This window comes from Ovis aries, chromosome 13 (genome assembly GCF_016772045.2).
Source record: "Ovis aries strain OAR_USU_Benz2616 breed Rambouillet chromosome 13, ARS-UI_Ramb_v3.0, whole genome shotgun sequence".
Lineage (NCBI taxonomy): Eukaryota > Metazoa > Chordata > Mammalia > Artiodactyla > Bovidae > Ovis > Ovis aries.
This window is the reverse complement of record NC_056066.1, coordinates 81,098,949-81,170,022: the sequence shown is the minus strand read 5'-3', so window position 1 is coordinate 81,170,022 and position 71,074 is coordinate 81,098,949. Positions and strand designations below refer to the sequence as shown.

General features: G+C 48.2%; 1 protein-coding gene, 1 long non-coding RNA gene and 2 other non-coding genes across 4 annotated transcripts; 1 reads left to right on the top strand and 3 right to left on the bottom strand.

The window, feature by feature from the left end:
- Window positions 1-16,662: 16,662 nt before the first annotated feature.
- Window positions 16,663-28,925, top strand: ZNF217 (zinc finger protein 217; the record flags this gene model as incomplete). Its single annotated transcript, XM_042230044.1, has 5 exons — window positions 16,663-18,337; window positions 21,242-21,358; window positions 22,218-23,579; window positions 24,753-24,884; window positions 26,726-28,925. Coding segments are annotated over 4 exons (3,264 nt in total), but the record flags the coding sequence as incomplete, so codon positions are not given.
- A 15,507-nt stretch (window positions 28,926-44,432) lies between these two features.
- Window positions 44,433-44,504, bottom strand: LOC114117658 (small nucleolar RNA U2-30). Its single transcript, XR_003591323.1, has one exon. It is a non-coding gene; the product is annotated as a small nucleolar RNA U2-30 (small nucleolar RNA).
- A 138-nt stretch (window positions 44,505-44,642) lies between these two features.
- On the bottom strand, window positions 44,643-44,722 carry LOC114117659 (small nucleolar RNA U2-19). The gene has a single exon (XR_003591324.1). It is a non-coding gene; the product is annotated as a small nucleolar RNA U2-19 (small nucleolar RNA).
- Window positions 44,723-67,480: 22,758 nt separating this feature from the next.
- On the bottom strand, window positions 67,481-69,556 carry LOC132657590 (uncharacterized). Its single transcript, XR_009595995.1, has 2 exons — window positions 69,286-69,556; window positions 67,481-68,850 (listed from the first exon to the last, which is right to left on the bottom strand). It is a non-coding gene; the product is annotated as an uncharacterized LOC132657590 (long non-coding RNA).
- Between the last annotated feature and the right edge of the window lie 1,518 nt (window positions 69,557-71,074).

The window sequence follows — 71,074 nt, the reverse complement described above, 5'->3', positions numbered from 1 at the left end:
CAACATCTTGCCACAGCTCCCTGCCCAGAGAGAGTTTAAATCTCTCTGGAGGAACAGAAGCTGATTTTCTGAAAGGCTCGGGAGACAGAACTAGGCAAAGGGAACCACAGGGCTGGAGACTCTGGGTCAGAGAGAAGGCTGAAGCTTAGAGCTCTGAGCGACGGGCTTGCCAAGACTTGAGGCTGGAGAGTCAGGCAGGGCCCAGATCGGCAGGGCTGGCAGGCAGGCCCTGGAGTTTGTTCTTTTTTCCTGAGGCAATAGGAAGCCATTAAGCAGGGTGGTGACACCATCTGATTTACACTGTAAAAAGATCTCTTGGGCTATGGGTGGAGAACATATTAAGGCAAACCTGGAAAGGAAGAAGTTTGCAGACACCGTGGTATATTGGCAGGAGTGAGCACCCACGGGGCTGCGGGGTAGCCTTGTGTTGGAGATGAAGGTCCGTGGGCAGGCTTGAGATATATTAAGATAGAAGCTACAGGCCCTGTTGATGGATAAAGGGGGTGTGTGTGTGTAGGGGGGGATGGAGATGAAATACCGCAGTTTGATTTCTAGATTTTGGCATAAGTGGGCAGATAGAAGATGGTTCCCTGTTTTGAGATGATGATGAAAACTGGATTTCAGGACATGCCAGTTACCTTCCTCTCCTGTCGGCACCCCCTCCTCACCCCACGGGTCCCCATCTAGAATATTCGATGAGGACAAATGCTTTAAAGAGGTGCTCCAAATGTTATGTGACCCATGTAATCTATTTTTCTTCTCGTTTTATTGTGATATATTCAACACACGGCATTGTGTAAGGTTAAGGTGTATAGTGTAATGGTTGACTTAAAAAAACAATCATGAAGTGATCATAGTAAGTTTAGTGAACACCCATCATCTCTACCGACACACACAGGCAGATTTTCTCTTGTGATGAGCACTCAGGATTTACTGTTTGGCTTTCATAGATACCATTAACTACATCAATTATGTTAATTATATCAGTCGTGTTAATTAGATCAATCATGGTGCATACTATATCCCTAGCACTTGTTTATATATATGTTAATACATATATTCGAGGTATAGTTGATGTACAGGATTATGTTTCAGGTATACAAAGTGACTCGAAACTTTTAAAGGCCCATTTGTGGTGGTTAGAGGATACTGGCTCTATCCCCTGCCTCGTGCACGGCATCCCTGTAGCTTGTTTACTTTCCTGCGGAGTAGTCTGTAGCCCTCCTCTTCCTCCCCCGTCTTGCCCCTCCCCCCTCCCCCTCCCGGTCCCGCACTGATAACCTCCAGTTCGTTGTCTATATCTGAGTGTTTCTTTTTTTGCTATATCCTCTAGTTTGTTTTATTTGTGACCCGTGTAATTTGTCAAGAAAGTTTAATTGACACTTTGGGTGGAGACCTCCTTGGACCAATCGTGCAGGATAGTGGAGGGGGGTGTGAATAAGTTGCGCTTGTAGGGTGGGGGAGGGTCTTCAGTCAAGTTACCAGTCATGATTGGTTAGTCAAGTCGGGATTGCATCTAAATCTCTATTTATATTGAGCCTTATTCTTGGCTCCTCCCTTTTCTGGGTTTGCTTATAAAAACCAGCAATCACATCTCTTCCAGTATTGTTCCGAGTCAGGTGGACGGGCCAACTCAGGGAGAAAGAGGCCCCCCTGGTTCCAGACCCTGTCTACCCTTCTCAAAGGTAATTTCTGCTATTTGTTTTCTATCATGTACTGTTGTGAGGTTTTAGAGGGCATTTAAAATTGTGAGATGACTGAAGGGGATCAAGAAACTTCATAGAAAAGAGAAGTTCCGTGTTCCCTGGAGTGGTTGGTGATCCCTACTTCCTTTAGCGCATTCAGTCTTGTTAAAAGAGCTGCCCCGGCTTCCTTCTCAAATGTCCCTTGTAGTTTGCAGAGCTGGCAAGGGTTTGCCTAACTTTTTCATTTTCTTTTCCTGCTAACTCCTCACTGCAGTTTTTCAGGTTTTCCTGCTCTGAACACTGAATTCTTTTAAGTCTGTCTTGGCACCGTTTCAGCCCCTGGATTTACATACAGTTTCCAAATCGCTTCTCTATAATAGTTCCACAGTAAAACAAATACTTGCGAAAGTAAGAAGATAGTACTGGCATTCTCTTCTCATTAAGGCTAACTCAAATGGTGAGTCCAATGGATGTTAAACATAGCAAATCAGAAGGGGTTTTGTTTTGTTTTGTTAGAAAGCTGAGAATGCGGTGGCAGGCAGGAGGAGCTGGAGAGAAAATCAGAAGTTAGCTAAAGGCAGAGGGCTCCTATCACGAGGATTAGATCAGAGATAATGGTGCGATTTTATAAGCATACATTGGGAAACAGATCTTAAGGAAGGCTGGTCTGTTTGGATAATTGTGAAAAATGAGGTGTAGCTGATGTGTGTGGCATTAAGAAGGGGTGAAGTGGCGTCTTCCCTCTCTCCCCGAATAACGTGTGAGCAGGAGCATCAGCTCACATTGGAAGGGACATTTCTGGCTCCATTGTTTGTGTCGCCTGCGTCTCTGCAGCACCTGACTCGTTTAGAGAGAGTCTAGCTGGGGGGTGGTGATGGCAAAACAGGATTACGCGTGGGCGGAGCTAAGTATATGGAGCCCAACGTTCGATTTTCGATTTTCATTTCATAAGATAATAATGAGTTCTTAGCTTTACTACAAAACCGAGTGTTCCCAGTGTCCTCCTGTTGCTTCTGGAGTTTTCATTCTTTATTGTTTTAACCATACATGCTTTCCAAGGAAATACGAAGTGTGGGTCTCCACCTTTTATAAGGGACGAATGTGACTCACGAGAAGCCCTTACGGCGCATTCAGCTCATTCTGTGTCCATTTAAAAACGCAGTCCGTGTTTGCAACCCAGCTCTCAAGACACTGGCAGAATTTTGCAACGACTTCCCAGTTTTGTTGGCACGTCTCCAGGAACAAGGTTCTTTGTAATTCTTTGCTCAAACATAAGGATCGCCTATAAAACTCTTAGCGGACAGTTTAGTTAATACAATTATCTTTCAGCTTTAAAAGCCACAACATAATAAGGTTTTTTGTTGTTGTTGTTTTGGCCAGGCCGGAGTGTGGGGAGGGGGGAGTAACTAACAACCATATGATGTAACTAACAAACCAGTAACTAACAAACCATATGATGCTATTAGGCTCACAAAGTAGCAGCTCTGTGAGGGCATAGGGAAAAGCCCCCCCCCTTTTTTTTTTTTGCTCAGAAAATAATTTAGTGGCAACAAGGTCTGAGAGCCGGGAGCCTCACTGTTCTTAGTGAAACGATTATTTTTCAAACATTTTGATTGCTTCCCTGTCCCTGCTGAAATGTTTGGGCTTTTCTTTTTGCTCCGCTTTGACACTCGGAGTTTTAACTATCGGTGCTATTGTGTTTACGGCATTCAAGGTTTCAGAGTTCAAAGGTTATCCATTAACATGGAGAGTGAGGCTGCACTTAGGTGAAGACTCAATTTGGTTTCACTTGTTCATGGTTCTTTGTTTTGTAGTTCTGCCCGGAGTCATTTGTTTTGATAAGTTAAATGAAGTTTCTTGTTTAGGAAGAGTGTGTGTCTTTGGACTGTGTTTTGGGATGCGACCATCAAGACTTTAAAAAAATTTTAAAGAATGATATTCATCTTTCCTGAGAAAAGGAACTCTAGTACGAGAAGTGATGAAGTGATCAATATCAGTGTACTCGAGTGAAAAAAAAGTTCTGGCTTAAGACTCTACTTCTGGCACTGCTAATTAATTAGGTATGAGTAAGTAATTGGTTCACTTCCTTTTAAAAAAAGACTAACCAGACCATATGTGGGGTTAATAGTTATATATAAAATGACAGCAAAACATCACACTTGGGCAAATTCTTCCCCTTTGCTAAGTAATTGTCTCAAATTCCATTTCCTATTTTATTAAGGATTGCTCACCAGCGGAGCATTTAGGTAGGGCTTTTTGGGGTACGGATTTATTAAATATATACTTAAAGGGCCTTTCTTGACACGTGTTAAGTTTTTCCATTTTGGATACATTGAAGGGCAATTAAAAAAAACCCACTTAGCTATTCGTTTGTGGCGACTTGTATAGCTTTTACTTTTGCATTCGTTTGCATCTTGAGGCAGAGAACTTGGTGGATGTGAATATTGCTTCTGTGGTTCCTCCTTGGGATTTACGTAAACTGGGGGGGGGGATGGGGGGGGATGGGGGGGTGGGAATATCCCTGGCCTTCGGAATCATAACCTTTGTGCGTGTGTGTGAACAAATAAAAAGAATAGCTGGGAAACGCTTTCAGTTAAGGGGAGGGAGAAGCCTTATTTTGTTTTTTGGTCCCCAGCTTCAAGTCTCATTTCACCCATGTGGATTTCTATCAAAGCCAAGATGATTCTTGGAACCTAGGCCAAGTTTAGAAATTTCAAGTTGGAGCAGCGCAAGCTCAGCCCTTTCAGAAAAAGTGACAGTTAAGAGATAGTTTTGTGCAGAAGCACATTTGAGAGACATTTAATCATCTCATCTCATGGGCCTTTCTCATGCCTGAGGAAAACCTGAACAAAACGTGCACAGCTGCCTCGTGAACCCCCGCGATGGGCGTCAAGGCCCGTCCTGGCCGGGGGCAGCGCCGCTGACCGGGCGTCCGGGCACACCTTGCGGGGGCGGGGCGGCGGCACTGCGCCTGCGCGCGGCCCTAGCGGCCCCCGCCCCGCGTACCTGTCACTGAACCGCCGGCGCGCGGGCCGCGTGAGGCCGGATGGCGGGAGCGGGGGGGGGGGCGGGGCGGCGAAGGGCGCGCGCGCGCGCGCTGGCGGCGCGGGGCCCGCGGGAGCGCGCCCGCGCCCACGTCCGGGGGCGGGACGGGGGCGCGCCGCGCGCATCACGTGGCCCGGGGGCGGGCCGGTGGGCGGGGCCGGCGGCCGGCGGGGCGGGGCGGGGCGTCGCGGAGCCGCGGGGCCGAGGGCGGGCGCAACAGCTGCTCCGCGAGCACTTTCTGACCCAACAGTCCCCGTGCGCCGGACGCGCCGCGGCCCTGCGGCCCTGGGGACCCCCGCGCCTGCACTGTCCCCGCGCGGACGAGTAGGGGGCGCCCGCGCCTCGGCCCCCCGTGAGCACCCCCGCCCCGCTCACCTTAGCCCCGCGCCCGAGGTGAGCCCGGCCCCCAAATTCTCCGGGCGGGGGTGGGCTGGGGTGGGGGCCGCCGCCTTCGGTGGGGGGGCTCCCCGGTGCGGGGTCCCCAGGCGGTCTCGCCCGCGGGCTCCGGCCCGGCGGGGGACCCCGTGCGGGCGCGGGGCCCGGAGGTGCCGGCACAAAAGGCCGAGGGGGGCTCGCCGTGGCCCCCGCCCTGGCCTCCCCGCCCCCGCTCCCGCGGACCCCGGCCGCCGCAGGTAAAGGGGCGCCGCGCCCCCGAGCCCGCCCCCCACCCCGCCCCTCTCGGGCGCCCCCTCCCCGCCCGGCTGCGCGCGATCCCACCGGCGCGGTGCCGGGGAGCTCCGGGTGTGCACCCCCGGTGTGGCCGTCGCGCTCACTCCGGGGGAGCCTCAGCACGGCCGGGGGCGCGGGGGAGCCCGGGGCCCCGCGGGGGGCTCCCATGAAAAGTTAGGTGGCTCCGCCCGGCGGGTGCCCACGCTGGCCTGCCCGGCCATGGGGGGCGGGCGAGCGGGGGGAGGCGGGCCGGCGCGGGGTCCCCGGCGATGGCCCGGGAGGGGCCGGCGCAAGTTGGGAACAGGCAAAACAGTGCGTCCTAACAGGCGTCCCCCGCAGACAATGGCCGGGACCGAGCGCACGGGCCGGCGGAGGGCGCGTCTACCGGGCCGAGGGAGGGGCTTGGCCGCGCCGCCGATCCGGGCGCGCACCCCGGCCAGCCCCCCAGGCGCCCCCAGACCGGTCCCCGGGAGTCCCGGGCTTTTGCCCATCCCAGAGCAGGCGGTGCACCGGGCCGCGTTTCCTGGATGTGTGTGATACGGTTTTTTTTTTTTTCCCCCCTTTAATTTTAAAAGATTTTTTTTTTTAAGCAACTTAAAAAAAGTAACTCTTAAACGTTTTAAGACTGTATCACTCAATTCTAGTGGGATGCGAAAAGCCAGCTGCAAGCAGAACTAGGAACTCTAAAGGGCAGGAGGGATTGAAATGTTCGCCTAAAAGTGTTTCTTTCTTTTTTTTAAAAGGGAAGTTTCTGCCAGGAGGCGCTGAGTGGCGAAACCGCTCAGTTTCAGATGTAGAGCCCTCTTCACTCTTGATTTGGCCCCAAAAGGCCAGCCCCAGGGGGTGGGCAGGGGGCGAGAGGGGAGGGCGCTGCTGGGGGCTCCGGAAGGCTGGATTTGGGGAGGCCCGGGCGGTCTTGCTCGGAAGGGGCCAGACCTGGCCTGCGGGGTGCACAGGCCGGGACCGGCTCCCCGGGGTCGGGATAGATGTCCAGGTCCGGGGTTGGAGCCCACGTTTTAGGATTCAGGGTAGGGCCACCGAGGACGGGAAGCCGCATTCTTGGGCGGGTGGGTGGGGGTGGGGTGGGCCGGGGTTGGGGAGGGGAAGTTTTCGAGCAAGGCTTAGTACCAAGAGCAGGAAAAGGCCATCACTGGCTACTTCTGGGCCCCCAAGTAGTCTGTTCACATTTGGAGCAGTGTAAACTTTTCTTTTTGTTGTGTTTTCCAAGAAAAGAATAGTCACTTCAGAGTGTGAGGCTTTGGTGCGCTGGTTCCCCTTTGAAATTCCTTGAGCCTCAATTTATCTTTCTGGATCAGCCTGTAGGCCTTGGAGTGTTGAGCTTGAACATTCCTAATCGTCTGTTGAAGACATGGCGGGTCCAGTGACCCTTTGGCAGGTCTGGGGGCCTGTGACTGAGCCCTGTGCAGGCTAGCTGGTTGCCTAGTTTTCTAGATCGTTTGGGAACATTAAGCTGTATGTTTTAAGAACCCTAGGTCTGATTTAGTTCAGGTTGATTCAATTATGTCTTCATCGCTTTTGAGTTGGTTGAATGAGTTGACATGAGATTAAGCTCAACAAAAGAAAAGGCAGGGTAACAGCAGCTGCCTGCCGGGCCTGGCCAGTAGGTAGGGGTCTTGAAGGAAGCCTTTCACCTTTTCTTTTGTATTTGTCAAGAAGTACATTTAAAATGTTCCGTACTGTACTTTTGCCCCTCCTGGGATGGATGGACTGCCTTGATTGATTGATATCAAATAAGATTTAAAATACTGAATTTGGTAATACTTTGAGAATGAGTAATAGACCTAGATTTTCCATAAAGTCTTTAGAGCCCTAGTGACAAGTGCAGAGTGGTAACCTAATTGCTTTTTGTCTGAAAAATATAACAGTCAAACCACTAGTTTGTGCTTGCTTAGTTAACGTGTGCAAAGGACTTTTTAAGGTGTGTCCTTAATGGACTTGACTTTTTCTGAGGAACTCCTATTTATTTTAGATACTGTTTTGTTTCATATTCTAAAGACTGTAGTGGTGTGTGTGTGTGTGTTTAATCCCGGTGTTTTAGTGGAAGTCGACCCCCACCCCAGATTGCTGCCATTTTGAATCAGTTATATAAGTATTGAAATCAAGAGGCAGTGACTTACTTAAAAATTCAGTGGTTGTTAGTTACAAGCCAAATTGACCATTTATTTGGCTTGTTTGGTAGAATAGGGTTTCTAATCTCATTGTCTGGAATTTCGATTATTTGGTGAGAAGGGGGAGGCTGCTCCTTTAGAACTGCGCGCTGATTCGCATGCTTCAGGAGGAAGTGGCGGAAGCGCATGGCTTTTCTAGGTAAAGGACACACTTTTTTCTTTCGTGTCCAACCTCAGTGCTTTTCTCTTCACAACACCATCAAACACTGCTGTTTGACCTTTGCTGGTTTTTTTTTTTTTTTTTAATTTGTGAGACCTGAGTTTAGTACTTGTCTTGGGTTCATATTATTCCCTTTCACTTCTTAATCAAAAAAAGGAACTAAACACCATTCAGATAAAGCTGTTAGAAAATATTGCCCCGGTCACCCTGAAGAATTGATTGAGATAACAGCTTGATCCCCCGCCTCCCAGGTAAGGGAGGAAGATGGGAGGGTTAGGGTTAGCCTTTGCCAGTAAAGGTTTAAGCAGAAGCTGGTCTGAGTTCTCTTCCTAGTCCTCCATTTTTGGCCTGTTTTAATAAAAGCCCCTTCCAGTGGTCCTTTTCAGAGGAAATCTGAAAATAGAACTCAGTCAAGTCACTTACAAACTGATGAAATAATTAAGGAATATAATGGCCTGGCAAGGCCAGGGTCCCTCTGTCTCCTCATTCCAGATAAATGCTAATCACTTCTCTGTCTTTTAACAACATTTATGATGAAATGGCCTGTTTTTGCCACAGCAGGGTTGCCTGCCCAACCCTGGAGCACTCTTAATTCTGATACGCTTGATTAGAGCCTCGGGGGTCCCAAAAGATGTGCTGTTTTCCCACTTTGTAGAATTATATTCTCTTCTCACAGTTGTTCCAAACATGATATTGGTTGGTAAGAACTTTTGAGTAGTTTTAATGACTCTTGACTGCTTAAAATCTACTACTTAAAAAAAAAAAAAAGGCCTTTTGTTAGGACTGTAAAGGATTGGACCTTTTTTTTTGTTTGTTTTACATGAAGCTTTGTTTCCATTTGGTTAAAAAAAAAAATTCAGATTGTTCCAGCTCACAGATGCCACTATGGGCTGTGTTTTAAATTGTTCATCTCTAATTTCTTATTTTAGCTTAATTGTGTAGTAGTGTATTTAATCGATGAATTGGAAAGGTGGTGTCAAACAAGTGAACAATGGGTGTATATTTTCAAGCTTAAGAATTACACAGTAAGAAGGAAGCACATGAGACAGTGTTCTCAACTGACGAGTATTTGTTCCACTAGAATAAAATAAACGTAAGGAGATTTTAAGTTAAACGACTTGGTGTGGAATACACTGAGTAGTTTTCAAATTACTGAGATGTGTTACAAAATGAAAAAAAACCAGCCTGGAGGATATTTACAGAACAGCCACTGAAGTGGATTGAAGGAACCCCAATCATATTAACTGTTCTAAATAGTGAAGGGTTTGGTTGCATCGTGTAGATGAAAGTGGTGAGTGCGGAAGGGTCCTGCTTCACTGCCTCCTCTCCAGATCTTTGGGGGAGGGGTGCTGACTGGTTTCAATGCACGTGGAAGAAAGGATGAGTTACACAAAGACAGCAGGAAATTTCTTAAATTTGGGGGAGGGAAGCTCGATCCTGATAGCTGAATAGCCTGATTTTGAGGGGGCAGTGTTAACCCTTCCGACATGTTGGTGAAATGGTGACTTTGGGGAGGAAGGTGATGTGGATTCTTTACTCCAGCTTTTTGCTATAGTTAGGCAGATTTGCAGCGGTATGCAGGGCGGAGGATTTGGAATGGAGGCTGTGAGGGCAGATAGAAATCTGACTTTGAGGAAGTGGGAGGGCTGTGGGGGGGGTGGGTAGAGAACCGTCCTTTCCTAAAATCTGCAGCTCATGGTGAGTAAGCTCAATTCTTACTGAAATCTTCCCAACACATGGAGGGGCACCCCTGCCGGCCAGGTGCCACCACGCACTCCTTCACAGCAGAACGCTCATCAGAACCCCTTAGAAAGTTTGAGCGTTTGTTGGCGGGCTGTTCCAAACAGCCTCATTACTTCCTGCCCAGGGTCACAGCATAACTGAGTTACTGGAAATCTGGGGCCAGTTTGGTAATTTTATGATAAAGTTGAGAAATAAAATTACCAAACCCGAAAAGACAGCTGAATAAGTTGTGTACGAGAGAAGGAGTTTAATCCTGTGGCCTTTGCCGGCAGGGTCCCCTGCTTCTGCAGGAGAGCAGGCCTGCAGTCAGCTGCCAGGGTCTCGATGGGCTCCAGGAGAGCTGGCCGCGCTGTCTCTTGTTTCCAGTGTGTCAGGGAGCCTCAGTTTAGCATCGGTTCTATGGGCTGAAAGGGAGAGTCCAGGTATGTTTTGTTTCCCAGTCAGCATTTAGGAGAAACGCTTGTTTCTTGCTGTATTTCCTGCCTGTGACAAATCAGGATAGCCTCAGAACTGTCAGTTACACCAGAAGAAGCGTTTTTGTGTGTGTTTTAGGTCTGCGGATAAGTTCAGTTCAGTGTGTAAGTCTACTGAGCAGTGATTGTATTAACTGAAGGGAGACATTTTTTTCTTTTTGAAAGCAAATAGGTGATTTGAAAGAGCCAGACGAACAGCTTTAGTATTTACTCAACAGATAGGGAGGGGAAAATTTAAATATGGCTAAAGAAAGATCTTGGGCCTTAAAAGGCATTGCCCTTGTTTATATATAATCTGAAGTTGGGTTAAATTGGGTATAATTAAGAACACTCACCATTTGGCTCTGTGGAAAAAGAGGTGTGGGTGTGTGGGGTGATGGGTAATATAATGGTTACGGTGATTTGTATATGTGTGTGTATATGCACATGGAGAAATACAAATATATATACATATACACACTCAGTTATCTCTGTGTGTGTGTGTATGCACGTAGAGAAATACAAATATATATACATATACACACTCAGTTATCTCTGTGTGTGTGTATATGCACGTAGAGAAATACAAATATATATGCATATACACACTCAGTTATCTCTGTGTGTGTATATGCACGTAGAGAAATACTAATATATATGCATATACACACTCAGTTATCTCTGTGTGTGTGTATATGCACATGGAGAAATACAAATATATATGCATATACACACTCAGTTATCTCTGTGTGTGTGTATATGCACGTAGAGAAATACAAATATATATGCATATACACAGTTATCTCTGTGTGTGTGTGTATATGCACATAGAGAAATACAAATATATATACATATACACACTCAGTTATCTCTGTGTATGTGTATATGCACGTAGAGAAATACTAATATATATACATATACACACTCAGTTATCTCTGTGTGTGTGTATATGCACGTAGAGAAATACTAATATATATACATATACACACTCAGTTATCTCTGTGTGTGTATATGCACATAGAGAAATACAAATGCATATACATATACACACTCAGTTATCTCTGTGTGTGTGTATATGCACATAGAGAAATACAAATGCATATACATATACACACTCAGTTATCTCTGTGTGTGCGTGCAGCATTTTCTGTGTATAGTTAAAAAATACACTTTTTTTCTTTTGGTTCGTTCAAATTGTCTTTAGTTAGTCCTGTTCAGAATCTTTTCTAAATACTTAGGGTAGTACTGGTTAAGTGGTAATAATAGAAACTCGCTGATAGCAATGCTTCTTGCTTAATTAAAAATTAAAAAAAAATAATTTCCCTTATAGTTCTCTTTCACGTCAAGGTGGAATTTTTAAAGGCCAGTTTTCTAAATACTTAGGGTAGTACTGGTAAAGCGGTAATAATAGAAACTCACTGATAGCAATGCTTCTTGCTTAATTAAAAATTAAAAAAATTAATTTCCCTTATAGTTCTCTTTCATGTCAAGATGGAATTTTTAAAGGCCAGTTTACAGGCCACAGTTATCTGTTAATGTTGCTGTTACTGAAACTAAAGCTAATAGGTGGCGCTTTAAGTTCACAGTAAGATCCTTTGTTGACCTTAATTGATTTAGGGGGAATCAGGCTGGGTTCATCATCATAACCTGCAGATGTGCTAGCAGGATTGTATTTCTGTGCTGACTTCGTCTCCCATGTAGAACTGAGCACCTACACTGAATATCAGCAAAGTGAGACTGTCTTCTCACAGCTTCTCAGGCTCTGCCTTTGAATAATCATTCACTTTCCAATAGGTGGTGTTGAATATAAGCTGAATATTTTAATCTTTCTCTTTAGCTTTTAAACATCCTTCCATAGCTATATTAGGAAAGTCAGGTTGACCATCTGCTCAGTGGGTGTGACCTTGGTGATTTCCTTGAAATAGTGTTGAAGGATTCAGTCAGTGGGTCTTGGTCACCACTGTCGGTTGCTATGCGGAGTTCTCTTCACTTGTCAGACTAAGGAAAAAAATTGTGTGTGTGAAATAGAGAAGGAAAACCTGTAGAAAAACTGTCAGTTTCCTAACCAGATCTTGGAGATAATTTTGAAGTTTAAAGGATACAAATGAATGGGCCAGAGGCTAGCAGTCTGTTTAGACTGAATGTGTCAACATCCATTTGGATACCTTGGTAGCTTGGATGACTTGCTGGAATACTGCAAATTACTTGGCTGTAAATAGAATTTTCATGTGTTTTTAACAGGCTTTGAGGACGTTGAATACCTTATTGCTGCCCACCATGGTAGCAGATGCTCCGCGTTAGGCGACCTGCCCAGCTGGGGTGTGCTGTCTTTGAGGTCACTGGTTTGAGAACAGCTGTACATAAAGAACAGTATTTCCAAGTCACTTGGTCAGCAAGGTGGCATTGATAGGCACAAATCACGGTGCTTCTCATTAAGCATTATAGAATGGGTAGTAGTTGCTAATTTCAAGGTCTGTAGGTATTGGCAGAATTCATAGTAACTTTACTCACACATTGAATATCTGCTTTTTAAAAAAAAAAATGGCTTAAAGAACACCAGACTTGCATTTTATTTTAGGTGGTTACAGCAGTATGGTTCTTTCTTTTCAAAGCTTATGTTGTGGTAAATTAAGAAAAAAGAGTATCTACTGACGTGATCACAATATAACTTAGTTTTCTCTCCAGATAGGTTATACTGAATAACCTGTTGCTTTAGGTGCCTGAGGAGTAAATGGCTGACGGTTGAGTGCTGTCGTTAACCTGAGGAAAAGTTAAGATACTGGAAAATTTTCTTGCTGAGCACCTTTGGCTCAGCTTAGTGTGTTCGGAAGGCTCCCTCTTCTGCACACTAGCGTTTAGAGGGAGCGTCTCCCCCCGAACCCAGCTCCAGCCCCATCGGTTGCTGCACGCTGGGGGCCTGTGCTGGGGGCCTGTGGGCTCACACTCCCTCCGTGGGGGGCTGCTGCCAGCATGCCTGCTTTTCATAAGTTGTTATTCAGGTCTTTGTAGGATGGGCGCTCTGTAAAGAGTTTTGATTTTTGGTGAGCAGCCTAGTCTTGGTAGGTACTGATTCATAGTTTAAGGAAGTGTTTTGTCTCCATTGAGTGTCTGTGTCAAGAGTTGAGGGCAGGGACTTCCCTGGGGGTCCAGGGGTTAAGACCCCGAACTCCCGAGGCAGGGGGCCCAGGTTCCATCCCTGGTCAGGGAGCTGAGGTCCCACACGCGGCCGCCGCACAACGTAGCGGAAAGTAAATACGTAAATAAAATGGGAAAGAGTTGAAGGCATTTGCTGTGAGAGATGACCCTAGTAGGCCTTGCATTTGGGGTTTGGTAGGTCAATAAGAAAGTGAAAGTGAAGTCGCGTCCAACTCTTCACGGCCCCACAGACTCTAGCCCTCTGACCAGGCTCCTCTGTCCGTGGGATTCTCCAGGCAAGAATACTGGAGTGGGTTACCATTTCCTTCTCCAGGGGATCTTCCCGACCCAGGGATCGAACCCTGGTCTCCTGCACTGGAGGCAGACGCTTTACCCTCTGAGCCACCAGGGAAGTGGCTATAAGTCCAGGTGATGCGGGTTTGCTTCTGCTCGTCACCTTCATGGTGTGATTATGTGCGATTCATTTTTATCATCCTCTTAACAAGGTAGGATGGTCATTAGATGGCAGCCACAGACAGCCACGTAGAAGTCTTGATGAGCATTCTAGTTAATTTTAGTGTCAAGCCAGTGAGGTTGGTGAGTGGCCAGGGAGCGGCGCAGCCGGGGTGCACACCCGTCCCTGTGGCCCTTTCTGGGCGCTGGGGGCAGCAGTGAGCCAGCTCGCAGGAGGGCTGGCCCTGGGGCTGAAGGCTGGCCCATCTCGGGTGTCTTTTCAGAGGACAGGAAGGATTGCTGTGAGCCTGGGCCGCAGGCAGTGGGGCACAGCTGATGACTGTCAGAAGGCAGTGGCGCCCCATTCCAGCACTCTTGCCTGGAGAATCCCATGGACTGGGGAGCCTGGCGGGCTGCAGTCCATGGGGTCGCTAGGGGGCGAACACAACTGAGCGAGTTCCCTTTCACTTTTCACTTTCATGCATTGGAGAAGGAAATGGCAACCCACTCCAGTGTTCTTGCCTGGAGAATCCCACGGACGGGGGAGCCTGGTGGGCTGTCTTTGGGGTCGCACAGAGTCGGACATGACTGAAGCGGCTTAGCAGTAGCAATGACTGTAAGGTTCTGTCCCTTGGCTGGAGGTTTTGCCACCAAAAGACCCCCTGGCCTGGGACGTCCATCCCCCAGCTCCCCACCCCATCCTGTCCACCCTCTCAGGCAAAACTGAAGCTCTTCTTTTTCTGAAGATTTTTTTCCAGTGTCCTCCTGTACCACTCCTTCGGGTCTTGTGTTGGAAGCTGATGGTGACTTACTTAACCCAGATATTTGAACATTTGAAAGATAAAAGCTGAAATGAAACTGTCAGAAGACAGGAACTGCCAGTATATGCCCCGCCCCCACGTGGGAAGTGTGCCCACATGACATTTTTCATCCAGAGTTGTTGGGAGTTTAGGATTGGTGTCTTTGGTAAAAGATTATTTACAGAAAAGTGGAGTTCCCCAGAGCTGACAAATGTCAGATTATTGTCAGATTTCTTAAAAAGTTGAGGTCTGACATGCAGGGCTTTGATTTTTGCCAAATCAGGACATTAAAAAAAAAAAAAACAAACCCAACCCCCAAACCCTTTCCTATTGCCACTCTTTGATTTTATAAGAAGGGCATTTTGGCACCAAAAAGTAGAAAGGGTCTTAAAGGGCAGGCTCTATTCAGATTGAGATGGATCCCTGCAGCTGTGCCCTCCTCGAGTCATCGCTCTCACTCAGCTGTCGGCCAGGGAAGAGTGCCGCCAGGGTTTGAGAGCTGCTTTTCCAGTGTGTGCTATTACTTTCTTCAGTTACAGTATTACCTGGGACACTCACGTTCAGTAAATATTTGCTGAAGGAGTAAATGACTACACGGAAACCTAAAGGATCACTCAACAAATCCAAATAATTGTCTCACATCTTGATGAGCATGATCACAGAGTTACGTCTACCCATGAAGTGTTTCTAACCCCAGGACCATGGAACATGGATATTTTGAACTCTGCAAATGGTCCTGTGATTCAGCCACCCGCAGTGAGTGGACGGAGGAAGACGGGTATGCGGTGGTGACAGCTTCAAGGCTGCAACTCAGCCAGGACTGGAACTTGGGCCTCTGGAGTGTTCTGTGCTGCCCAGCAGCTGGCAGCCCTGTCTGTGTATTTCTCCTCCGTTGTGAGTGCGACAAAAGGCTAAGAAACTAAAGACAGAGCACTTCAGTCCATTCTCTCTTTACCCTAAACTTTGATCTGCAGGCTTATGCAGAAAACCTTAGTGTTGAAGACCTAGTTTACTCCTGACTAAAAGATAACGGGGAGTGGGAGGATTTTGTTTTTCTGGGTGTGAAGAAGGGGAAGAAATGTTTCCTCCTGTTCTGAGCCCACTGGCTCCTGCTCTTTGAGGAAGTGGAGAGAAGGAAAGGAAAGGGGTGTGTGTGTGTGTTACGTGTTGACTATGTGAAACCTGTGTGTGTGTGTGTGTGTGTGTGACCTGTTGACGATGTGAAAACTGTGTGTGTGTTACCTGTTGACTGTGAAAACTGCTCACCTTGAAGGTGGAGGGTGTTGGCTTCACAGGTTAATCCTTCTGCAAGTGTGAAGATTTGCTCCCAGCTCAGAGCCTGCAGTTCAGTCAGGTCATCCATTTTGCACCTGGCCAACACATACGTGAAAGGTGGATTGGAAATGAGAAGGCCTGTTTTCTGATGGAAGCCTAAGCAATGTTCTGCCAGCCGTGTTGAGGATCTTATTTAAAATGTGTGCATTCATGAAGCAGCTTTTTGTCTGTATTTCCTTATTTGTAGTCTGGGCAAGGAAGTCTTACCCCAGTGCCCACTGAAGGCAGAAGGTTGTTAAAAGCAAATGGTTTGGGCAGTGGAATGAGGGGCATGGTGTCCAGTGGTTCGAAATATATCAAGGTTCTGCGTGGCCAGGATGAGAAAGTGTTCTAAGATGTGTTTCCTGAATGGGGATTTTAGGAAAGGTTCCTGTTTTTCAGTGCTTTCTCGGTGACCTAGGTTACGTGTAATCCACCAGTGTGCTTTTAGGCGCTTGCGTTTCTTGTGTATTCGTCTGTAAGAAAATGTGAAACTTTGGCTTTTAAGATTTTGCCTCAGGTGCTTTCATTGTTGTTCTTTTTTTAGTTTTTTTTACAAGTCTGTAAACTTGTAGAGATTGTAAGGGTCTACATCATGCACTTTAGTGGCAGTTTAAACATATTAAGCTGAATTTGATCATTTCTGTTCTGAAACTTGACATTTTTTATTTAAATCATTGAAGCACCAGTTTAACTGTGCACTTCTTGTGGTTTGTTAAGGACTATTGGATAAAACACTAATGGTCTAAGTAATGAGCATGTGCAGCAGGATGCTCTCTGTACAGAGCACTATTCGCTAAAAGGGAAGCCACTGAATCGGGTCTCTTCTCTGCCTCGTGCGGAAGGCCACTGTGAGCCATGGGCCCGCTTCCCTCCTTCCTGACTGGAGCCCACCTTTTTCACCTTTTTTTTTCCCCTCCAGGTTTTGGAAGGCCCTTGTCTCCAGGTTGCTGGAAGTGACTTCTTGCTCAGCAGAATCAGCCGCTCGGTGAAGACAGAACTCATGCTTAGCACTGACTCGGCTCTGCGTCCGCCACCGGGGAGTCTCTCTGCCTGGTCCTAGAGAGAGCCGGGGATCGGCGTTGTGACCGAGCTTCCTGGACTTGCGGAGACACGACAGTAGAGGAATACACACTTTCTTTTGAATTTTTACAACAAATATTTGGTCTAGTTTTGAAGCCTCGGGCTACTGGGTGCGTGAGTGACAAGTCTTTGACAAGTGGCCTTATTCCAACTCCAGAGATTCCTCAAGCAGATTCTAATTTTATATACAATCCTCAGGAGACAGGAAACATGCCAACCCAATCCCTCTTGGTGTATATGGATGGACCGGAAGTGATCGGCAATTCCCTTGGCACCCAAATGGAGCTTGATGACGCCATGACGATCAAAGGGGCCGCCACGGTCCCCTTCCGAGCCGCGCAGGAGAAGAGCATCATCCAGATGGAGGGGTACATGCCCCTGGACTGCATGTTCTGCAGCCAGACCTTCACGCGCTCCGAGGACCTCAGCAAACATGTCCTGCTGCAGCACCGGCCCATCCTCTGTGAGCCTGCCGTCCTGCGCGTCGAAGCGGAGTATCTCAGTCCTCTGGATAAAGTTCAGGTGCGCAGCGAGCCTCCCAAGGACAAGAGCTGCAAGGAGAGCGAAGAGCTGAGCTGCGAAGTGTGCGGGCAGACGTTCCGCGTGGCTTTCGACGTCGAGGCCCACATGAAGAAGCACAAAGACTCGTTCACGTACGGGTGTCACATGTGCGGCCGGCGGTTCAAGGAGCCCTGGTTTCTGAAGAACCATATGCGGACGCACACGGGCAAGTCGGGGGCGAAGAGCAGGCTGCAGCCCGGCCTGGAGAGCCCGGCGACCATCAACGAGGTGGTGCAGGGGCCGGCGGCCGAGGGCGTCTCCTCGCCGTACAAGACCTGCATGGTCTGCGGCTTTCTGTTTCCAGATAAAGAGAGCCTCATCGACCACCGGAAGATGCACACCAAAGAAGCTGCTTCCGGGCCCCGCGGCCCGCAGACCGAAGCCCCGCAGGAAGGCATGCCGTCGCCGGGGGCGGAGCTGCTGCAGTTCCTGAACCTGAGACCCGCGTCCCCTGCCGAGGTCGCCAAGAAGCCGGCCAAGTGGATACCTCAGCTGGACCCGTTCACCACCTACCAGGCCTGGCAGCTGGCCACCAAGGGCAAGGTGGCCGTGTGCCGAGAGGTGAAGGAGCAGCAGCAGCCGGGCCAGGAGGGCAGCACCGACAACGACGAGTCGTGCTCCGACAAGGAGGAGCCGGGGGAGGTCTGGAGCGGCAGCAAGAGCCAGCCGGAAGGCTCTGGAAAGCCCAGGACGAGTAAAAGCGGTTGCCCCGGCCTCTCCCAAGACAAGGAGAAGTCCAGACACCCCCATGGCGAAGTGCCTTCTGCGGACGCGGACCCCAAGTTGGCCAGTAGTAAGGAGAAGCCGACGCACTGTGCCGAGTGTGGCAAAGCCTTCCGGACCTACCACCAGCTGGTGTTGCACTCGCGCGTGCACAAGAAGGAGCGCAGGGCCGACGCCAGCTCGCCCCCCGCCGCCGCGGACGCCAGGCAGCCCAGGACGTGCTCCCCGGAGCTGCCGCCCACCCTGGAGGACAGCGGGGCCCTGGACCGGGAGGCTGGGTCCGAAGATGGCTCCGAGGACGGGCTCCCAGACGGGCTGCACCTGGGTGAGCTGCCCCCCGCCCCCCGCCCCCCGCCCCCCGCCCGGTCCTGCAGGGAGGGCACGGCCCACTGAGGGTGTGTCTGGGTCCTGGCTCCTGGTCTCACCCTGTTGTAAAAGTCCCTAAACTCTCAGGGCCTTCGTCTCCTTTCTGTAATAGTAGGGTGGCCTTAAAAGGCCTGTCGCGGTTTCTTCCTGCTCTGAGTGACGCGATGTCATGTTTTGCTACCAGAGGCCCCACGTTAGCTCACCTGGCGCGTGTGCTGCGTCACAGCGGGGCAGAGGCCTGGGGTGCTGCTGTTAACTCGGTCACTCCAGCAGGGAGTGAACACATCAAAGCTCAGTGAAAGATCTCATCTGTTCAGTCACAATTCTAGCGTTCTTATGGCACTTAGAGGAAACAGAGGCCGTCGCCGAGGGCCTGTTGGTGGGTCTCTCCGGTCCAGGGCAGAGTGTCCCACTTGTGCTTCAGGTCTCGCCCCTCTTCACACAGCTCTTCTCTCCTTTTAGTAATCTTTTATTGATTAGAGGATTCTGCTGCTGGAGCTCAGCTGATAAACCCATGCCAGGTCAGCCGGGGAATGATGAGAACAGGAGTCAGTCCTAGGAAAATAGTGTCCTTTACAGAGGTGGTCTCGGTTTAAACATACGCTGGCGTTTCGTGTGGTGAGTTGGCTGTGTGTTGATGTCTCTTAAGAGACCCAGCGGGAACGTGACCGGATAATACATCTTCTCTCAAGCCGATGCCCAGTTTCTGTCCTGATCACATGATGGGGCTGAGGGTGGTAGTTTTCATAGCAAATATTCAGCGTGTTTTGAGTTTCCTTGGAGACAGGAAACGTAGCACTTGGCACATGCTTATAATCTTCAGGTTTAGAAATCTAGAAAATGCGTTAGACGTCTTGATGACATCATAAAAATGACTTTAAACATAGCCTTCTAGTCTTCCAAGCGGTTCCTTAGGAACAGCGGCAGTGCTTTGCTGCTTGTGGTGAAAGAGACGCCCCGGTGCCCGAGAGCTGTGAGCGGGTGGTCGCGCTTGCCCGTGGGTGGCGTGGGCAGGACTGAGTGGATGGTTGCGTTTGCCCGTAGGCGGTGTGGGCAGGACCAAGTGGACGGTTGCGTTTGCCCGTAGGTGGCGTGGGCGGGACCGAGTGGAAAACCTGGGCCCTGTCGGTGGGCGGCTAGGATGGCCCATAATAGCTGGGAGCACCAAGACTTGCGTTGGGTCTGGTTACCTCTTGCTTAACCTTTCTTTGCCCGATTTCCTGTTTACACACAATTGGTTCATCAACCCTTATCTTCCACCTCCCAAGGATGATTTCAGCTGCCTATTTATAAAAGTCCTTTATAAAGGACAGCACAACAGAGTCACTGGTGAAGCTAGAGAGAAGCAGGAACCAGGCAGACAGGACATTTCACACCCTTTGTGTTGGAGCAAAGGCATTTCGTAACTCTGGATGTGACGCAGCGCACCATAAATCCCGATGCACAGCTGGAAGCAGCAAACTGCTGTGACATGCAAGCTCAGCTCAAGTCTTGGCGAGCTGGGTGTGAGTGTCAGAGGAAGAGCCGGGCGCTCTGTGAGGGGTTGGGCCCCCTGAACCCACACTGTGACGGGCCTTCTGCTCTAGACTGACCTCGCTGTGGTCCACTGCGAGCCTGCCTTTCTGTACGTTTACTTTCACGGTCAAAAAGCAAAGTAAATGATTTACTGTTTTCAACTTTCATAAACTGGATTAATAGTGATTCACGTAAGTTGATTTTTTAAGTCCTCGTGACACCTTTTTAGACCAAAGGTTGTTTCTGCTATCTTCCAGTATTTGGAGGTGGCTATACTGTCTTCTGGAGAAGGCAATGGCAGGCAACCCACTCCAGTACTCTTTGCCTGGAAAATCCCGTGGACGGAGGAGCCTGGTGGGCTGTGGTCCATGGGGTCGCACAGAGTCGGACACGACTAAAGTGACTTAGCAGCAGCAGCAGCATCATACTGTCTTCATGGAAGTTCAGGGGTGACAGAAGTTATGTGGTGCTGTGTCTCGTGTTTTTAAGTCATGCCCCCAGGCTCATGGGATTCTAGTTCCCCCATCAGGGATTGAACCTGGTCCCTGGGCCATGATAGTGTGGAGTTCTGACCGCTGGACCATTGGGGAATTCTCTCTTTACTCCCGTCTTTATGGTACCTGGGAGCTCACCGAGGCTTCTTACAAGCTGCTTTTTAAAATCAGTGAAGTCTATAAATCTAGACTTCAGAATGTGGATAGAGCCAGGTAGGGGCCCTTCAGTTGGAAATTCCAGGGTTTCCAGGCAAAAGGGATGAGTTATGGTGAATTTAAAGATGCCCCATCTTCTGCTTCAGCCACACTGATGGGTGTAATGTGACCAGCGTTGACAGGAGGTTCATGCGGAGCTCAGGGTCCTGCTGGACAAGCTGGGGTGTGACTGTAGCGCCTGGGCCTGCCTCAGGGGACCTGTGTCTGCTCCACTGTCCTGATTGTGGACAGAGGGGTACAGATTGTGATTCGTCAAGGTTGCCCATGTGAGCACTTGCGAATAATATGATCTGCTTTCCAAAATCTGCTTTGCTGAATTTTGAGAAACTTTCCTAGGTGTTTGCCCAGGGCCAAACTTTTAAAGATTAAGTTGTGCCTGCTGCCCTCTAGTGGTAACTGGCCATGAAGCAGGGACTCGTCAACAGTGAACTCTGCTGTGCTCACAAAACAAAACTTGCACACAGGCTTTAATGCTGCACACAGCCTCAAAGCAGCACTTGGCTGTTTTTAGCCAGTGCCTAATGTAAGAGTTATTTCAGATTTTCCAAAAATGTTCTACCAAGAACCTTTAAGTCAGCTTGCCCTGTTCACATCCTTGAGCTATCGTCTTACATGAATATTTTTGTTTCTGTTTTAAGATAAAAATGATGATGGAGGGAAAATGAAGCATCTTACATCCTCAAGAGAATGTAGTTATTGTGGAAAGTTTTTCCGTTCAAATTATTACCTCAACATTCATCTCAGAACGCATACAGGTAAGGCACCCCTTAGGCTTGTTCACTGCGCGTGTCGGCTCAGGATTGCGATGCAGCCCTGTGTCTGGTTTCTGCTGTTGTCCAGACGCTCTTCTGGATGCTCGGGCAGCCTAGGAACAGACCTGTAGCCTGCTGATCTGCAGCTGCCGCCTTGCCTCCTTTAGTCTCATTTGTAACTTCAGCTGTTTTCTTGTGAAGCTGGTCTCTTGTTTAATGTCTGATTCCTTTATTCTCACTCCCATCTTATTAAGATCTCTAATATTTTTAAATGTCACAGCTTTATTATGTTTTAGAATGAAGTTAATAACACTTAATCGTCTTTGGTTTATGTTTATTACTGTTACTTTCTGGCACTCTGCCTGGCTTGGGGGATCTTAGTTCCCCCAGCAGGTGATTAAAACCATGATCTTGGCACTGAGAGCGTGAAGCCCTGACCACTGAACCACCGGAGAATTCTCAGTCGTCTTTTCTTTAGGTTGTGGAAGCAGCTGTAGCGTAATGGCTTGGGAGGCCATGGGGACTCGGCTTTGCTTCTCTTCTTCTCACTGGCTGTGCAGTCGCAGGCAGACTAACTTTTCCGCGCGCTCATTCTCTCAGCTGTAAAGATGGGATAATACTCGCATAGGGCTGTTACGAAGATTAAATGAGATCATTTTAAGGTGTGCTTTAAAATTTTTAAATGGAAGACACATGTTCACATTTTCAACTATTTGGGGTAGAAAGAGTCATAACCCCAACGACTCAAGAGAGCTTCTGGATGAGAAGATTCACAGACAAGGGACGAGGGAAGAATCTGCTCTCTCTCGTGTGTTGATGCTTTTCATAATCGTGTGTAGTAAAGTGACACTTCTCGTTTTAGGTGAAAAACCATACAAATGTGAATTCTGTGACTACGCTGCAGCGCAGAAGACCTCCTTGCGGTATCACCTGGAGAGACATCACAAGGACAAGCAGACGGACGCTGCCGCAGACGGCAAGAGCGACGGGAGACCCCAGGAGGCGGAGGATGCGCTCCTAACCGCCGACAGCGCGCAAACCAAAAATCTGAAAAGATGTTTCGACGGTGCCAAAGATGTTAAAGGCAGCCCACCCGCAAAGCAACTGAAGGGGACGGCCCCCGCCTCTCAGAGCGTCCTGGGCGGCGCCCTGCTGGCGGCAGTGCACAGGGAACCTCAGGATTTCAGCGGGGATGCAGTGGACGACGGTGCCGAGAAGCCGAGCAAGGCCGCCGGCCCCGCTTACTTGGACGCCTTGAAGAAGAGGCCGCCCGCGGATCCTCAGGCCAGCCCCCTGGTGTGCAGGACCGAGGCGGCCACGGCGGCCCGCCACGCGCAGCTCGGGCCCCGGGAGAAGCGGGCGGCCGACGCAGGCTGCCAGGAGAAGCCCCTAAACCTGTCGCTCGGCGCCCCGCACGGGGGCGCGCGGGCGCCTCTGGGCAGGAGCGTGACCGCCAGCAGCACCTGCCCGTTCTGCACCTTCAAGACCTTCTACCCGGAGGTGCTGACGATGCACCAGAGGCTGGAGCACAAGTACCACCCCGACGCGCACAAGAGCTGCCGGGGCAGGGCTGCGCTGCGCAGCCGGCGGACGGGCTGCCCGCCGGCCCTGCTGGGCAAGGACGTGCCCCCGCTGCCCGGTGCCTTCAGGCCCAAGCCGCGGCCCGCCGCCCCGGCCCAACCCAAGCCCGCGCCGGCCGAGCGGCCCGCGCCCGGCGCCCAGGGGCCCAGCAGAGCCCCGCCGCCCCCGCCGCCCGCGGGCGCCGACAGCACTTTAGCCCCCAGCAACCTCAAGGCGCTGCGCCCGCTGCCACCGCCCGGCCTCGGGGTTCCGGGGCCCGGTCCTGCCCGCACGCCGCCCGAAGCACCGCCCTGCAAGGCAGGCCTGGAGAAGGCTCGGCGGCCGGAGCCGCAGCCCGCCGCCGACACCACCAGGAGCGACGGCCCCTGGGCGCCCGCGCGGGACTACGCGAGCGGCCGCGGTGGCGCTGAGCCGGGGGAGCCGCTGCCCAAGCGGCCGCGGGTCGCGCCGGAGCCGCCCTGCGCGCCGTGCCGCCGGCCGCCCGAGCTGCCGCAGTACCGCGTGGTGCGCGGGCTGGCGTCCCTGCTGCCGCCCGAGTGCGCCTGCGCGCCGCCCGCGCCCCCCGCGCGCCCGCGCCCCGCGCCCGGGCCCGCCTTCGCCGCGCTGCTACCCTGCGCGCCCGCTGCTGCCGCCGCGCTGGAAGGTGGGCGTCCTCGGGGGACCCTGGGGGGACAGGGGGAGGGCCCTGGCGCGGCGGCCCCTTTTCCAGCGCCTCCCGGGCTGGGCCGAGGGCAGCGGGGCCCGGGGGCTGTACCCCCTCGCAGTGCCGAGTCAGGTGTCCTTGACGCCTCGCCCGCGTGCATTGCAGGGCGCGCCGCCTGCCCGCCCCTGTGGTCAGCGCGGGTCGGGCGGCCGCGCAGCGGGCTCGGGGCCCCTCGGAAGCGCTCTGCGGGCGCGCCGGGCCCTTCCCAGGCTGCTGGGTCCCTTTGGTGTCCAGACCTAGGGAACCGCGCTGCCGCTGCTGGCCAGGGCTCAGCCTTAAGGGAATGTTAAAGCGCAGTCTTCCGCGTGTTGCTCCCCCGATGCCCGCAGGTACCTTGAAGGTCCTTGTCCCCGCAGAGGCGGTTTTAAAGCCCTTGCTGCACCGGACGTGTCTAGCACACACCCGAGTCTGTGAGAGTAGGTGAGACAGGTGTGGGGACCTGTCCTACTCGGTGAAACCGCAGTGCCTTCCCTGATTATAAGCTCTGCAGGTTTCTGCGCCCAAAGGGACGCATCCATTTTAAACATCCCCGTTTGTATTAATTTGAAATGAAAGGTTGTGGGTGGTGACAGTCTGTATCAAAGATGGCTTGATGTCAGTTGATTGGGGGATAGCTAATTAGAAAACACTCGCTTTCACACAGTCCAGTGACTTTTATAAAAATTTTGATGAAAATAATCTCTGCAGCCTTTTGATTAGAAGTGTCCCTTTCCCCCGACTCTGCATTTAAAATGGACATGAGTCATAACTGTGTCTTTCACTTGCAGAGAAAAGACTGTGTGTTGCAAGTAAATCGGTCTTTTTTTCCCCTCCTCCACACAGTTTTGGTTCATGATACACAAAGGCTTAAAATATGTTGCCATTTTGGCTTTTAATTTTTAGTAGCACTTAGATTATTTTACCATTTAGTGACTAAAATTCTAAGCTAAGAAATGTCTTCCTGGCAATTAAGAACATTTTACCTTGTAACTAACTTTATAATACATATGGATCATATGTGTTCTGGTCACTTTATCAGGAATTTTGAAAATTGACTTCTGACAACCCACACACATTGTTGAGCTTAATTCTAAATGTCTGTTTACGCTTTTTTTTTTTTTTTCCTCCAATCAGGAAAAAGGCCTGTATCCTATCAACACTTATGTAGCAGCATGCTACAAAAGAGGAACTATGAGAATTTTATTGGGAACGCACATTATCGACCAAATGACAAAAAAACTTGATTTCCTGTTTTGGGGATGAAAGGTGAGCACATACACTGTATTGATTTTACCTAATTGAAAACAAACCATCTAACTTACCCAGTATAATACCACAAAGTAAAATTGCTTTTACCTTGAATTTTGAAGTGTTTTTAAAACAGAGCCCTCAGGGTATCTGGATATCAGTGGTGATCATGGTAAAGTAGCAAAAGCAACTGAAAGTTACTGAGGGTTTATTTCATGCTAGGGGTTGCATGAATTGTTTATCATCATGAGCTAGTTTAATCCTTCTTAGAGCCTTAGGCCAACTGCCTGCCATCAGTTTTTGTTAATAAAGTTCTACTGGGACACAGCCACTTCCTTTCCTTTCCTTTAGATCGTCTGTGGCTGCCTGGGGCTACAAAAGCAGAAATGGATCATTGAGACAGGGACTTCATGGTCTGCAAAGCCGAGAGCTGTCTAGCCAGTTATAGGAAAAGTTTGCTGATCCCTGAGTTAGGAGACTCTGTGCCCCCTTTACAGATGTGGAGACTGAGACTTGGCTTATGTAACTTGCCCAGCGCCTTCCTCTGTTTTTTGGTCCTAGGTCTGCAAAATCCAAGGCCTGGGCCCCACCCCTCCAGTTTAAGTGCTTGTTCAAAACCTTTATAAACCCTTAGCAGGAGCAGCAGCAGGACAGAGCAAGGAGGTTTATTTTGACTTTTGGTTCACATGGCAGGTCTGTCTAGTGGCGGCTACCCAGAAGCTTCAGGTGGTGCTCTTGGAGTTGTGCACACGTTGATTTAGTTTCTTCCAGGTTTGGGCAGAGGGCATGGCATCTGTGTGAGAGCCAACAGTAAAGTGACTGGAAAGACGGGGGCTCATGGACAGATTTCATCCCCTCCCAGACAGCTCTTGTTCTGCTAATCACTACCATATCCTCGTGGAGCAGACTCTTGACCCAGCGCCTGCTAGATCTGGATTCAGAGAGAGAGACACGTGGACCAGGGCAGAGTCTCTCCTTGCGGTTTTCCCTGGGGCACATGGGCCTGTCTCTCTGCATCCTTCTTTCCCGCTCAGGTGATGCCAGTGGTATGCGGCTGGCATCATCGCAGAAATGGGATTAGATCCACTCTGCCTTGAAACATAAACACGATCTGTGGGTGGTTATTTGCACTGTGTGTAGCGGCAAGTGGGGACTGTCGTGTATGTGACCAGCTCCCGCCTCTGGGCTTCTCTGCTTGCCTTTCTCTCTACTCTGGAACATCCTTTCCACACCCTGCTGGCCAAACGACCTTGTTCTGGTGCTTAAGCTCACATACTTCTGTAGCATGTTTGCGGGGAGCTGGGCCTTCGCTGTTCATATTGCCTCTGTGCTGTGGTTCATACCTTTATTCCCACCTGACCTCTGTCCCCAACTTCCACCCTGAGCAGTGCTCAGGTGGTGCCTGGCCCAGGGCTGGGAATTTCAGCTGTAAAACTCCATAGATGTTGGCCAAACAGTGTTACACGTATTTTGTGCCCTGTCCTTCTCATGGAGGAGGTTATTCTGTTGAGTCTCGTCTTAAATACCTGTGGTCTGTGCCATATATTTTCCTTTTGTTAGGTATAAATTTCCAGAGTTTCCTATAGGAGGCAGCTGACTTGACACCTGTATCTGATGTAAATTCTTACTGGTTAAATCATCTTCATTAAATCACTGTTCGTTGTATGTGAGCATCTCCTAAATGGTGCAGCTTATTTATTCAGACTCCTGAGACTTGGTTAAAAATTTAAGCTTAAATGGAACTCATTGCATTTCTAGACCTTTTTAGTTCTGTGTATTTGTTACACTTTTAAAAAACTTTTGTAAACTGTATTTAGTTTTATTCTAATCATGTTTTAAACCTTTTTTTTCCCCCTTAGGTCTTGATGGATATAAATGTGTACTCTCCATGAAATTAAATTACTTCATCCTTTGAAAAAGCAAATGTTGAAAGCTACTGAAATAAGCTGTGATTGTACTGTATATACAACACATAAAGGAACACTACGGTTTTGTAAAGTTGTTAACTTTTGTACCAAATAGCAATAAAAACTATAGTTGGAAGAGTTGGGTTGTACACAAATGGAGACTGGACATCATCTGTTTTGCCCCGAAAAATATGATTTTTAGAATTGACCAAATAAGAAATGGAGTTTTGTTGTGTTTTTTTTTTTTTTTTTTGCATACTTGAGCGCTGCTGAAAAGAAATCATTTGGGTTGGGGGGGTGGGGTGGGGAGAAAGTATATAACGCTTGCACCTCAGGTAAAAAATTTGTAAATATATGTTGTAAACCTGCTTGTTTAAATACTGTGTGTATTCTTTTCCTCTAATGTTGCTCATCACTTGGAGCTCTTTTCTGCTATTTGTCCTCTTTCATCTAAAATGTACGGTTGTTTTTTTTTTTTAATCTCAATGATTTGTATTATGTTAAATCCTCCGCTGTCTATTGTCTTAATGGAATTGTTAACGGAAACACCGACCCTCTATGAATGGATATGTGCTGCACGTACCAAGACCAGCCTTTCTGTAGTTGGTGCCCTTCTATTGCAAATGTTGGAAGGTCGTCTGAGGCAGACCCAGACCCATGGAATCCTCTTCTCGGGGGATTGGCGGGGGAAGTTTTAAGTGTGTGTATGTATAGAGAAGCATTTCCTCTAGGCCAGCCACACACTCAGTAAACATACCAGATTATTTGTGGAGTTACTTAGTTTTCTATCCAATGAATCATTTTTGTTGGAAAATTCTGGCGTTTGCCTGAATTAGTTAAATATAAAGGCTAAATTATACATGTGAATTATATATTGGAAGCAGTTTTTAAAAGAAATGAAAGTTGAGGGGTAAATTTTAGGTTTGCCTCTGGTAGTCTTGGTGTGTCTGGCGCGTCGCTTGGGTTGACTGTGGACACACTCAGGTTAATTACAGACACGTGAATTGTGCAGGAGTGCTCACTGAGGCTCCTGGTGCTCCAGGGACGCCACTGGTCTTGAGACCCCAGTTGTCTTCCCATTTTTGGTGGTTTGGAGGCAGCACCATTTTCTCAGTGTACATGACAATTTGGGTTTTAAAGAGAGACTAGCCACCAGCTGGCTTACTAAATGTTTTATTACACTTCTGTTCCCTTAATCCACTGTCCATGGCTGAGTGTTTTCAGCAGCACCTAGGTTTAGTGACCACAACACACTTTATTAAGAAAACTGTTTCAAAAATAAATTTGCACTGTTAATTTTTCTTGCCTTGCCCTTCTCCATTAGAACAAGGGTAATGTCCTCAAAGAATCCTGATTGTTTGTTTGTTTGTTCTCATTATGCAACACGACGCTGACTTGATGGAAAAGTCTTAACTCCCAGATGAGAAGGGAGACCTCTCTGAGCTGACTGCTGGCATCGTGATGAAGTGCTTTGTATCAGGAAAGTGTACACTATTGACCTTTCTTTCTGTTCACAAGCTGAGCCATATGTACATAATCTAGAGTTTGTTTTCCTAGTTTTGCACTTTTATAGCCTATTTTTGAAGATTAACACATTGACAAAGATGATTGACCTGATCCTTACCTAATCCAATGAGTGTTACAGAAAGCTTGCTGTGACGATAAATATAAATCTTAAAGGGGATATACACGATGATAGAGGGCTGAAATTGAAATCTGTATTAAAAAAAAAAAATCACCAAATCTATTTGAAAACAAGCCAGTTCATGTCATGCTGAAATCTGGAGGCCTTTCAGATTTCTCCTTTTTACCACATTTCTGGTTCCTTAAAAATACAGTTTTGTTTTTTCTTTCCGCAGCCCTTGTACTCCAAAATGTTGTGTTTTTTTTTCCTTTTTTTGTCCATCAGTATTAATTATTGGGAATACTACTGGTTTTATGTGTTTTTTTCCCTTTGAGACAACAGTACATATACTAGAGGTACAATCTGTTGGATTTTTGTTTATGTATTTATTTCATTCCAGTTTGATTTATTTTAATTGTTGATACTTACGTTGTCAAACAGTAGACATTACTTGTTTTATTTATGATGTATTTCAGCTTAAAGTTATGTTATTATATGTGGATGTAAATATAGATTTGGTGTTTTGCAGTCTTGGGCTTTGGTCTTTTATTGCGTCCCTGGTTTCTGACGTTACCTTTTTGTAAACAGACGCAGTGACAGAGATGCGTGCGCTGAATCCCTGTGGGCTTGCCAGCAGCAGCGTCAGGCTCTCTGTGACTCCCCAGCCCTCCTTCCTCCTTAAAGCAAATCTTTGACATGTTTAAATTTCATGCCTCAAATGCTTCAGTGAGTATCTGTAAGACATCAGGGCTTTTTCTGATCACGTCTAACTAAACGGACAAGGATTCCTCATAACCGATCTCCCGTTGTGTCAGAAACGCCTTCTGAAGCCTGGGATCCAAACAAGATCCATTTAACTCAGTTTAGTTGAGAGGTTTCTTGAATCCTAACCTCCTCCCATGTGACACCCACACGCACACTTCATGACATTTTATTTATTGAAGAAACTGGGTCATTTGTCCTATAGAAATTCTCGCTTCCGTGTTTTGGGCTTGTTGGATCTTGTGGTTTCATCTAACCTGTTTCTCCAGCCTCTGTATGTGATCCTATAAGCGGGTAAATAGTCTGGAGGCTTAGTTTTGAGTTCAGTTTTGGGGAGATGAGGGCTTCCTGCTCCTATTTCAGTTCTACCCCATCACTCCTGGACACGTACAGTGTGTGACTGTTAGCTACTTCCGTGTATTCAAGACTTTTCTTCTGTACAGTTTCTCACTTGGCTAGAGTTCAAAATATTTTGCGTGGGTAGACTGACCATATTTTAGCCCGGCTCAGACAAATGCTGAAAAAGGAATACGGCAAGGGCCCTCCCTGCACTGTGGCTGTGAAATGTCAAGAGGGTAAGAGAGCCGAACTTCCCGGCGACTGCACCCTCTCCTTGGACAGAAGAGGAGCCTGAGGTCCGAGAAGGCCACGTGCGTCCCCAAGGCCAGACAGCTCTGCCGGGCATTAGAGGGAGCAGCTGGGTCTCCTGTTTCAGTCTGCGCTCCTCAGGGTCAGAGAGAAGTGCAGCGTCTCGGGTGCGTTTTCAGACTTGGCAAGACATGAGTCTGCTCCTTGCTCAGCACTGGGCAGGCTGTGGTGCCCCGGGGGTGGACGTCTGTGCCAGTGTCAGGTGGCGATCCAGTTGTATGGCCATTCACTGAGACTCTGCATATCAGCTTTTTAAAATATATATATATGCTTAGATTTTTGTTTTTAATTGAATGTGGGCTTGTTGAATTTGTTTTTGTTTTTTGAACTTGCTGCAATACTGTTTTGGTTTTTTGGCCTTGAGGCATGTGGGATCATGGCTCCCTGACCAGGGTTTGAATCTACACACCCTGCACGGAAGTCCAGTTCAGTCACTCAGTTGTGACTTTTTGCCACCCCATGGACTGCAACACACCAGGCCTCCCTGTCCTTCACCAACTCCTGGAGTTTACTCAAACTTAATGTCCATTGAGTGAGTGATGCCATCCAACCATCTCATCCTCTGTCATCCCCTTCTCCTGCCCTCAATCTTTTCCAGCATCAGGGTCTTCAATGAGTCAGCTCTTCCCATCAGGTGGCCAAAGTATTGGAGTTTCAGCTTCAGCATCAGTCCTTAAAATGAATATTCAGGACTGATTTCCTTTGGATGGACTGGTTGGATCTCCTTGCAGTCCAAGGAACTCTCAAGTGTCTTCTCCAACACCACTATTCAAAAGCGTCAATTCTTCGGCACTCAGCTTTCTTCACAGTCTTAACTCACATCCATACATGACTACTGGAAAAACCATAGCTTTGACTAGACAGACCTTTGTTGGCAAAGTAACATCTCTGCTTTTTAATATGCTGTCTAGGTTGGTCATAGCTTTTCTTCCAAGGACCAAGAGTCTTTTAATTTCATGGCTGCCGTCACCATCTGCAGTGATTCTGGAGCCAAGAGAAAAATAGTCTGACACTATTTCCACTGTTTCCCCATCTATTTCCCATGAAGTGATGGGACCGGATGCCATGATCTTCATTTTCTGAATGTTGAGCTTTAAGCCAACTTTTTCACTCTCCTCTTTCACTTTCAAGAGGCTTTTTAGCTCCTCTTCACTTTCTGCCATAAGGGTGGTGTCATCTGCATATCTGAGGTGATTGATATTTCTCCCAGCAATCTTGATTCCAGCTTGTGTTTCTTCCAGTCCAGTGTTTCTCATGATGTACTCTGCATAGAAGTTAAAAAGGCAGAGTGACAATATACAGCCTTGATGTACTCCTTTTCCTATTTGGAACCAGTCTGTTCTTCCATGTCCAGTTCTAACTTGCTTCCTGGCCTGCATACAGATTTCTCAAGAGGCAGGTTAGGTGGTCTGGTATTCCCATCTCTTTCAGAATTTTCCACAGTTTATTGTGATCCACACAGTCAAAGGCTTTGGCATAGTCAATAAAGTAGAAATAGATGTTTTCCTGGAACTCTCTTGCTTTTTCCATGATCCAGCGGATGTTGGCAATTTGATCTCTGGTTCCTCTGCCTTTTCTAAAACCAGCTTGAACATCAGGGAGTTCACGGTTCACGTATTGCTGAAGCCTGGCTTGGAGAATTTTGAGCATTACTTTACTAGCATGTGAGATGAGTGCAATTGTGCAGTAGTTTGAGCATTCTTTGGCATTGCCTTTCTTTGGGATTGGAATGAAAATGGACCTTTTCTAGTCCTGTGGCCACTGATGAGTTTTCCACATTTGCTGGCATATTGAGTGCAGCACTTTCACAGCATCATCTTTCAGGATTTGAAATAGCTCCACTGGAATTCCATCACCTCCACTAGCTTTGTTCGTAGTGATACTTTCTAAGGCCCACTTGACTTCACATTCCAAGATGTCTGGCTCTAGATTAGTGATCACACCATCGTGATTATCTTGGTTGTGAAGATCCTTTTTGTACTGTTCTGTGTCTTCTTGCCACCTCTTCTTAATATCTTCTGCTTCTGTTAGGTCCATATCACTTCTGTCCTTTATTGAGCCCATCTGTGCATGAAATGTTCCCTTGGTATCTCTAATTTTCTTGAAGAGTCTTTCCCATTCTGTTCTTTTCCTCTATTTCTTTGCATTGATCGCTGAAGAAGGCTTTCTTATCTCTTCTTGCTATTCTTTGGAACTCTGCATTCAGATGCTTATATCTTTCCTTTTCTCCTTTGCTTTTTGCCTCTCTTCTTTTCACAGCTATTTGTAAGGCCTCCCCAGACAGCCATTTTGCTTTTTTGCATTTCTTTTCCATGGGGATGGTCTTGATCCCTGTCTCCTGTACAATGTCACGAACCTCATTCCATAGTTCATCGGGCATTCTATCTATCAGATCTAGGCGCTTAAATCTAGTCCTCACTTCCACTGTATAATCATAAGAGATTTGACTTAGGTCATACCTGAATGGTCTAGCGGTTTTCCCTGCTTTCTTCAATTTGAGTCTGAGTTTGGTAATAAGGAGTTCATGATCTGAGCCACAGTCAGCTCCTGGTCTTGTTTTAGTTGACTGTATAGAGCTTCTCCATCTTTTTCTGCAGAGAATATAATCAATCTGATTTCGGTGTTGACCGTCTGGTGATGTCCATGTGTAGAGTCTTCTCTTGTGTTGTTGGAAGAGGGTGTTTGCTATGACCAGTGCATTTTCTTGGCAAAACTCTATTAGTCTTTGCCCTGCTTCATTCCGCATTCCAAGGCCAAATTTGCCTGTTACTCCAGGTGTTTCTTGACTTCCTGCTTTTGTATTCCAGTCCCCTATAATGAAAAGGACATCTTTTGGGGGTGTTAGTTCTAAAAGGTCTTGTAGGTCTTCATAGAACCGTTCAACTTCAGTTTCTTCAGTGTTACTGGTTGGGGCATAGACTTGGATAACTGTGATATTGAATGGTTTGCCTTGGAAACGAACAGAGATCATTCTGTCATTTTTGAGATTGCATCCAAGTACTGCATTTTGGACTCTTTTGTTGACCATGATGTCTACTCCATTTCTTCTGAGGTATTCCTGCCCACAGTAGTAGATATAATGGTCATCTGAGTTAAATTCACCCATTCCGGTCCATTTTAGTTCGCTGATTCCTAGAATGTCGACGTTCACTCTTGCCATCTCCTGTTTGACCACTTCCAATTTGCCTTGATTCATGGACCTGACATTCCAGGTTCCTATGCAATATTGCTCTTTATAGCATCGGACCTTGCTTCTATCACCAGTCACATCCACAGCGGGGTATTGTTTTTGCTTTGGCTCCATCCCTTCATTCTTTCTGGAGTTATTTCTCCACTGACCTCCAGTAGCATATTGGGCACCTACTGACCTGGGGAGTTCCTCTTTCAGTATCCTATCATTTTGCCTTTTCATACTGTTCATGGGGTTCTCAAGGCATGAATACTGAAGTGGTTTGCCATTCCTTTCTCCAGTGGACCACATTCTGTCAGACCTCTCCACCATGACCGCCCTTCTTGGGTGGCTCCGCAGGCATGGCTTGGTTTCATTGAGTTAGACAAGCCTGTGGTCCTAGTTTGATCAGATTGCGGCTCACTAAGCGCGGCCGAGAGGAGCTACCCTGCGTCCAAGGTCAGGGGCGCCGGGAGGCACCACCCGGGGAGCGGTGGCTCTGCAGGCGCTGGAGGGCCGAGAGGAGCCACCCCACGTTGAATGGGACATACTTGTGTGAAAAGATTTCCAACCTCTTGAGTTTGTGAAAAGTTGTACCTAAGAAGGAAAAAAAAAATCACATTTCTTTTCTGTGGTTTCTCCGTGTCACTGAAATTTCATCGTGACCTTTGTACACACATCAAACTGCCGCATGTCTGTGGTCCCACAGGCTGCAGTGGGCAGAGCCGTCTGGCATGGCCCCAGCCCCCTGTCCCGCAGGCTCGGGAGTAGGAGGAGAAAGCTGAGGGCCTCCGGAGTACACCAGGTGACTCAACTCAAAAGAGCGAGAAGTCAGCTAAGGCTCCTAGACACTATTTGGAATTCGGAGGGACCAAAAAGAGCCTCAAAAGGGCAGCAGGGATCCCATCACACGCTCGCTCGGTTGTGGTCGTGTCCGAGTCTGTGACCCTGTGGACTGTAGCCCGCCAGGCTCCTCTGTCCATGGAATTTTCCAGGCAGGAACACGAGTGGGTTGCCGTTTCCTACTCCAGGGGATCTTAGGACCCGGGGATGGAAGCCGCGCCCTTGCACTGGCAGGCGGATTCTCAACCGCAGAGCCACCTGGGAAGCCCGAAAACAGTGGGCAGCCTCCTTGCAGAGGCGACCAAAGAGCGGCCCACATGGGGATCGAACCCTTGACCTCGTCGCTAACTGAGCCAAGAGTTTCCTGCTCCACAGGCAGCATGCGCAGTAGACTGATTACCTTCTCAGCACCCCAGGGCTTTTCACTAGGACCCCCGGCAAGAGCAGGTGGATCTTTTAGTTCCATGCCTCCGACCCGGCAGGAAGCAGCAGGATCCCAGTGTTCAGGCCTCTGTCCACACTGGCCCCGCCCCAAGCCTCGCCCTGGCCCTGCTCCGAGCCAGGTGTGTCCCTCCCCACTGCCTCTCCACGTCTGCACCAGAGGCCCCCAGCTGGCATCTGAGCGCAGCACGCACCCCCTGATGGCCGCCCACCCCCCGCCCCCCAGGGATGGACCAAGCCCTTTCAGTGCCTCTGTGCCCGTCTTTCATCCCTGTCTAATCCAAGAGCAAGCCTGCTCTTTCTGTTCCCTTCAGAACACACCGGACGCGGGGCTGTCTCCAGGCACCCCCATCACTGCCACCCTAAGCCAGGCCGCCACCACACCCAGAGGACACCCTCCTTCCAGCCGCCCCCTCCCCACTTTAACCTCTTCCCCTTCAGCCTCGCCTCCACGTGCTGCCACACCTGTCTTTTCCCGAGAGAGACAGTGCTACCTCGGTCCTTGCTCGAACCACCAGTGACCTCACATGACTCAGAATGAAACCCAAGCCTGCCCGTGGCTCTGTTCTCTTCCTGAGTGGCTTCCCCAGCCCTTCCCGTCGGTTACAGCAGACACAGGGGACTCGGGTTTCCTTCCGGAGCCTCCTAGACACCTTTCCTCAGTCGTCCGGGTAGTCCACACTCACGTGCTCATTCGTCCCTGACCCCCGGGTCTCCAGCCCCCTCCGTCTCTGGATCTGGTGGTATTTTTCTTTGCATCACTCAGCACTGCCTGGCATCACAATGAGCAGGTTTGGTTGGTCGTCCCCATTTGAAGGTGAACCCCCGGAGGGCAGACATTTGTTATCAGTGTATCCCCTGGGCCTCTGCAGAGCTTGGGATATTTGTTGGTAGGTTGGATGCATGGATAATATATGTGGTTTATTCTAACCCAGCAAGTCATGAAAGACAGGTGGGTGTTTGGAATTATTTCAATAACCTCATACCTTTGAAATTATTTGGAGTTTCTCAACATACGCATTTCCATGGCAACAAATGGAATGTGCACTCACCGCTGGTTAGTTCTATTTTCCTTATGTGCTCTGCTTAGTCGTTCAGTCTTGTCTGACTCTTTGTGACTCCGTGGACTGTAGCCCACCAGGCTCCTCTGTCCATGGGATTCTCCAGGCCAGAATCCTGCAGTGGGTTCCCTTTTCCTTCTCCAGGGGATCTTCCTGACCCAGGATTTGAACTCAGGTCTCCTGCATTGCAGGGGGATTCTTTACTACTGAGCACCAGGGAAGCCCCCCCCCCCCCCCCACCCCGCTCCTTATTCTCCTTATATAGCAATAAGTTGAGTGAGAGGAGTTTTACATAGAGGACAATTGTGGGTGGTACAGATACTTTTGGAGAAGGAAATGGCAACCCACTCCAGTATTCGTGCCTGGAAAATCCCACGGACAGAGGACCCTGGTTAGGCTGCAGTCCATGGGGTTGCAAAGAGTTGGACAGGACTGAGAGACTTGACTTCTCTCACTCACTTCACTCACAGGTACTTTAGAGGAATAAAAGGTAGACAGGATTGAGAGAGGTTTGGTATGGACTACTTAAATGATTGTTTCTTTTATTGGGTGTGCAGGTGGGTGGGGGTGGAGGGTGTGGAGATAGCTGGAGGGCAAGAATTTGATAAGCAGATTGTCCGAGGCCAGGGGTGGTGCCCAAGGCCAGGGTGGCGACCGGGAGGAGCAACCCTATGCCCAAGGAGTGGTTGCCCAGGGGCCTAGGAAGGGCAGGGGCGGGGGGGGGGGGCGGAGGAGGAGATACCCCTCATCCAAGGTAAGGAGCAGCCATGAAGAGATACCCCACACCCAAGTTAAGAAAAACCCAAGTAAGATGGTAGGTGTTGCAAGAGGGCATCAGAGGGCAGACACACTGAAACCATATTCACCGAAAACTAGTCAATCTAATCACACTAGGACCACAGCCTTGTCTAACTCAATGAAACTAAGCCATGCCCGCGGGGCAACCCAAGATGGGCAGGTCATGGTGGAGAGGTCTGACAGAATGTGGTCCACTGGAGAAGGGAATGGCAAACCACTTCAGTATTCATGCCTTGAGAACCTCATGAACAGTATGAAAAGGCAAAATGATAGGATACTGAAAGAGGAACTCCCCAGGTCAGTAGGTGCCCAATATGCTACTGGAGGTCAGTGGAGAAATAACTCCAGAAAGAATGAAGGGATGGAGCCAAAGCAAAAACAATACCCCGCTGTGGATGTGACTGGTGATAGAAGCAAGGTCCGATGCTGTAAAGAGCAATGTTGCATAGGAACCTGGAATGTCAGGTCCATGAATCAAGGCAAATTGGAAGTGGTCAAACAGGAGATGGCAAGAGTGAACGTCGACATTCTAGGAATCAGCGAACTAAAATGGACCGGAATGGGTGAATTTAACTCAGATGACCATTATATCTACTTCTGTGGGCAGGAATCCCTTAGAAGAAATGGAGTAGCCATCATGGTCAACAAAAGAGTCCAAAATGCAGTACTTGGATGCAATCTCAAAAATAACAGAATGATCTCTGTTCGTTTCCAAGGCAAACCATTCAATATCACAGTTATCCAAGTCTATGCCCCAACCAGTAACACTGAAGAAACTGAAGTTGAACGGTTCTATGAAGACCTACAAGACCTTTTAGAACTAACACCCCCAAAAGATGTCCTTTTCATTATAGGGGACTGGAATACAAAAGCAGGAAGTCAAGAAACACCTGGAGTAACAGGCAAATTTGGCCTTGGAATGCGGAATGAAGCAGGGCAAAGACTAATAGAGTTTTGCCAAGAAAATGCACTGGTCATAGCAAACACCCTCTTCCAACAACACAAGAGAAGACTCTACACATGGACATCACCAGACGGTCAACACCGAAATCAGATTGATTATATTCTCTGCAGAAAAAGATGGAGAAGCTCTATACAGTCAACTAAAACAAGACCAGGAGCTGACTGTGGCTCAGATCATGAACTCCTTATTACCAAACTCAGACTCAAATTGAAGAAAGCAGGGAAAACCGCTAGACCATTCAGGTATGACCTAAGTCAAATCTCTTATGATTATACAGTGGAAATGAGGACTAGATTTAAGGGCCTAGATCTGATAGATAGAATGCCCGATGAACTATGGAATGAGGTTCGTGACATTGTACAGGAGACAGGGATCAAGACCATCCCCATGGAAAAGAAATGCAAAAAAGCAAAATGGCTGTCTGGGGAGGCCTTACAAATAGCTGTGAAAAGAAGAGAGGCAAAAAGCAAAGGAGAAAAGGAAAGATATAAGCATCTGAATGCAGAGTTCCAAAGAATAGCAAGAAGAGATAAGAAAGCCTTCTTCAGCGATCAATGCAAAGAAATAGAGGAAAAGAACAGAATGGGAAAGGACTAGAGATCTCTTCAAGAAAACTAGAGATACCAAGGGAACATTTCATGCACAGATGGGCTCAATAAAGGACAGAAGTGATATGGACCTAACAGAAGCAGAAGATATTAAGAAGAGGTGGCAAGAATACACAGAAGAACTGTACAAAAAGATCTTCATGACCCAGATAATCATGATGATGTGATCACTCATCTAGAGCCAGACATTTTGGAATGTGAAGTCAAGTGGGCCTTAGAAAGTATCACTACGAACAAAGCTAGTGGAGGTGATGGAATTCCAGTGGAGCTATTTCAAATCCTGAAAGATGATGCTGTGAAAGTGCTGCACTCAATATGCCAGCAAATGTGGAAAACTCAGCAGTGGCCACAGGACTGGAAAAGGTCCGTTTTCATTCCAATCCCAAAGAAAGGCAATGCCAAAGAATGCTCAAACTACCACACAATTGCACTCATCTCACATGCTAGTAAAGTAATGCTCAAAATTCTCCAAGCCAGGCTTCAGCAATAGGTGAACCGTGAACTCCCTGATGTTCAAGCTGGTTTTAGAAAAGGCAGAGGAACCAGAGATCAAATTGCCAACATCCGCTGGATCATGGAAAAGGCAAGAAAGTTCCAGAAAAACATCTATTTCTACTTTATTGACTATGCCAAAGCCTTTGACTGTGTGGATCACAATAAACTGTGGAAAATTCTGAAAGAGATGGGAATACCAGACCACCTAACCTGCCTCTTGAGAAATCTGTATGCAGGCCAGGAAGCAACAGTTAGAACTGGACATGGAACAACAGACTGGTTCCAAATAGGAAAAGGAGTATGTCAAGGCTGTATATTGTCACCCTGCTTATTTAACTTCCCTAGTGGCTCAGATGGTAAAGCGTCTGCCTACAATGTGGGAGACCCGGATTCAATCTGTGGGTCGGGAAGATCTCCTGAAGAAGGAAATGGCACCCCACTCCAGTATTCTTGCCTGGAAAATCCTATGGATGGAGGAGCCTGGTGGGCTGCAGTCCATGGGGTCGCTAAGAGTCGGACAGGACTGAGCGACTTCACTTTCACTTTTCACTTTCATGCATTGGAGAAGGAAATGGCAACCCACTCCAGTGTTCTTGTCTGGAGAATCCCGGGGACGGGGGAGCCTGGTGGGCTGCCGTCTATGGGGTCGGGAAGAGTCGCACACGACGGAAGCGACTCAGCAGCAGCAGAGCGACTTTCACTTTCACGGGGTAAAGAACCCACCTGCCAGCGCAAGAGACTGGGCTCGACCCCTGGGTCTGGAAGATTCCCTGGAGTAGGGAATGGCCACCCACTCCAGTATTCTTGCCTGGGAAACTCTAGGAACAGAGGAGCCTGGCGGGCTGCAGTCCATGGGGCTGCGGAGTCGTGACTGAGCGTGGCAGCACTCCATGTACATATAGTGTGGAAAGTGAAGCCATGTGCCGCGAGGAAGATCCCACATGCTGAAAGTTAAGACCCCAACCAATCAAATAAATATTAAAAAAACATATATTAATACATAACAGGGTTCTTTGAGTGTATATCTAGGAGTGGGATTGCTGAGTCAAAAGCCATTTGAAAAGAAAAAAAAATTAAGGGACTTTACATGCAGAGTTTATTCTCACTGTGTGGATGGGGAGGCTGAGATGCAGAGAAGTTAGTAAGTTGCTCTTGGCTGGTAAAGGGACTGAGCCAGGTCTGTGCTTTTAACAGACAGCTGGGTAGCTGGCTACAGGTTATACATGAGTGTTGTGAAATGTCAATATTTCTGTGAATTAAGCTAATGCCATTCCTGGAATTTGTGTGTATTTGGAGCCAAACCAGCTTCTAGTCAAGAGGAAGATGATGAGCACATTCTCGCCAAATTGTATGTGACAGGTGCCTTCTTAAAGACAGTCAATAACTGAACACTTTGTATGATTACAGATTGTTCTCCCAGTGGAACTGACCAAACCCCAGATATCTTAACACTGAAGTGAAGGGAAAGTCGCTCAGTCGTGTCCGACTCTTTGCGACCCCATGGACTGTAGCCTACCAGGCTTCTCAGTCCATGGGATTTTCCAGGCAAGAGTACTGGAGCGGGTTGCCATTTCCTTCTCCAGGGCATCTTCCCGACTCAGGGATCGAACCCTGGTCTCCCGCACTGTAGGCAGACGCTTTACCCACTGAGCCACCAGGGAAGCCCACCAGAGGACCCTGGAAAGTGTTAAGCTACGCCATCAGGTGGCACTGTTTGTAAACAAACTTCATTTACTCGGCCAACCAGCTTTGCTATTCAACTATTTGGAACAAAATTTCTAAGACAGAACAATAATGATGTGTGTTATTGCAAACGATATAGCAACTCTGAGACTTTATTAATAGGATTTAATTGAAATACTTAACATTTCTGTAGTCCAGCACCCCATGAGCTAGGCTTTATGTTCATTAGTTATTGACTCTAACCCTGGAGAAGAATGACAATGCTTCTGTTTTAATGTTTGTTTGTTTGTTTTTTTTTCCAGGAATGCCCGAAACTCAGTTTAATTTTTAAAAGAGTAAGAAAGAGACGGGTCCGCATCGTCTCCTCACTTTGCCTCAGAGCTGGCTTCTGAGAACAGGCACAGGGGTGCCTCTGCCTCCTGGGTTATGCGAGGGTGTGGGCAGGAGGGTCCAGGGTCGTCGGTCACCTCGGCAAGGGGGTGGGGGGAGGTCAGTCCTCCACGCGGGGAGCCTCCGCCTCCTGCCCTCCCGTCTCCCCACTCCTCCTCCTCCCTGAACCCCCCTTCTCAGGTGACTCCGCCAACAGCCTCCGGAGGTAGCTCTGGCCCGGCGTGTCCCGTGCAAAGGCCCTGGGCTCCTCCAGAACAGGGAGGAGGCACGCGGGCCCGGGCAGCTGGGCTCTGGAAGGATCCAGCTTCTGCTCTGAGTGCGATGGGGAGTCACCCGAGGCTCTGAGCCGAGGATTGGCCTGCTTGGACTGATGTTCACGCCACACCCTCAGCTCCGAACTCGACGTGGCCATCCCGGTGCTTGGTCACTGAGTCCCTGCTGCGACCTCCTAGTGTGTCTTCCTGGGTGGCTCAGTGGTAAAGAATCTGCCTGCCCATGCAGAGACTGGGGTTCGATCCCAGGGTGGGGAAGATCTTCTGGAGGAGGAAATGACCCACTCCAGGATTCTTGCCTGGAAATTCCCATGGACAGAGGAGCCTGGCGGGCTACAGTCCTGAAGAGGGTCACAAAGGGTCAGATACGGCTGAGCACGCACCTGTGTGCCTCCGCATGAGTTAAGACTCTGTGGGGTGGCTCATGCCGCAGTGTTGAACTTGAGTCCCAATTCCTGGAAGACCTCACTTGTTGGTGCATCTGAGCCCCGTGAGAAGGGTGGCGGGGGGCTTCCTGGAAGAAGGGTCATCCAATCTGAGACTCGTACATGGAGCTCAGAGGGTTTGTACCTGCTGTTACCTTCTAGCTACCCTCTGGAGGTTGAAGGCAGCAGGACCCGTTTCAGGCACCATCAGGAGGTGGGATCCACTTGACTAGGAGAATCTTCTGCCAGGGCAGGGACTGAAGAGGCTGCAGAGGTGCTGCTTAGCTAGTTAAGGAGTTTTCATCATCATGACAGACCCGGGGCACAAAGCTGCAACAGGACAAGATCCGTGGTTTTACCAACCAGAAGCAGAAAGGAGATGTCAGAAATCGACAGCAAGACTTGAACTTTCGGCTGAGCTTGTATTAACTCTCTCTCACTATCATCGGTTAGATTTTGAAGGTGAGCAGGCAAGTGTAGCGATTTGGAAAATGGAATCCTTTAATGACTCTTTTTATTGCTTTTTGCTGATCCTTAATATAAAACAAATAATCATAAATCACAGCCAGTTCACTGGCCTCCTTCCATCTGCAATATAAAGGACGCCAGGGCTTGAGAAGTTTACAGATTTTCTGAAGTAGCATCCTCGTAGCTGGACCTCAGCCGACACAGCGAGGTCTTATTTTATGCAAATCTGAATCATGCAAATCTAACATTGTGAACTGGATACATGTGAAGAGTTCCCTTGTACGCACCAAATTTCCAGTAGTGTGATCCTGCAAAAGCAGAAATGCTCCTGGAATCTCACTTAGGGCGGCCTGGATGGGCAGCCAGGGAAACCGTGCCACAAGGTGGCGCCCGTCCTCAGGCAAACAGAGATGTGGGTGCTCCTTTGTTGGGATGAGATGTGAGTCATGTGGCTTCAGATGATGTGTTTTCTTCCCATGAAAAGCAGGCAGCTGCTCTGTTGTTCCAAGCTGAATTTGCCTTTGAAACTGAAGGCCATGTGGCATTAGAAAATGTTAAAAATTCAAGTGAAAGATAGTAGCTGATAGCATGCCCTAAGTCATAGCCGGTTCCCCACTGTTGACACGGCCACTTACGTGAAAATAAACGACATCATCTACGCAGACTGTGAACACAACCAAATAGTGTCTGTAACGTAAAGCGAGGGTCTTGCCTGCTTTCTCCCCAGTGCCCCACCAGCCCTGTCCTTGTGACGCAAGAGCGGTTAAGCTTCTACCTGCGTTACCAGCGACGGCTCCTAGCTCCTGAATCTCGAATCCTCTGCATTCTTTTGCGCCAGGATTTTTACTTTGCCCGTTGCGATGTTTCTCAGTGGCGTTTTGGGCGGGACGGTATGGCGAGCATTCCTGCCCCCAGATCCCCCCGAGGTGGAGGGTCTGCCGGTTACGTGAGGAAAGCCTCTCCAAGGGTCCTGCTTCCGTTGAGAACAGCGGCTCTCGGACCTTCAGAAGCCTGAGCAGTGACTGTGTCTCATTTCTGCTTCCTCACACGTGCCCTCTCTTGCCCCCCTTCTTTGTGACACGATGATAACGAGGTGCTGCCCCCCGGCTGTCTCATCCCCTCTCTCCCTTCCGCTTCTCACTTTATGCCATTTGCAGTTCCTGCTCCACGTTCAAAACTGGCGACACTTAGTCTGGGCTCTGGAACCGTGAGCACATTGTCCATCCTTACTTCTTGTTGAGTCACTCAGTCGTGTCTCTTTGTGACCCCACGGACTGTAGCCCACCAGGCTCCTCGGTCCATGGGATTCTTCAGGCAAGAATCCTGGAATGAGTTGCCATTTCCTACTTCAGGGACTTTTCCTGACCCAAGAGTCAAACCTGTGTCTTCTGCGTTGGCAGGCAGAGTTTGACCACCGAGCCACCTGGAAGTCCCCCATCCTTATTTAGCTTGATCCTAAATGCTGAAAATCAGTAGTAAGAACTATACAAATGTCTCTATGCATTTTCCTCTTCTGGATATTTCATACAAGTGGAATCATACGATATGAGACCTTCTTGTCTGGCTTCTATCACTCAGCATTACCTTTTTTTTAAAAAGTTTTATTTTTAAAGTTTTATTATTAAAAAAGTAATTATTTCATTTATTTGACTGTACTGGGTCTTAGTGGCAGCACGTGGGATCAAGTCCCCTGATCAGGGATTGAACCTGGGCACTGGGAGCATGGAGTCTTAGCCGCTGGACCACCAGGGAAGTCTCCACATCACGTTTTGAAGGTTTATCCCTGTGGCAGCAGGAATCAGCGCTTCCTTCCTGTTTACAGCTGAATTATATTCCACTGAAAGGACAGAGCACACTTGCTTATCTTCCTTCCATCCTTTGATAGGTGTCTGGGGTGTTTCCCCGCTTCGGCTGTTGTGAATGGTGTTGCCAGGAACTTCCGTGTATGTGTTTCTGTTTGAATATCTGTTTCCAGTTCTTTTGAGTGTGTATGTAAGAGCAAGTGGAACTGTTTAGTCATGTGAGTCACTATCTCTCACACTTATTTTTTCTTTTATTTTTCAGAAGGGAAACCCATTTTTATTGTGCTACTTTCCCCCAGACTTTAGGCCTAAATTATAGCAATTGAACTTTATGGTAGAGTCGCAAGGGCTTGAATCAGTGATAAATAGGAGACGATAAATATATTGTTAAGGGAATTCCCTGGTAGTTCAGTGGTTAGGACTTGACACTCATTGCGGTGGCCCAGGAGTTCAGCCCCTCCAGGGGGAACTAAGATCCCGCAAGCCAGATTTTTTTTTTTTAAACTTTTTGGCTGCACCTCGTGGCATGTAGGATCTTAGTTCCCGGACCAGGCTTTGAAACCCTGCGTTGGGAGCCTGGAGTCCCAACCATTAGGCCTCCAGTGGCAAAAGAGCAAAAACATATATATAGCAAAAACATGTATATATATATACATATATAAACACGTATATATGTATATATACACATCCTAAAGGAAGTCAGTTCTGAATATTGATTGGAGGGACTGATGCTGAAGCTGAAACTCCACTACCTTAGCCACCCGTTGTGAAGAACTGACTCCTTGGAAAAGACCCTGATGCTGGGAAAGAGTGAAGGTGGGAGGAGAAGGGGACCACAGAGGATGAGACGGTTGGATGGCATCACTGACTCGATGGACATGAGTTTGAGTAAACTCTGGGAGTTGGTGATGGACAGGGAGGCCTGGCGTGCTGGGGTCGCAAAGAATCGGACACAACTGAACCACTATATATATATATATATATATATATATATATATATATAGAGAGAGAGAGAGAGAGAGAATGATAATAGCCCCTGAAGCAACTCTTCATGGTGCAATGCACCCAGACTTCTATCGTGCTAGCTGTGAACTAGTACTTTATTAGTTAGAAGATTTGAAAAATCGTTTATATGTAATATATATTCTGGGTACATCATTCTCTACAAGAACTGATTGTAGTGAATGTTGATTTTTTTTAAAATTCTGAGCTCAGATCAAGTGTAGAAACCTTCATAGTTATATAAAGTTCCGCAGTAAAATCTTTTCATTATTGCTCAGAACTGATCAGCCTTTCATACAAGCACACCCACAGCTAACTCTCACTTACCCACCAATGAGCCCCGTAATTATCCAGTCACCTACACACACCCCCACCCCCACCTTCACACCCCTTATTTTAAATTACTCTTTTGCTTCTCAGAACTACAGAGATCATGCATCAGGTACACTGGGTGGTCTTCTGATGCTCGGATTTGGCCACTTTCATCGCCGATTGCTGGCCTCTTATTCATGCCAGGGAGCACAGGCTGTATTGAGCTCTGTACCTCCGTCTCCCAGGTGTGGGGCCTGCGGGCCCATTGTACTGAAGAGACAGCCTGGGAGGGGTGTCCTCTTAGCCTTGGGGCCCACCTCGGACCCGCACCGCAGAGCACCCTCGACGCCCCTGCACTGCTCTCTCTGCAGCGCTCTGGGGCCCTCGGAACCCGGCCGGGTAGAGAGAACTTGAGCTTCGTTCAGGAAAGCCCGTTCTTCCTTAAGCGGTGGCTCCAGGAAATTTCTTCCAGGCGAGGGTAATGCAGCCTCGGTCCACCGGGCGGCAGGCTTCTCCCGGAATAGCGACTGGCAGGGAACAAAGGCCGCAGTCTCCCGGCGCGGCGCGGGCGGCCGGGTTTCCAGGCCGACGTTAGGGAATCAATGAGCACTGGAGAGCGCGGGGGCGGCAAGCGGGGCAGAGCAGCCGGCCGCCCGGAAAAGCACGGCGAGGACTCTCACCTCTTCCACGAAGGGGCAGCGCGCACAGCACGTGCCCCGAAACGTCCGCCCCACGCGGCCCCGCGCTGACGGCCGCAGACGGACCGACGGGACCCAAAGACAGGCCGCCGCCGCCGAGAAGAACCTTCTACCAGGAGGCAGCCGGGGGCAGGACTCGCAGCGCAGAAGCAGCTGACGGCAGCCATCCCGGGAGACCCGTCGGGTGGGGGCAGGGTGCTCAGATGTTTGGAATCTCAGTCATCAGTAAGATTGAAAAAAGCTGGTGTCATCATAGCCACGCTATGGGTGGATATCAAATTTTGATCTTGCCGGTTAAGGGAATTGAAAAAAAAAATACAGTTGGCTTTTAGTATCACCTTCATAAAAGACAGGGAAAGATAGAAAAATGTAATTGAAAACTAAAGGGTAATTGCTTAAACTAATAAAAAAATAAAAGTTTTCGTAAAAAACAAATTTATGAAAACTTCATTGGCTTACTCGGTAGCTCAGCGGTAAAGACCCGGCCTGCAATGCAGGCGCCGCAGGAGACCTGGGTTCGATCCCTGGGTGGGGAAGACCCCCTGGAGGAGGGCATGGCACCCCTCTCCAGTATTCCTGCCTGGAGAACCCCACGGACAGAGGAGCCTGGGGGGCTACAGGCCGTGGGGTCGCAAGAGTCTGATGCGACTGAGGCGACGGAGCTCGTAGCTCGTGCAAACTTTATTAAGATTCCAGGAGGCATTATTCTGAAGGCGTGATTCTTTTAGTTTGGAAGGAACTTGTTAAGGAAATCAAGAGTCACAGAGCAAGTAACTCACCTGTATTTCCCGAAGTGCGCTTCCCGTTTCCACCAGGCGGGAGGAGAGTTCGCCTTTCCTGAGCACTTGGAACAGCATGCTCCTTTTCCTTTTCTTTCTTTTTTTTAAAAATTGCAGTATGGCTGAGTTAGAGTATGATATCAGTTTCAGGTGTACAACACGGTCATTCCATATTTTCATTTTTTTCTACGCCCTGACTCAGGTCATTCTTAGGCCTCCCCTTTGAGAGAGGAACTTAATATCGTTCTTGTTTTACGGGAAAGGAAACCGGACCTTGATGAGGTCTCACCAGACAGCGGGGGTGAGACCCACCCCACCCCACCCCACCCAACCACTGGGCCACACGGCTTTGCTGTTCTCTGGTTGTTCCAGGTGGCTCAGCAGAGAAAAGAGGGTTTCCTAATTAAATTAAAACCAACCACCACCCCAGCAGACCATCAGAAGGGAAGATCTTCCAAACGTTCCCATTTTCTAGGCAGCTAACGTGTGAGCATGGCCGTCTTCAGTATTTTTTTTTAAGGGTTCTGTTTTTTAAATTTATTTCTAATTGGAGGATAATGACTTCAAGTGCTGTGTTGCTTTCTGCTGTACAACGTGAATCAGCCACACGTGCGCGCGTGTCCCCTGCCCTTGGACCTCCCCCCCTCCCACAGCCCAGCCCTCTAGGCCATCACAGAGCGCGGAGCTGAGCTCCCCGTGTTACAGAGCAGCTCCCCACTAGTTGCCTGTTTTACGGCTCCCAAGATGGTAAAGAATCCGCCTGCCAGGCAGGAGATTCGGGTTCGATCCCTGGGCTGGGAAGATCGCCTGGAGGAGGCAATGGCAACCCACTCCAGTGTTCTTGCCTGGAGAACCCTATGGACGGAGGAGCCCGGCGGGCTGCCGTCCACGGGGTGGCAGAGAGCTGGACGTGACTGAGCGGCTAACAGCAACAGGGTCTGTCTCCTCACGGCGGTGTGCGTGTATTGGTGCCAGCCTCGCGGTGTGTCCTCCCCTCCCCTGTGTGCTGATGTGATGAAACACTGCAGCCTGGGTGAAACGACAGAACTTGATTTCCCCAGGTTCTGGATTCGGAGGCCTGGGACCCAGGTCAGCGTGGCGGGGTGAGGGCGCCCTCCTGGGTGGCAGACTTCTCACTGCGTTCCCATTCGGTGGAAGGACATAGGGCCTCCTTGATTCTGTGCCCTCCCGCTCGGGGAGGCTCCACCCACGGGACAGACCACCTCGCGAGGCCCCCGCCTTCTCAGATCATCGCTCCGGGCATCAGGATTGCTGCGCGCGAGTTCTGGTAGAACACAGACCTACAGCCCTCTCAGCTGCTCCCAGTGCTCATCGTTTACAGGAGAGATTGCTGTGGACGTCTTTGTGTGTTAAACTTTTTTTTTTTTTTCCATGTTTCAGATTTACTTCTGGTTAGATTTTTCAGGATGAGATTATTGGCTCAAAGGTTAGACTGTTTATTAAGTTTTTCCCCTAGTTTTGTTGAGAAATAATTGACACACGTCACTGTATAAGTTTAAGGGCTACAGCGTGATGCTTAGATTTGCATATATCTTAAGATGATTACACAGTAGGTTCCACTAACATCCATCCTCTGGTAGATGCAATAAAGTTTCCTGAGAACACAGTGCTCTCCTTGGTTCACAGACTGTCTGTGGCTTTTGTGTTATAACAGCAGAGCTGAGCAGTGGCAACACGGACGCGCGTTAACCCCGTCAACTCCATGCCCAGCTTCCCTCCCCTGCCCCCAGCAGAACATTTACTATCTGGCTCTTCACAGAATGGTTTATTAATCCTGATCTCGCAGCTCTTTAATTAGTATTAATTAATTTTTATTGATGTACAGTTTGTTTATAATATTATATTAGTTCGGGTGTACAGCATAGTGATTTGACATTTTTATAAATTATACTCTATAGTTATTGTAAAATACCAGCTATATTCCCTGCGGTGTACGGTATATTCGCATAGCTTATTTATTTCCTACATACTGGTTCGCATCTCTTAGCCCCTTCTCTCCGCTTCGGAAGCCCTTCTTTCTTCCCACGGGCAGCCGCCAGTTGGTTCCTTATCTGAGTCTGTTTCTGTTTTGTTATAGCCATTCGTTTGTTTTATTTTTTAGATTCTGCATGTTTTGTAAATGATAGCACACATAACGTATTTGTCATTGGACTCATTTTACTAAGTGTAATACCCTCCAGGTCCATCTACATTGTTTCAAATGGCAAAGATCTCCCTCTTTTTTACGGCTGAGTAGTATTCCATTGTATGTACACACATATCTTTATCCATTCATCTGCTAATGGACACGTGAGTTGCTTCCCAATCTTGGCAATTGTAAACAACCCTGCTAGGAACATTGGGGTGCATGTAGATTTCCAAATTACTTTTTCTTTCCTTCAGATATATCTAGCATCTCTTTAGGTAGCCTGTGAGTTCCCCTAAAAGTATAATTCTCATGGAAACTCTCTGAATGTTAACAAAGCAGAGTCTGAGTTAAATAATTATTTCCATAAAATATGTCCAAGTTTCTGTTTTAACTCCTTTGTGAAATGATGCAGAACAGAAATTTTTAAATGTCACAATAAAAGGCCATATGATTTAATCTAATATACATAGAAATATAACCTATAAATTTTCTTATGAAGGAAGAGAAAGAATCTCTATTTAGTCATTTCTGGAGTCTGTTTAAGCAGGAACATTTTTTAAAAATTTTGTTTCATTTTTGGCAAGAAATTCTGAAGGTAGAGAGGAGGCTTATCTTTCCAGCATGCCAAGGCAGGGACTGTCTTAGCCTGTTCAGGCTGCTATAACAAAAACACCATAGATCAAGGGGATTAGACAACAAACATTATTTTCCCACAGTCCTGGAGGCTGGAAGTCCCATATATTAGTGACAACAAGCAAGCTGGAAGCTCAGAGGTCTGGGGTCCGGTCCCAGCTACATGCAACTTGCCGTGTAACTTGGCTGGGCCACCCAGCCTCTCTGAATGTCCCTGGGGAAATGGAGGGGTGGGATTAGAGCAGCGGTGACAAGCACTGAGGCCATCATATCCAGTCAAGTGACTCAGGTGTGAGTGGGCCTGGCACCTGTGAGTGGAGGCATGGTTAGGGGCAGGGACGGGCTTCCCTGGTGGCTCAGCTGGTAAAGAATCCGCCTGCAATTCAGGAGACCCCAGTTCGATTTCTAGGTCGGGAAGATCACTTGGAGAAGGGATAGGCTACCCACTCCAGTATTCTTGCCTGGAGAATCCCATGGACAGAGGAGCCTGGTGGGCTACAGTCCATGGGGCTGCAAAGGGTCAGACTGTTATGCCCAGAGTCCGAGTCCCCAAAACTGAGAGAATAAGACGTCCACAGCAATGCAAAAGCATAAAGGGGTTTATTACTAGCTCCAGCCAGGGCCCAGGTTTCATCCAGCACAGTGGAATCCGACAAGGGCCCTGAGTTCTGAATCACATATACTTTTATACAGACGGTTCTTTGTTTTTGTAACAGCATAGCTGATTGGTTAAACCTTACGTGCGCAGGACTTTTAAACCTCGCATCCCTATCTGGATTGGCTCGGGTCTGGCGTGGGCGGAGGCTACGGGGATGATTTTTTCTGATTGGTCTAGCTACACTGCCTGCGGGCCTGCCCCTTAGAGCCTGTCCTAGCTTCAGTTTGGTCCTAACATTCCCCGTCTTCAGCTTCATAGAGGAATCTTCCTCTTTATTTTGGGGCAGGGCCTGATACTGTTGCCTCAGTACCATCAGTTGGACGGTATTGACGCGGTCTTTTATAAAGGCAACAAGCTTAGTTACTATGCATGGACCAAAAATAAGTATTAATAGTAGCACTATTAGAAGGCCCACCAGGGTAGAAATTATCGTTGTTAACCACAGGGACTGTTGGCAGAACTCAAATTAATTTTGAGACTTTTTTTTTTTTTGGATTTAGCCTTTTTTATCTTGGCCAGGGACTCCCTGATTACCCCTGAGTGATTTACATAAAAACAACGTTTTTCCCCTAACACAGCACATAGGCCCCCTGAGAGACTTCATACTCAAGATACTTTTTGGGAATCGGGGCGGAGGTCTCTTTCTTCTGTGATTTCTTCCTGCTGTGCGTGGGCATAGGCCTGCCTAGCAGAGCAGAAGTCTCTCTACCTGATCTAAGTTGGGGTTTTTTTACATCTGAAACCAGCTGTTACCCTTGTAGTTGTAGCAATTTAGTTGGTCCCTCTCAGAGATGAAATAGTCAAGGGCCAAACAAAAGACCTAACAGGATGGTCATCTCTGGTCCCTGGAAACAGAAGGCAGCATTTGGGGTGAGGGTTACAGGGTTTGTGACCCCTTCTGATTAGCTGGCGGTGAGGCAACAGAGCAGTGCTCCAGGAATCTTGTGTTCAGTCTGATGTCTTTTACCTGGGTGGGGGCTCAAAGACATTGTTACGCATATTTCTCTGAGTAGGAACCAGGACTCTGTCTGGAGGCTGTACCAACCTTTGATGGTTTCTGTTTTTGTATCCCCTCCCTTCCCTGATTAGCAATTGTTTGAATCTCTGCTTTGGAATTCAGGGAAGGCCAAGGAGGCTGAACAAAGTCTAGATCTTACAGATAAGAAATGGAGAACACGGAGCAGATCTGTACTCCAGAGCCCCACAGAGTCCCGCTCAGTTTTAATTTTAGGGAACTAGGCAACACTGACTATGATAACTTTCTGTCAAAATGGGGCATAGGACTGCCCCAGCTTGGAGTATAGACACTGAATTGGAAGTATTTCTGAGATCCAAGTTTTAGATCTGAGTCTTGTATGATTAAAATCTTAATCTCATTTCTTTTTAGAAGAATAGGTCTGAAACCCAGTCTGGACCTGGCACTTCAGGGAGACTTGCAGCCATGTAGCCAGTTGCCTAGTTTTATAAAAAGTAAGGTTAGTAGCTTCCAGCAGACGTTGTTTTGAAAATGGTGGTATCCAAGCCTGACACGACTCAGAAAACTCCAGTGTTTAGCGATACAAGGTCTAATCTGAAAGTACAGCCATAGCATCATCTAGTTATTTCCCAGGATATCTGAACCATAGCTACTCTATTTTGACTTTTAATTGTAAACTATTTTTTAATAGCCAAAGCAGATTTTACCGTTAATGACAGTGTTTTTCTAGATATGAGAAGATGCAAGAATTGGGACTCATAAAATCTTTTCCTGAAAAGATCTAACTATCTGATGGCCTGTTTTGCCAGTTTTTCCCAGAGCACAGAGTGCCTCATTCCTGATTTTCACCCTGAACTCCTTTCAGGGGCCTTGAAAGTCAGCAGTTGCAGCGGCCATGATTTGATCTTTGTAGATGCAGATGGCGAGTGTCAGTCCTCAGTTGGCAGAGCACTTTTTGCTCATAAACTTGATCATGATTATGAGGGAGGCACTTCATGACCATTTTATCCCAGGGTGCTGAGAGTGTCCATTCTCAGTTAAACAGGCCACTCAATGTGCTGTTACTGGACTAGGCCATGAAACAGTATCTAAAATTCTCTGGACCACCTGTCTTACTAGCTTTTTGGTCAAGGAAAATATTCTCTCTTGTTGCTTCTTGCCATATCTACAGTTACACTGTTACCATCATCGATCTCATATGGGACTATATATTATTCTATTAGAGGCCTCACACACATACGGTGTAAGAAACAGCAATTTTGTAAAACAGGTGAAATACAAATAATGTAGCCAGCAGTATTAGTAAAGTCACAAGTAAGACTTATGTTAAGAACTTTCATTAGATGTAGCCCAGTATATCTTCAGGTCATCTGACTTAGTCTATCCTGTAGAATCTTTATCTTCCAGGGAAATTATATATTGGCACCATCTATAAGGAACATAGCCCAGTTTTTTTAGTGTCACTAGACTGATTATCTTTAGTATGATTTAATTTTTAAGTAAATTTTCTCAGGGCCAACCAGTTAGAGTCTGGTAATAGAGAAATTTACCAAGGTAACCCAGAACTAGACACAGGTTATTGGCCACAAACCCAACAATTGGATTGATTTTGAAACTAGCATAGGATCAGGCCTATGATAGAAAAGCATTTGACTTCTATGCAAAGGTCTAAGAAGTCAAGAAAACATAAATGATCATACGAATTAGGTCCCGCATCTTGGGGAAGCCGTCTCCCTCTGATGTCGTCGTCTTCTCATCCTGGTGTAGTGTAGTTTCTCCTGATAAAAATGTCCTTCCATCCATGTTGGAGACAGTCCCTTAAATTATGTCTTTTTCCAGTCCTGGTTGAAGGTCATGAGGCATCTGATCTTCATCCAAAGATAGATTACTGAGATAAGCTTCAGAAACAAACTTAGGGTGTTCTTCAAGAATTCAATTAAATTTTATATTAACATTACATAACAGCAAAGAACTATCTAAGAGATGAGTCTTACTAGATGCAGACCTCCATTAACAAACTGGGATTTAACATTTTGAAATATCTTTTTTCTTCCTTAAAGTTACTCTTATTTTTATTAAATATAACCAAATTAAGGCTGGTTTGTTTGCAAAATAGGTCTGTTCTCACTGATTTTAGTCTGATGATTTTTATAGCCATAATTGATTATAGGCTTTTAATTTTGTTGAAATATTTATAGAGTCTCAGACTGAACTTTTAAAATAAAACAGGGCTGGGAAACTCACACCAAAGGCTTATCACAGATTTTGCCTAACAAATCTAGGTGAATTTTTTTCGTTTTAAGGTCTCAAAAATTTGTTTTGAGATTTTTGTATCCGTGAGATAAACTTCCTAACTCATTTGATAAACTCACTGGAAACCTAAGAACTTCCAATTTTTGGAGGAGTCAGATAGAAAATATAATTGTTTATAACGTTTAATTTTACCAAAGTATTATCATAATTAGTTTGAGAGGAAGATTTTTCCTACTCCCTGAAAACATAAGATTCAACCCCGTAATTTTTAGATAGAAACCATAAAAGTTATAAGCATATTCACTGGTTCATTCAGTCCTTTTGCTAACTTTTGTGAAGTCATCAGGTTTTCCATTAAAATACCAGGACATATCAAAATGTTAAAAACTCCATATAATTTTTAGGATATCTGTATTAGTAATTTTACCCTACATTATAATATGAGCAGATGTACTACTCATTTGATCATCTTTTTTTATGTAATTTAACCAACCAAATAAACACAGTTTAATATCTCTCTTTGGGATGCTTCAGGGGCCCTCCGAAGCACCCCAAAGTTAGCTAGAAGCCCAAAGTGCTTCATAGAATAATTTAGGAAGTTTTGTCAACAAATATCTGAAAGGTTTTGAGCACTCAGTCAGATGGGACTATAGGTCACTGTGAAACAATAGCTATTCACTCAGCCAAAGTAACACTATGGGATTTCAGAGGCGAATACAGAACAGACCATTTAAGAAGCAAATGAACTTAAATCTATTGTCAAATGCAGTTCAACATCTGAAGAAAGTGTGTCCTTTTAACAGAGAGAAAAGCCAAATTCAAGTTTTTGCACCAGCTTATTTTTAGTCATTAACAGTCCCAAATTTTTGTTAGCTTTTTTGTAAAAGGAAACTAATATTCAGTAATAAATGTTTGAAAATCTTACTCTATTTGGAAATGAGCTAGCTAGTCAGTGAACTTCCATCACTTAGTTTAGCACAACCCAATTCAAGTTACCCCAATTTGGACAGACTATTTCAGACAGACGTTCCTAAAGCATAATTATTTTTAATAAAGTCTATCTAAAAGCTCATATCTCATTTACATTTTTTTGAAGTTTTTTTTTTACTTGAGGTAATTTTTTTGTTGACAAACTTGTAACAGATATAATATTTAACATATTAAACCTAGGTACAATGAAAATATTTTTTTAATGTTAAGTACTCTAAGACATGTCTATATTAAATAGGTCAACAAACAAACATTAATATCAGGTATTTAACATTGAATATTTCCCAGTTCACATAAACCTGGAATTTATTGTTTAATTTAGAATTACTTGATTTATAAGTGCTTATCTTTTTTAAGCCAAATAAATAGATCTCATATATAAATTAACTTTAAAAATATTACCCAGAGACAGAGACATACCAAGACATATTTAGACAGACACAGTGTGAGATCTAGCTTCAAGTCTTTTTTTTTCTCCTTCTCAGTGTCAGGAGTTAGAGATAGTCTAGATAAGTGTTCTTAAGAGCCCTGGTCTCAAGGCACAGGGAAAGAAAATCAAGTTCTAACAAATGGCCGCAGGTCTAAACCACATGGTGGCCAGACAAAGCAAAATGGCCATCAAAAGTCACTACACAGATCACAGAGTTAAAACACACACATATAAACCCGGCAGTCCTCCTCAAAGTGAAGGTGAAGTCGCTCAGTCGTATCAGACTGTTTGCAACCTGTGGACTGTAGCCCACCATGCCTTTCCATAACATCAAAGATTTTAAGGGAGGAAAGGAAGCCAGGTTGAAAGAAGAAGGGGGAGGAGGCGGGAGAGGGGGCAAAAGGGGCGGCCCTACAGACGTCTCCTGCCACCTACAGATACCCAGGCCTTACGGGACTTTTCCCTGGGCTTCCAGAGGAGGGAGGACTGGAACTCGGCCCTACCAGAAATCAGAACCAGAATTCGAGTTCTCTGCCAAGAGGAGGTGATCAGTCTCCAATCCTCAGCTCAGGCTGAGGGCCCTTTGACCAGATTTCTGCGTCTAGGACCAGGGGACTAGAAAAACAGGGAAGGATAGGAAGGGTTAAGGAGAGGAAAGAGAGAGGGAAGGGGAGAGAGATCAATAAAGTTTCTTGTTTCTTACCAGTCGGGGCACTCTGGCCAGTTGTCCGCGTCAGGAGGAGACCAGGGACAAAAGGGTCCCAGTCGTGGCTGCTGGGTCTGGTCCCTTGGCAGGCAAGCTGGCCCCTGAGTTCCCCGAGTGGTCAGGATGTCAGTCTCAGTGAAGAAGAGTCCCACCAGAGTCACCAGTTGTTGCAGGAAGAGGGACCCCTTCCAGGGCCCGAAACTGGGCTCTTGCCTAACACTCAGAAATGAATTGTCCGAGGAGACATATGTGCTGACAAAGCAAGAGATTTTATTGGTAAAGGGCACCCGGGTGGAGAGCAGCAGGGTAAGGAAACCCAGGAGAGCTGTTCCGCAGCGTGGCTCACAATGTTCAGGCGGTGTCTCCTTTAAACCTTTCCCGAACTCTTCCGGTTGGTGGAGGCTTATTAGTTCCGTATTCCTAATCAGGATCCCCTGCCATAAAACAACTCGTGCAAATGGTTACTATGGTGCCTGGCCAGGGTGGGGCGGTCTCAATCAGTGTGCTTCCCCTAACAATTCCCCCTGCAAGATGGGGCACATAGCTGCGCCGTTGGTTCAGGCTCCTTGAGATTCTTTGGGTTCTTTCTTACATGTGTCGCCAACACCTGTAGAAAATCCCTGTTGAGGCAAAAAAAAGGTTTTACCCAAGTGGGGGGGGGGGGTCGGTCAGGGTGTCCGATCCGCAGTCGGAAGACAATATCTCGGACTTGGTGTACAGTTCCCAAGTCAAAGGTGCCTTCTGAGGGCCAGCCTACATGGAAGGTCGGCCATTCTGAGCTGCAAAAAGTTATTAATTTGTTCTTCTTCACCAGCACCGATAGATTCTGTGCTCTAGACTTAAAATCAGAAAAATGGTCAGTCCTAAGGGACAACGGAGTGGAAGTCTCTTGCCCCACGATTACAGGATAGAACACAGGAGACAAGACGAACACACAGAGAGCAGGGACAATGCCGGCGCACACAAAGATGCGACGAACAGAGGAGACAAACCTCGGCCGAGAACACAGTGCTAGGTCTTCCTGGGCCCCCTGAACCCTCCCATCCCTCTAGGTTATCTTACCAACAAGGCGTTCACAGCGCCAGCCGCCTTCCCAGCACGTTGCTGGGCCTCAGCCTTACACCAGCTAAGACGATTAATTCACCCCTGATTAAGCCTGACAAGAGCTCTCTTCTCACCAGAGCCAGCTGCCTTCCAGCGCATAAGCTGGGCCTCGGTCTTACACTGGCTAACCAAACTTAACACTGGTGTTCAGATAGCTTTCCTCCAAGTGAGGAAACCCCTTCTACCGGGAGGGGGTTATTCTTCCCAGTTAAAGGGATCCCGGACAAGCCTCCAAATGTTATGCCCAGAGTCCGAGTCCCCAAACTGAGAGAATAAGACGTCCACAGCAATGCAAAAGCATAAAGGGGTTTATTACTAGCTCGAGCCAGGGCCCAGGTTTCATCCAGCACAGTGGAATCCGACAAGGGCCCCGAGTTCTGAATCACACACACTTTTATACAGACGGTTCTTTGTTTTTGTAACAGCATAGCTGATTGGTTAAACCTCGCATCCCTATCTGGATTGGCTCGGGTGGGGGGCTACGGGGATTTTTTCTGATTGGTCTAGCTACACTGCCTGCGGGCCTGCCCCTTAGAGCCTGTCTTGGCTTCAGTTTGGTCCTAACACAGACATGACTGAGCGACCGACTAAACCACCACCATCACTGGAAGGCATCTGTGGATTTCCAGTGTATTTCACCAAAGTGAACTCAATTTCCCCACCAATTCTCGCTCCATGTTTGACCTTTCTCTCTCACCCCAAACCTCAGGTGCTTCCATGAGGCATGTGGAAGGGTCTCGCAGGAATGCCACCAGCAGCTGACTCTTCAGAGCAACCTTCCACCAGCATCTCCATCTGCTGGTTCCTACCTCCTCTGCCCCTTCAGTCCTAATCAGTGAACAACGCCTGGACCAGTGGCGTCCCTGCTACCTCCTGCAGGGTCTCCCTGCCCACCCCCGGGGCCCCACGGCCTGTCCTTTCTGCCAGCAATGCTGGTTTGGAGCCAGGCAGCCTGGGTTCACTTCTGGACTCTGCGATTCCTCATCGCATGATTTTGGGCATGCTTCTTCATGTCTGTGGGTCTCAGTCTTCTCATGGGATGGATGGAAATAATAATGGGACCCAGAACCATCTTAGGGGATTAAATAGGTTCATCCATATAAAGCCAATTAATGTTAAGCAAGAGCATTGTGGTTACTAGGGTTTTGAAATGTATTGTCACTATTTATTTGCATGTTTATCCATTTCAGACTGAAATGGCCCCTTAAGAATGGGGATCCGATCTAAACCAAACTCTCGTTTCCCCAGAGTCTGGCTTTATGCTTAGTTAGTAGGTGAGCAGTCAGTGTTTGGGAAGGAAACAGGCGGGGAAGAAGGAAGGGAAGAAGGGAGGGAGGGGAGAGGAGGAAGGGTTTTCTCAGTGGAAAGTTAGGACGCACCTTAAGATGTCAGGTCTGAAAGGGGATCCCTTCCCGGGGTTCCTGGAGAGGTGGGCTCTCCACTTTCACCCCAGATCATAGGAGAGCATCCCCTTTCTGTTTTTGCCAAGTAACAAACACCCCCAAACATAGTGGCTTGACGCCACAAGCAGTGTGACGTCTCTTGATTTTGAGGGCCAGGATTTGGGCCAGGCTCACCGGCAGTCTTCCTTGTGGGGCTGAACGCAGTCCCTTGAAGGATGGGTGGTCTGGAGGTGACACAGCTTCCCTCCGCGTCTGCAAGGCGCACCCCCGACACTGTCTGCTCCACGCAGCCTCTGCCTCCGGGCAATACCGGAGCCGGAGGCCTTACGGGAGGCTGGATTCCCCCAAAACCAGTGTCCACGGGCCAAGCTGCAAGTCAGGCTTCATAAGAGCAGCCTCGGAAGTCCCAGGCACCACTTCCGTTGCCTCCTACTGGTCACGGAAATCACTGAGGCTTCTCAGATTCCAGGCAGGGTAGAATCAGACCCCACATCTCCAGGGAGATGCAGCAAGGACCTATTGGCAGGTTCATCCACCATAAACTGTCTCTCCGTCACAGGTCCATTAAACCAGGCGTCACCTGGTCTCATGGACAGTGTCCACTGAAACCCCCCGAATGCAGTTTTTTACAGGTGTGCAAAATGTGCATTTTTTTTTTTTTTTGAGTGAGATGAGCTGTCAGGCAGATTATAAATCACTGCATGGTGGTCTTCCTTTTTACCAAGGTTTATCTAATCCCAGTGCTCTGCAAAAATTTCCCAAGCAAACATGCATAGTCTTGTAAGCTATCTGAATAACGCAGAAAAATCCTAGTCACTGCTGAGTTCTCTGCCCTCCCCACCTCACTCCCCTCCTCAGAGATAATCCCCACCAGCACTTTGATGAGCATTCTTCATGGGGTTTCCCGTGCGTAACGTGGACGTGGAAGGTTTTTAAAAATGCAGACAGCCTCGTTCTCCTTGTATTTTTTCGGTAATTTGCTTATTTTTCACTCCTAAGATTATGGAGAGGAGGCTGTTCATGTCAGTGGCCTGGACTTCATCTGTCGTTTGCAGCATGTGAACTGTTTTACCTGATGGTGAATGTGTGTGAATTGTGCTGCCTGGCGCCCAGTAGGTGCTCCCTCCATTGGACAGAATCCACTCCACCTCTGATCCGGGCAGGAGTCTGGGACGCAGGGTTTGGAGACCGGAACCTCGTGTCCTGCTGGCCACCGTCGCTAGTTTGGGGACAAGCGCGTGACATCATGGGAACAATGGTCTGGGAGTGCTATGCCCTGAACACCTGGGGTTAATCTCGGATTTCCCCAAGTCACCTGCACCGTGTGGGAGGTGAATGAACCCTGAAACAACATCAGAGTTCTGTGGCTGAAAAAGACAGGATGACGGGTGCTGGGCTGATCACGAATGGTGTCCAGCACAACGCTCTGCTCGTTTTCAGAGCTTGAGGGTCTGAGGAGCAGGGAGAGGCAGAGACTCGCCCAAGAGCAGCCAGCTAAAGCCAGACCCCGTGTTCGTGATTAGAACCCAGTTATTTGCATTTTTGCTGGAGCCAGTTTGTTGTTCAGCCGCCCAGTCGTGTCCGACTCTTTGTGACCCCATGGACCGCAGCACGCCAGGCCTCCCTGTCCCTCACCAACTCTCCGAGCTTGCTCAAACCCATGTGCATTGGGTCGGTGATGCTATCCAACCATCTCATCCTCTGTCATCCCCTCCTCCTCCTGTTTGAGCTGGGTTTTTCTATCATTTTCAACAAAGAGGAGTCTCCATGAAGGCATGAACCACGGGGGACCGCTCTTCAGTTCACCCTCATGACCCAGCCGGGGCTTGGCACAGAGCCTGACAAAACAAATGTCTGATGATTGGATGAGGGAACCAAGAATGCCACGGAGATTCTAGTGATCTTTAGGTCCCTGAGGAATCCCAGAGCGGCTTCTCAGACCCTAGTGGGCACACAAACCACCCGCTAATCTTGTGGAAGTCTCTCAGTCATGTCCAACTTATATGCAGAGTGCATCATGAGAAACGCTGGGCTGGAGGAAGCACAAGCTGGAATCAAGACTGCCGGGAGAAATATCAATAACCTCAGATATGCAGATGACACCACCCTTATGGCAGAATGCGAAGAAGAACTAAAGAGCCTCTTGATGAAAGTGAAAGAGGAGAGTGAAAAAGTTGGCTTAAAGCTCAACATTCAGAAAACGAAGATCATGGCATCTGGTCCCATCACTTCATGGGAAATAGATGGGGAAACAGCGGAAACAGTGGCTGACTTTATTTTTCTGGGCTCCAAAATTACTGCAGATGGTGATTACAGCCATGAAATTAAAAGACACTGACTCCTTGGAAGGAAAGTTATGACCAACTTAGACAGAGTATTAAAAAGCAGAGATGTTATTTTGCCAACAAAGGTCCATCTAGTCAAGGCTCTGGTTTTTCCAGTAGTCGTGTATGGATGTGAGAGTTGGACTTTGAAGAAGGCTGAGTGCCGAAGAATTGATGCTTTTGACCTGTGGTGTTGGAGAAAACTCTTGAGAGTCCCTTGGACTGCAAGGAGATCCAACCAGTCCATCCTAAAGGAGATCAGTCCTAGGTGTTCAAAAGCTGATGTTGAAGCTGAAACTCCAATACTTTGGCCACCTGATATGAAGAGTTGACTCATTGGAAAAGACCCTGATGCTGGGAGGGATTGGGGGCAGGAGAAGAAGGGGACGACAGAGGATGAGATGGCTGGATGGCATCACCGACTCAATGGACATTGAATTTGGACTCCAGGAGTTGGTGATGGACAGGGAGGCCTGGTGTGCTGCGGTTCATGGGGTCGCAAAGAGTCGGACACGACTGAGCGACTGAACTGAATCTTGTGGAAACACAGATTCAAATTCAGAAGCTCCAGGGGGTGGCCTGAGAGTCAGGCTTTCCTACAGGACTCCATGGAGAAGGAAATGGCAACCCACTCCAGCATTCTTGCCTAGAGACTCCTGTGGACAGAGGAGCCTGGTGGGCTGCTGTCCATAGGGTTGCATAGAGTCGGACACGACTGATGCTGCTTAGCAGGATCCCAGGACCACACTTTGAGAGACGGCGTCTGGGCAGCTCTGTGTCCTCCTGTGGTCACCAGTCACGTGTGGCCACTGAGCATCTGAAATGTGACTCTGCTGAACTGAGACATGCTGGAAGTGTAAAATGCGCACCAGATTTTGAAGATTTATTTTTTAAAAATCTGAAAAACATATTTGACAATTTTTAATTTATTATGTGTTGAAATGACAATAATACATTATTTTTATATTATTACTTTAATAATATAGTTACATGTACTCTATGGTGTTTCCTAGTTGTAGCTCGTGGTAAGGAATTTGCTGGCCAATGTAGGAGAGTTAAGAGATGCAGGTTTGATCCCTGGGTTGCGAAGATCCCCTGGAGAAGGGCATGGCAACCCACTCCAGTACTGTTGCCTAGAGAATCTCATAGACAGAGGAGCCTGGTGGGCTATAGTCCACGGGGTCACAAAGAATTGGACATGACTAAAGTGATTTAGCACGCATGCATTTATACTATATTATTAAGTAATAATACTACAATAAATATGTTATTAAAACTCATTTTCGCCTGGTTCTTCTCGTTGTTTGAAATAGGGCTACTGGAAATTTTTTATCTTATTTTATTTAAAAGACAAAAGCCTGTTTATTTTTGGCCTTAGTTCTCTCACCAGGGATCAAACCATCTCCCGTGCACTGGAAGGCAGAGTCTGAACCTCTGGACCTCCAGGGAGGTCCCAGGGCGTCTAGAGACTTTAAAGTCGGTGTGTGTTCCACATATTTTTCTTGGACAAAACTGGTCTCAAGTGTACGCTCCCTGCAGACAAGGCAGCATGTCTTCACTGGCTGAGGTTTTTCCTCCCACCAGACTGCAGGCCAACAAGGTCCAACAGGGCAGAGGAACCACGGAGGAGGAAGACTGAGCAGAGACGTGGGTGCTGGGGTTTTCTAGAAAGAGCCACGTGCTCACGACGCAGGAGAGGAGTGAGTGAGGCCGGGGCAGGCGCAGGTGAAGACTTCCTACTAAGCAATTTGATGAGATTTTTGTTCGAGGTCTGGAGAAAAAAACCTGTCAAAAATTTTTATTTTTATTAGCAAGAATTAGTTGGATGGGAACAAAGGGAATTTTCCCAGACACACTCCAAGACTTAGTGATTTCACTCCTAGGTGGATACCTAGGAAAGCACATGTGTGGATGGGGCGTTGACTGCAAAAACGTCTGTGTTTCCAAACACTGGAGACAGCCCAAGGGTCGACACTAGGAGACGGAATGAATGGACTGTGCTCCGAAACGGGGAGCCACGCTTCCCTGGAAGGAAGGGGCAAGGGCTCCAGAACCGGAGGCTCCATGTCAGACAGCGACAGAGCGTGGGAAAAGCAAGTTGCAGGATAAGTGCAGATTGACACCCTCAGTATGAAGTTTAAAAAAGTGCAGAAAACCATATGTAACACAGGATGTTTATATGTGAAACATATAAAAATATAAAACATCAAAGGAAGACATAAAACTCAGGATCATGGTTTTCTTAGGGGAGAAGGAGGGAAATATGATCAGAGAGACAAGACGTTCACAGGGGTCTATTATAAAAAAATGGATGTAATTATTTATTCATTAAAGAAAAACAGCTACTTAAAGACACAATCCATTGTCAGCGTGTAAGATGCTGCCACTGTAATTTTATTCTTAAATTCTCTTCTGTGGCTCTGTCTACGGTTTGTTTCATTTTTTATGTTTATCATGGCCAGAGTTTAAAGACTCCTATCATCCTATATGGTTAATTATAGAAAGCTTTTTTTTAAAAAAAAAAAAAGCTGGATGATAGGAACAAAGGTGTTTGCATTATTACTTTCCAACACCTTTTTATAAATCTGAAGGATGGCATTAAAATGTACCAAGGCATTCATAAAATCATTATAAAAGTGATTCAGAATACCTCTGCATACAAATTTAGTGATCTTACTAAACTTTTCTAAAACCGGGATCCATGCTTCTCTTATCCCACTGGTTTCCTGGTTTTCCTTTGGGCTGTATGTACCTAGAGGCATGCAGGGTCTTCCTTCCCCAGCCAGGGAGTGAGGCCGCGCCCCCTCGCACTGTAAGTAGAGTGCTAACCGCTGGGCCACTGAGGGGAGCCCTGGTCTCTTGTTTTCCTGGAGTCGGTTGCCATCCTGACTCTTCTGGCCCCGTTCCCACCCGATGGATCTGAGTTTTCCTAATCTCTGCTAGGTGTGCCCATGGAAACAGCGTGAAGATCATGATCAGTACTATGACGGCAGCTTGGATGGCAGCTGGAGAACTTGCCCCTTGATATCTGGGCGGAAACGCCTCGAAACCCTCATTCTCTGAGCTCTTGCAATCCCGAAGCTTCCCCACAGCCGTCTGCTGCTCCCTGCGGGGTGCGGGGTGTAGGGCAGCTCTCTCTCTGGATCCTGAGTGCGCTGCCTTTCTCCTCCCTTCCAAAGAAACTCAGTCTTTCTTTGGTTCAAAACTGTAACAATCCACTCCGACTGATCACTTCAAAGGCTCTCTTGGCCATTTCTTAGGACAAAGAAGGGTTTTACATCCCAACAGGAAAACGTCTGTTAAAGGGTTGGAAGCGCTGGATTTGAGATGTCTGGAGGGGCATCTGTTGGCTTCCTTCCTCTTTACCCTGGGGCCACAATTTGTATTTTCTTTGGGAAACCCCCCTACCTCACTGTAATGTTTTTGAATGTGAAATTCATTATGGACCAAAGCTCCCTGGGGAGAAGATTGGGTGGGTCTTCTTATTCCCATTTTATAAGGAAGGAGAGTGAGATGGCAAGAGGCTTGCATATGGCGGTCAAGGTCAAATAGCTGGTGAGTGCATGGTTTGGAGTTTGAACTCAGATCTAACACCAAAGCTTGTGCTCACAACTGCTATAATATAAGAATATAATAATACTTATAATTACCTTGTACTGTCAATTCCCAGACTCTGTCTCCACTTAAGACCTCTCTGCTGACTCCAGATTCGTACAACCAGCGGCATGTGCAATAGCTCCACTCGAATATCTAACAGGCATTTATGAGGGTTTAATAAAAATGCTCATGAAATCTTTGATACAATGTCCTCTGGGAGTGAAGTTTGATTTCTGTCTCCATGAGTGTGAGCTGAATTGATGACTTCCTTCTAACAGAATGCTATGGAAATGACGCCGTGTGATTTTCAAGGCTAGGTCATGAAAGAGTTTGTGACTTCTGCCTCAGTCTTCTGAGCTGTCCATTCTGGGGGCAGCCAGATGCCGCGGTGGGTGAACACTCGACGAGTCCCAGGAGAAGCTCTGTGTGGTCAGGAAGTGGGGACTCCTGCTGCGGTCGCTAAGAAGGCGGAAGCTCCTGCCGGCAGCCACGTGGAGCGCGCCATCCTGAAAGTGGCTCACTCAGCCCCCGGCCAGCCTTCGGACGACAGCCGCCCTGACATGCGACCGCCGCCTCCTGAGAGACCCTGGCCAGAACGCCCCCACTGAGCTGCTCCTGAACTCCCGACTCACAGAAACTGTGAGGTAATGAACACTCGTCATTTGGCGATGCTAGGTTTGGGGAAAACTCACGATGCAACAATAGATAATTAACACGGCACCGCAGATGCCGCGTGTGCGAGGCCGACCTCCTCCTCTTCCTCCTGCAGACATAACTTTCCCTCTGTCTTCTTGGCTCGGAAAATGGCCGTGTCATGATCCTTCTTGCTGAGGCTCTCCTCAGACACGTCCTCCTCAACACATCCTCGGAACCCATCTCCACGTCACATCTCAGACCTAATCTGAGAGTGATTCCCATTGTTCTGACCGTGACCTATGACCCAAACCCCGCCGAGTGTTCTCAGGGCCTCAGTCCCCCCACCCTCTCTCACTAGCTTGGCTGCAGCTGAATCTGCCTAAATCCTCTTTATCCCTCACCTTCCTAGAGTCAGTTTGGTATACAGCAGCCAGAAGGATGCTTAAAAAAATGTAAGCTGGACAATTCCTCCGCTCCGGACCCATCATGATTACTCTCCCTCTAGACCTGTATAGAGCTCCCTCCCACCCCTTTATTTAGATCTTTGCCCAAAAAGCACCTTCTTCCTTAATGAGCAATTTTCCGACTTCTGAGCAGTCTCTATAGTGTTTATATTTATATGTCTATTTGTTTTCTGTCTGTTCTCAAAAGACAGCTCCTTAAAGAGTCTTTTTTTTGTCTAGTTTGTTAACTGTTGTGTCCCCAGCATCTAGAATGATTCTTGCACACAGTAGGTGCCCTAAAATATTTCCACACATTGTTGTTTTCCTAAGAACTATTGACCTTGGTGTTTGTATCAGAACCACCTGGGAAGCCAGTGAAAAATAAGAATGCCCATTGGGTCCCCAGGGATCCAGTGCAATCCTGGGCACTCAGAACCTGATGAAAACCAGGCGATTGGAAGATGCGTCCCTGGAAAAGCCTGTTGCGTTTGTCTCCTAATCTTTCAGCAAAATTTGTTATTTCTGCTTTAACAGAGGCAAGGAAAATAGTAAAATATATTGAAATTGGTTTGTATTAAAAAAAAAAAAAACCTCCTTTGTAGTTAGGGCAGTAAATTATAGGCATAGGATTCAATATAAGCCATAAATTGAATATTTTAGTGTGAGTAGAGTTGTATCGAGTGTTCCTTTGGGGATTAGAGTTTATTTCCTAAGCTTTTGTTCACTACATCATGAGTCTTTTCAATAAAACGATCTCATTGTCTGACAGCCAGACAGAGCTGTCTTTGATGCCGGAGGACTTTATTGGGTGTGGTTAGCTCAGAAAACGGTTCTCTGAAGATACTTTATGACCAAATATTTACTAACGTCCCTTAGCAGCCCTGGTTAATTTCAGAATACCTCAGAAAGTCAATAAATGTGGACAAACTAGGATGTGTACACACACACCCGCTGTGGCCCCCTGCTTCAAGTAGATAAAAGCCCAGAAATGTAACCGAAATAGGAAACTTGATGTTATCATGACCTTGCTATTAAAAGTTGTTAGGCAGATGAAGGGGGTTAAGTCCGATGGGCACGTCCCTTAAAGACCCAAATCCATGCATGCATCCATCATCCATCCATTTGGCAGGTAGGCATTTGTTTTACGATTGTTGGGTTTATGATTTAGTTGGATTCAGGGACCTCCCTGCTGGTCCAGTGGTCAAGATCTCGCCTTCCAATGCAGGGGGCGCAGGTTCCATCCCTGGTCAGGGAGTAAGATCTCATATGTTGCTCAGCCAAAAAAAAAAAAAACACCAAAACCAAAATGGCCAACCAAAACATAAAGCAGAAGCTATATTGTAACAAATCCAATAAAGACTTTAAAAATGGCCCACACCAAAAAAATCTTTAAAAAATAGTTGGGCTCAAGGTTTAATTCATTATTTTTCCCAAATGATGGAAAAATCATTTCCTACTCTTTATCCATCAGAATTTTTAAATATGTTTGATCACTTTGTAAAGGTTGGGTCTGCCTTTTTAAAAACTCATTTATATGTATGTATTTTATCTTTGACTGCGCTGGGTCTTGCTCGTGCTGTGTGATGCGAGGCTTCTCGTCGCGGGGCGTCTCCTGCGTGGAGCCCGGGCTCTGGGCGCTCACGCTTCAGGAGTTGCGGCTCATGGGCTTACTTGCTCCACGGCAAGTCGGATCTTAGCGGCTCAGGGATCGAACCCGTGTCTCCTGCATTGACAGACGGGTTCTTAGCCACTGAGCCACCGGGGAAGCCCTATCCTTTATAATTTGATGATGCAGGAAACAAGAACGGCTCTTCTGAAATGGTGCAGGACAGCTGGTCAACCGCCAGCTGGGGGCCTGGGGGCGCAGGGCTCAGAAGTGAGTTTAGTCTCTCCTGGATGAGAGAAAAAGCCGAAAGCCTGCACACCTGCCCACCCGCCCACCCCTCGGCCTGGGAGAGGGTGGCAGGCAGCCTCTGAGATGCCCCACCGATACCCACCCTGTGGTGGTCATGACCTTGTGTGATCCCTTCCCTGTGAGCTTGGCTGGAGCGGATGGCTTGCTTCTGAAGGATAGTGTGAGGCAAGGTGAGGGGGCATGACATTGGTGATTAGGACACAAAGCAGTCTGGCTTCTGTCTCCTTGCCATGTCTTCTTTGCTTGCTTCCCGTGATGGAGTAGCTGCCGCATGTGGACCAGGTAAAGAGAGTCCCCCGTGGCAATGAGCTGACTGAGGCCTCCCACCAACAGCCGGCGAAGAACTGAAGTCCTCAGTCCCACTGGAGCTAATCCTGCCTGCAGCCACGGATTTTACCTGGAAGTGGACCCTGCTACACTTGAACTTGCTTTAAAAAAATAATATCCCTTAAAAAAATTATTTATTATTTGCCTGTGGCCGTGCCGGGTCTCCGCCACATTGCGGCGACCTCGGCTGCCCTCCAGCTCCCATGTGCAGGCTTCTCAGGCAGCGGCGTTCCTGGTGGCTCCCGGGGTCCAGAGCACGGGCTCTGTGGTTGCGGCTCAGGGCTTAGTTGCCCTGCGGTGCGTGGGGTCTTCCAGGACCAGGGATCGAACCCGTGTCTCCTGCGCTGGATTTGTCGCCACGGAGCCACTAGGGAAGCCCTTTACTTATTTTATGTATTGTTGTTTTTTTTTTTTTTTGGCCGTGCTTCTCCAAGTGTGGTCCTTTGGACAGAAGCATCACATGGGAGTTGGGAAGACATGTACCTTCTCAGGCCCCCCTCCCCAGATTTTTGAGCCCAGGCAGGCAGCCATCTATGTTTTATCGAGCTCTGCAGGCGGTCAGATGCATGCTTGGGTTTGAAAACCCCTGGTCTGCGAGTGTGCCGGTCTCCTGTGTGCTGAAGGCCTATCTCCAGTCTGCCGTCAGCTGCTTCACTGGACCACCAGGCTCAAGCCGCCCCATCCCACAAAGATGGGTCTTTACAGTGCTGGAGCCCCCCGCTTCCACAACCCATGTTCAGAACCCTCTCCCCGAAGCCCCCCGCCCCCCCCCACTCGACAGGCACGCAGAATTCAGCCGAGATGACAGGTGGCTTCTCCAGAGACAAACAGACGGACCCTCTCCCTGGGGCATGATTGACAGCCCCCTAATCAGAGGGAAGAGAATGGCATGCCTCTAGAATGATGTTTGCTCTGTAAATATTTGACATTATCCACCCTGCAAACCTGAAAGAGAACTTCATTTTTCTTTCTTTTCTGGGGAATACAGCAAGTCGGAGAACACCCTCAAGTATAATTAGTCTGACAGGGGAGCTCCCCTCTGGGGCTGGGGACCGAGTCTGCGGGAATAGCGTGTGGATATTCTCCTCTCTCTGCTGTTCGAGGTGCGTGGGGGCCGCTCAGCTGGCGGGCGCGAACCACGGCTCCCTTGGCTTCTGGAGGTGCAGGCTGCCCTCTGGGCGAGCTGTGGGTTCTCAGCAGGCAGGTCTGGGGCAGGGCCTGGGAATCTGCGTTCCTGCATTTTAAACAAGCTCCCGGGTGATGCTGCTGCAGCCGGTTCAAGGACCACACTTCACTGAGCAGCGGGATTTGCGGCACCTTCCTAGTGCTACCTGGAACTTAGTGTTTGGAGACAGCGTTCAGACGTCACTCAGGGCCCGGCTTCTGTGAGTAGACCTGGGCTTGCCTTCTTGCTGCACAGATCAGGAGCGATGTGCCCATGGGCAGGTTAGCTCACCTCTCTGAGCTGGCATCACGTTCACGAGGACCTTCCCTTTTAGGGCAGTGTGACTCAACCTTGAAAAAAGAGCTGCCTCCTTGAGCAACGTTTTTAGACGCTCCCCTCCCCATCGCCTCCCTCCATTAAAGTGTTGAAACTTTAATGCCACAGACCCAGAGCACATCTGTTTTTGTACTTTGCGGAGGACCACAAAGCACTGTAACAGCCTACGATTGCTCACCGCTCAAGAGCTGATGGTTTCCCCAGTTGGGAGTGATGTCACCCTGTTGAGAATGCTTATTTTAGGGCAATAGTAAAGGCTAAGAGAAGGTAATTTCTGTCAAGTACCCTATACAAAGTTATATAATGGTTATGTATTTGTGTACATTATATAAACTATGTTAGAGATCATATACTGATTAATACAATATACTGTTGACCCTTGAACAACACAGATTTGAACTGCGTGGGTCCATTTACACACAGATCCTTTTTCAGCAGTGGCTGTGACTGGACGACGTGGTCTGTGGTTAGAGGCAGCCGGCGCCCTGAAGCCCTGGGCTGTTCGAGGGTCAGCTGTTCACTATATATCGCCACGTTATATTATTGGTGTTACTGCTGTCGCTTACTCAGTCGTGTCCAACTCTTTTGAGACCCCCACGGACTGTAGCCCACCAGGCTCCTCTGTCCATGGCATCTCCCAAGCAAGAAAGTGGAATGGGTTTCCATTTCCATCTCCAGGGAATCTTCCGGACCCAGGGCAAGTCTCCTGCATTGGCAGGCTGATTCTTTACCACGGGGCCACCAGGGAAGCTCACTGTATCATCCTGTATTATGCCTCAGTCTAGTACCTGCAGATCGGGGAGGAATGAAAGGTCAAGGTAGAAGGCGGCGGAGAAGCAGAAGGGAGCTGAGGTTTCTGCAAAACATCACAGCCGTCCGGGACCTGAGCCCAGGCCTGCGTCTCCCTCACGGGCCTGCTGATCCCCGAGGCGCTGATTAGCGCCTGGGTCCCTGCGTCTTCATCCCTCCCTGGACACGACCCTCTTTTCCCCCTGGATGCAGGGACGGGTCAGTGCGGGGGCACCGAGGGGCCCACCACGTGGTTGGCTGTGTGGATTCAGCCTCCGGGCTCTCACAGGGCGAGGGCCCGGGGCTGGGCGGGCGGCGGGGCCAGGCGGTCGGGAGGGCAGCGTTGGTCCCCTCGAGGGCAGAAGGGCCGTCCAGCGGTGACTGCAGGGCAGCTGGGCTGTCCCTCCCGGAGGGCCAGAGAGGAAGGCGGTTACCGCGGTGCAGAGCGCGCCCCGCCCCGGGGCTTGGCTGGAGAGCGGAAAGCGCTGGAGGGCGCAGGAGCTCCGGGCGGCTGGGCCAGGCCTGGTTTCCGGGGCCGAGGCAGGGAGCGGTCCCCGGGGCCGAGGCAGGGAGCGGTCCCCGGGGCCGAGGCAGGGAGCGGTCCACAGGGCCGCAGGGAGCAAGGACGAGAATCAGGCAGGAGGCGCGGCAGCGGAGGGGCCGGGCCGGGGCGCCGCTTCCTTTTACCCTCTGGATTCCCTGTGTGTTCCCAGACTCCTCCCACTTCCCTTGGCATGGGAGGAGCTTAGTTCTGGAGTCTGGGAAACAGACCCAGGGGCCCGGATAACCTAGGGGGCTAGTGAGGCCCCAGCTCCTATTTCAACTGTCTCTGCTGTTACGCTTGCGTTGGTGGCAGTGTCTCTTCTGTCCTGAGCCTGCAGCTCCTAGGCCTCCGGCTGGTCCAGGAAGCCCAGAGACCCATACTGCTCAGACTCAGAACCTGGGCCCAGTGACCACTGTAGTGACCTAACCATCAGCTTCTTCGTTTTTCTTTTAAACAAACAGAATTTTAATAGCATGCTTACTGCCTGATGAAGAAGGAAATGAACCCACTTTAGTATTCTTGCCTGGAAAATTCCATGGACAGAGGGGCCTGGCTGGCTACAATCCATGGAGCTGTTGCTAAGATTCAGACATGACTTAGCGACCAAAGCACCACTACCATACCTCCTGAATATATGGGACCTAATGGGGTCGCACAGAGTCGGACACGACTGAAGCGACTTAGCAGCAGCAGCAGCAACCAGGAAAAGTGAGTTGTTCCCTGAAATGGCCCAGTTCAGTTCAGTCGCTCAGTCATGTCCAACTCTTTGCAACCCCATGGACTGCAGCACGCCAGGCCTCCCTGTCCATCACCAACTTCTGGAGTTTACTCAAACTCATGCCCATTGAGTCAGTGATGTCATCCAACCATCTCATCCTCTGTCATCCCCTTCTCCCCCTGCCCTCAACCTTCCCTGGCATCAGGGTCTTTTCAGATGAGTCAACTCTTCGCATCAGGTGGCCAAAGTATTGGAGTTTCAGCTTCAACATTAGTCCTTCCAATGAACACCCAGGACTGATCTCCTTTAGGATGGACTGGTTGGATCTCCTTGCAGTCCAAGGGACTTTCAAGAGTCTTCTCCAACACCATAGTTCAAAAGCATCAGTTCTTCCTGGCTTAGCTTTCTTTATAGTCCATCTCTCACATCCATATATGACTACTGGAAAAACCATAGTCTTGTCTAGACGGACCATTGTTATCAAAGTAATGCCCAAGCTATCACCTTAAGTACCATCTTCAGCCAAAAATGAAAGAAAGGCCTTAGGCGAAGGGGGAAGCCAGTTATGGCACGTTATCACACAAAGCCCCATCAATAAGGGTATAGACTGCCCACTCTAAAAGACCTGCTGTTTGCCAAGCCTCATGCCGGAAGCAGGCGTGTGCCTTTCCCATGTCGCAGCTCAGGTTTGAATCTCAGGCCCACTGTGTTGAGTGGAGTGTGGGGTTGCTGGGAGGACTGGGACGTTTCTTCACTTCCTGTCTGGCTACCGGGTGGGCATCCGTACACATGATATGTTGAGGTATCAGTGAGGGCTGGTTCATGCACTCACTGGTTCTTTTCACAAATATTGTCTCGAGCAAGTGTGCTGTGCGAGGCGAGATGGGCTGTCCTAGAACCTGGGGGCACGACAGTGAAGCCAGCAGGCTCTGGTCCAGCCCTCATCGGGTCAGCTGTCTAG